Source organism: Beta vulgaris, chromosome 7 (assembly GCF_026745355.1).
Source record: "Beta vulgaris subsp. vulgaris cultivar EL10 chromosome 7, EL10.2, whole genome shotgun sequence".
Lineage (NCBI taxonomy): Eukaryota > Viridiplantae > Streptophyta > Magnoliopsida > Caryophyllales > Amaranthaceae > Beta > Beta vulgaris.
In genome coordinates this window covers 13,869,490-13,925,126 of record NC_079208.1, presented here as the reverse complement: position 1 = coordinate 13,925,126, position 55,637 = coordinate 13,869,490, and the positions used below count along the sequence as shown (strand labels likewise).

The window sequence follows — 55,637 nt, the reverse complement described above, 5'->3', positions numbered from 1 at the left end:
CCATCCTTGAATTTCAATCCTATTTCACTTAGCTTCTTACTGCTTGATTCAACATCATTCATTACAATCATTTCCTTCTACATATCAATTATTGACAATTTAATCTATATATTAACTATATTTTATTGTAGAATATTTTTGACACATTAATGGATATAATGAAGAACACTTTACATAATAAATATCTGTTCATTTGTATTCGAACTAAACTCTAACATTCACAGACATTCCTTCATCTTTCTGTTTTTTCATGGAAAATTATGGTTTCATTATGATATTTTGTTTTAAATATCTCCGACAATTCAGTTTTATGTAATATTGTACTTTATATAGTCCATACAAAGTGATGTACTTTATTAACGTTATTTTACTTTCACTGTTGTCTAGGTCCTGCTGCTATGGGTTTTGCTTCTGCTGCAAAGGGTTTTGCTTTTTCATCAGTCTTTTTTTGTAATGTTATGTCATGGACCTTTTTATATTTTCCATTTAGGTCCTTGATAGAGAACAATTTCCCTCTAATTGATAAAAGTTTATCACTCCTCATCTAACCTCTCCTCAAAGCATGTACAATGGTTGGTGTCTCTCCAACTAGTTCTCCACACTCTCTCTCCTATTCTCTCTCTTCAAGCTACACTCAAGAGCAATGTCTAAAAACACCCAACAACAATAAAACTCTTTAAAGAGCTCTCCATTCAATTTTTCATTATTTTGTGGTCCCCGTATCAATAAATGAACCTCATTTCATATTATGATCAAAGTTATATAAATAAAGTTATTCATGTAAACTAAATATAATTACAAATTAATCTTTTTCATAATTTATGCAATGTAGAATTTTTGAATAACAATATTAATTATGAATGCTAATATTTAATTTCATAAATTTGGCATGGAATGAAGAATTAACCTACAACATGAAAAACTAATTTTTAAATTATACAACACTTTTATACGTTCATACAACATGAAAAGCTAATATTCATACTTATTCATTTGTTCCACCAAACTTTCTCCATACATGTTGTACCAAGTCATCTTGAAGCTGATTATGAGTTTCTTTATGACGAATCCTAAACCTTGCCTGTAAATACTCTTGCATTTCGGCTCGTCGTCCAGCGTTGTAGTGCCATGGTTCCTCACTAGTTGATGCCTCAGATTAAGATGGATCGTGATACAACCGGTATTGATCACGCTCATCTTCGAATATCATATTGTGCAATATGATACAAGCCATCATTACTTTTTTTACAAACTCAAGTTTTATTATAAGAGTCGGTTCACGAATAATTGCAAAACGAGCTTGTAACACTCCTAATACACGTTCCACATCTTTTCTATAACTCTCTTGATGTTTAGAGAAAAGCTTTTCTTTAGCACCATGTGGGATACGAATGGCTTTAACAAAAGCAGCCCATGGAGGGTAAATTCCATTAGTAAGATAGTAGCATGTGTCATACCGACAACCATTTACCTCATAATCAACCGTGGGAGCCCGACCTTCTAAAATATCATTGAATAAAAGGCGATCGGTCAAGGACGTTCAAGTCATTGCAAGAACCAGGCACACCGAAGAATGCATGCCATATCCAAAGGTTGTACGATGCTACGACCTCTAAAATAATTGTTGATGTTCCATCTCTTCCAGTAAATTACCCTTTCCATTCTTGAGGATAATTTTTCCATTCCCAATGCATACAATCAATACTTCCTATTATTCTAGGAAAACCACGTTCTTCTGCTACATGTAGTAGATGACGTAAGTCTGATGGGTTTGGAGCTCTTAAATACATTGGGCCAAACACATCAATAAGACCATTGACAAAGTGAGTAAGGCAACTTTTCACAGTGCTTGCTGCCATTCGCATGTACTCGTCAACCTGGTCATATGCTGCACCATATGCCAAGATCCGTATTGCTGCAGTACATTTTTGCAAGGCGGTCATTCTGAGTCTACCCGTCGCGTCGGGGTTTTGCTTGAAAAAGGAGTCTTTTGCTTGCAACCCATGAACGATACGAAGGAATAAGTCTCGTCTTATTCGAAATCGGCATCGAAATGATCATCGCTGAATGTTCTTTCTTCAGGTGGAGCAAAGTAGTCCATCCACAACCAATGCACCTTGTTCACGTTCTCGCTCCCAATATTTTCTATTCTTACGCCTTGGTTTTTCTATACGCTTTCTTGCTAACATATTTAATGCTTGCATATGGAGTAGTTGAGCTTGGGGTAATGAGGTGATCTGTTATCAACCATAGCAGTAAGTTGTGGTCTAATTTGTGAATTTGAATAAGAGAAATGGGTGGATTCATTTTGGTTGTATGTATTAGACGAGTCAGATGAACTTTCTAAAATAGATTTTGAGCTTGAAGAGTAGGACATTGCAGTGGAAATAAGGTGTATCAATGTTCTTGTGTAGTTATACACGAAGGAAATTTTGTAGGGATATGTGGAGTTACTTCTTCATCTTACAAATCCATTAAACTTTATTTAACTACATTTGCAGAATGACTTTAATTCAATAGTGAAGTACGTACAATAATTAGTTGCATGCATTCAATTGACATACACATAGACATATCACTAGTAAAGTCAATGACTTTAATACAATAGTGAAGCACACTAATTGACAAACCTAGTCAGATCACACTAGATTTTTGACTAATAAACATGATCACACTAGAAAATTAAGAACTTTAAGAGCTCTTCTAAAATAATTTTGCATACAATTTTGCCTTAAGGTCCTCCTCCTGTTGTGTTAGTGATGATTTGCTTAGTAGCTTGTCTAAAATCATATACTTGCAATCTTTCTCCTTTTGTTGTAGTTTTTCTCTTTTTCTTATTTCCCTTTCCATTTCAAAGGCCATCCTCTTTTCCTCTATCCCACGTTGAGTTTCTATTTCATGGATCCGTAGTTCTTTCATTGCAGATTCTTGTTTGTTCATATCCCCAAACACTTGCAAGGAATTACGAATTTGTTCTTCCAAGCTCTCGAGACTTTGCATTTGTCGAACACCTCTTTTGCCTTTTCCCTTTCCCTTGCTAACATTGTCGGATGGCGTAGCGGATTCGGGAGTATCTGGTTCGACACTATATGGGGTATCAACATTATTGCTAGCCTCTCTCTAGAAACCCTAAACCTAGGAAAGTCTCCCTCTCCAGGAATTCATTCTTCCCGTTCAGAGATTTCGCCGCTTTCATCATTACAGCGCAGTTTTTTAGAACAACAAAGATCCATCTTTTAGCCGGCAGGACCATGCAAAAAATGCCAGTTGTCTTCTAATTAGGCTTGTTGATCTTTTACCATATCTCCCACCGCTTCCATAAAAATCTGTGGAATCCTTACCTTAATTCATCTACCCATATATACCAAATCTCATTTATTTACTACACATCCTTTTATCACTTTACCAGAATTTAATCCTGTAGCCTTTACTTTCACCATGAGCGACCAAGATCCCCATACAAATAACCCTCGATCCCGAAACACCATTTACCACACAAACCAACCATATAGATTACAACGCATGGGGATCCTCATCCATCATCCTCCTACCAATATGCTCACCAACATCAGATGGTCACATGCTATTGTCGGTATGTTTTTTGACCACTCACCACCAAGTACCAGTTATGTTCACAATATAATCAATAATCATTGGACAACTAGAGCTCACATCCGTGTTTATCGTACGGGGCCGTACTATGTTTTTGAATGCGAGGATCTGCGAGACCGCGAGGCTATGCTCACTCTCAATACAACCTTTATCGATGGTAAGGTCATCACCTTTTGCCCCAGTTCAGAAACCCAGATTCCTGCGAGCGTTAACTTTAATATGGCACGTATATGGGTTCGCATCCACGACCTACCTTGGGGGTATCTTAATACGGAATGGACGGTAAGAATCTCAAACCATGTTGGTCTAGTTGACGTTATTGACAGTGAAGGACGAGGTATGCCACAACAACCATTTCTCCGTGCCAGGTTAGTCTTAGATATTACAAAACCTCTGATTCCTGGTTGTTTTCTTCCGCTTGATGAGGAACGTGTGGCTTGGGTTTACTTTCGTTATGAAGGTATCTTTAAATTTTGCAAAGAATGTGGTTGTGTTGGTCATAATACTGGTCGTTGCCCATTATCTGCTTATGATGCTCGACGTATTATTAGTAGCAGACTCCAAGATTTAGAACACCATGGTATGACGGTTCTTCAAACCTAAGAGGGTATACCTTTATATACTAACCTAATAAGGGGACTCACAGACCGATTCATTCATAGGAACCCTAGGATAAACCTACATCTCTTCAGACCACACTCAGCGCCTCCAAGTACCGACCCTTACTTATTTCCTTATTTGTATATGCGAGGTCAAGAGTCTGATTCCTCTTCTGATGAATTCCATGATGCTAGTCCAGATTTTAATAGAGGAAATATGAATGACTTTTCACTTACGGATGAAAGTCCAGATCACCCCCCAGGATTTCCAATTCCATCCTTTTATGACCAAAGTTTGCATTGGGTTAGAACTAGACCTCATATCAGTCCAAGCCCAGGTAGACGGTTCGGTTTGGGGCCGGATGTGGATGTTTCCCACTTTCCAAATCACAACCAACTCCCATAAATGAATTTTAATCTGGACCTTAACCAACCCCGGCCATTCCCCTCTCAATAACCGAATCAAAACCCTCTACCTTTAAACACTCAACACCCATCCACGAATCTCTCGTTATCCCTAGATGATCCTAACACTGCTCGTTCCTTAGCTTTACTTGATTTGGAGAAGTCAAACTGGTCACAGGGACCCTATAGGATTCATAATGGTTATTGTGTTCCTTTAAGACCTTTTAGTTCTCGAAGATCAGAACCTTCCCCTCCATCCACAAGTGTTATCAATCCAGGTGCAGGGACTCTGGCGAGTTTAGTGGCTCAAGGGTGAGCTTTACAACCACCGGGTCCGGACGAGCCTGGGCCAAGCAACTGGGTTGAAAGGAATATGGCTTCGCAAGGTGTGCTGGGGCATGATGACATGATTGTGGCACATCAATCTGATACATATGTGGGAACAAGCCCAGATGCCGAATTACCTGAGCTTCAAAACATAAACAATTTACTTAATGACAGGTTTCGTATCTCACCTCCTTTAAATGCAAATATATTTAATCCTCTATTACAGGTCACTCATGAGCAAGGAACTGAGACGGTTTCTTCACCGTCAGACGAGGATTACTCTCCAACTTCACCATTACTTTATCCACTGACTGATTCTGATGTAGATATGGATTATAACACTGAGAATGAAGCAAGCTCATATGATAATCAGATTGTTTTAGGCCTTCCCTGCACTCCAGCTTTCCTTGGTGGTAAAAGAAGAAGGGATGGGAGCCCTGTCCGCGCCTATTCAGCCGAAAGTTTTTTCATTTTTTCAGGAACAGAAGACCAGATTAAACAAAAAAAGAGAAAGAAAAAATACGAAGAATGGGACGCCAAAGGAGGTTTTAATATCCTTGTGCCTGCAACAGCAAAAAACTCATCTGCTAAGATAATTACATACCTTTCTATGGCACGTGAGCTCGGGGTTAAACCAGGTCCGCAGATAATGTCACGTCTCCATTGGAACCAACTAGAAACTGGAACCAAAAAAGAAGCAGATAATGTCACAGTTTAAGCCTTCCTTTTTATTTCTGCAAGAAACAAAAACTAGTGTAATGAATGTAAATAGATTGTTTAAAGCTACTAATCCAACATCTTGTCATGGGGTAGATGCTAGCGAAACACGGGGGGGTTTAGTGCTTTTTTGTTGGGGCCCCTATGATGTCGATATAGTCGAAAGATCCAGTAACTTTTTGTTTTGTAAAATTTTTGCTATGAATGGAAGGATATAGCACTGCCTCTTCTTGTATGGAGCCTCGCAACATCAACATCGTGAAAATCAATGGCAATATTTATCCCAGCTTCTACAATCTTATACTCATTTCCTGATAATTGGGGACATAAATCAACTGGATCAATACTCTGACAAAATAGGAGGAAGCGTTTTCATTCGCGGATGGGAAGCTATTGTGAATTGGAAAGTAAATCTACAACTGCAAGACATTCCCTTTACGGGTCCTCGCTTCACTTGGACGAACAACAGAGATGGGGGGCAATTAATAATGGAGCGCCTGGACCGTGGCTATGCCTCAGTGGATTGGTTGAATGAGCACCCACAAGTTTGTATTCGGAATCTGCCTATAATCCACTCCGATCACGGACCAATTTTATTACAAACATCAGTGGAACATCGAAGGGAAAAAAGGCCCTATCAAATTGAGAACTGGAGCATTCACTTGGACGCGGTCAAACATATAGTACACGAAACATGGCAATTATATGTTCAAGGCTCGCCGGCATATTTATTGACTCGTAAGCTCGCGGTACTTCGTCGACGTCTCAAATCTTGGTGCCTACATAAGAAAATGTTTTGGGGACTTAATTGGAAAAGTTTATTTGATCAGCTTCAATACTATGGAAATCAAGTCCAATCTCAGGAACAAGGATTGGAATACCTCCATCATCAACATGCGCTTCAGCGGGAGTCAACATTGGCTTTCCATTATTGGCATCAACGTCTCAAGTCCAACTGCATTCAAGTAGGGGCGTTGCCTTCCAAGCTTCTGTTTCGACGGTTGCGCCCAAAAAAACAACAAAATCATATTCACATGCTACAAAATGAGAATGGCGAGTGGCTTACCCAACAAGAGGATCTTGACAATGTAATCTTACAACACTTTAAGACCTTGCTATCTTCGAATGGTGGGGAGCTTGAGCTACAGACTAACCATAACGAGGCCATCGACTTGGTACTTCGAGAACTTAACCTTCCAATAATTGCGCCAACAGATGTTGAGGTTCTGCTCAAACCTTTAACACAAGAAGAAGTAAAAGATGCTCTTTTCTCGTTACCAGATAATAAATCACCTGGATTAGATGGCTACAATGCGGAATTTTTTAAGACATATTGGACCACAGTTGGTACCTGTCTAACAGAAGCGGCGCAGAAGTTCTTTGCAACTGGACACTTTCTGAAGGAATGGAACCGCACTCTTTTAATTCTCATTCCAAAGATCAATCCACCGGAGGAGGTAAATCATCTGAGACCCATTAGCTTGTGTAATATTCTTTATAAATGCCTAGCAAAATGCATGGTTAATCGCATGAAGGGTCTACTTCCTGTATTAATTGACGACTTTCACAATGCTTTTATCCCGGGGAGACATATGGAAGATAACATTCTAATTGCTCATGAAGTCACACATATTATCAATAAGCAACGTCGAGGCATTGATCAGCTAGCGGCCCTCAAACTGGATGTGAATAAAGCCTATGATAGGGTCAACTGGACTTTTTTGTTGAAACTTCTTCGAGCCTACGGTTTTCCTGATCATTGGATAACAATGGTGAAGGAATGCATTTCAATGGTGTCATATAGAATTTTAATTAATGGGGATACATCTCAACTATTCACTCCAACATGTGGTTTACGACAGGGGGACCCTCTTTCGCCTTATCTCTTCTTGTTTTGCATGGATATCTTGTCCCGTATGACGACATTGGCTACTGACATTCGACAACTTCAAGGTATTCGTATTGGCAGACAAGACCCGAAGATATCACATTTGTTTTTTGCAGATGACTCAATGTTCTTTTTCAAAGCCTCTCACAAATCATATCGAGCAATTTCACTACTCATCCATAGATTCTGTGCCATCTCGGGTCAAGTGTTGAACCTTCAAAAATCTTTTGTCAAGTTCAGCCCCAACGTCCCACAACAACACCAACAAGAATATAAGTCAATACTAAATATGGATTCTAAGGCTAATCTCAGAACTTATCTTGGCATTGCTATTGACCTCCAGAGCACCAAGGTCCAACATTTCACTCCGTTACTGGACAAGATTACTACGCGAATCGCAAGTTGGAATGATGCACAACTATCTCAGCCTGCGAAGGTCATCATTATTAATTCTATTCTCATTGGAGCCATCATGCATCACCTCAAGGTTTTTAGCATTCCTAAATCGATAACAGACAAAATTGACAGAATTATAGCAGCGTTTTTTTTAAAGGATAACCAAGGCAGAGGGATCCATTGGAAAAAATGGGAAATTATTCAGGAACCTAAGGGACAAGGAGGCCTTGGGATTCGAAACACGGGATTTTTTAACAAGGCTCTGTTAATGAAAAAAGCTTGGCGAATCCAACAACATCCACATCTCCTTCTTTCAAAGGTATTACATAGGACTTGCAACCCAGGTCAAAGACAACTACGTAAATCTACTCAATCCTCCTGGGGGCGCCACGACATTATAATGGCTAATACCTTGCTCCAACAACGCTATCATTGGAAGGTGGGGGATGGGAACACTATTGGCGTATCTACCCATCCTTGGCTCAATGGTACAACACCTATTTTTCGTGATGAAACACCTCTCTCTGCAGCACGAAATCTCAAAGTAGCGGATCTACTTCTTCCTAACCATCAGGGGTGGGACATTCGGAAAATTCACAGACTTTTCGAACCATGCTCCGCTCGTCAGATCAAAAGTTTGGAGCTTCAGACTTCACTGGGTAAAACAGATGAACCCTTTTGGCCTTATAACAAATCAGGAGAATACTCAACCAAATCAGGGTATGCAACCCTTCTCCAACAACAAAATGAAATTTATAGCATGACATCTCCTAAGGATAAAGAATGTTTTCGCACCTTATGGGGATTGCGCATCATGCCAAAATGGAAACTATTCATATGGAAATTGTGGCATAACGGCATTGCCACAAGGCAGAATCTTTTCAATCGCGAGATTGGCCACTCCAGTGCCTGTCCAATTTGCTTGAACGACTCTGAAGATACCCAACACCTATTCCGCTGCTGCCCATTAGCAACAGAAGCTTGGGAATGTCAACATCTGGATTTGGTGTTAAATACAGGTTCGGAGATCAACTTTCGGAACTGGCTAAGTAATTGGCTACTTTATTTTTATAAAGAAGATGGTATTCAGGGATCGCGGTTACCAAAGTTTGTGGGTACTCTTTGGAGCATCTGGATTTGCCGCAATGACCAAATTTTTCATGACCGTCGACCAACAATGCAGTCTGTACGTCTCCAATTGCAGCTGAGCCAGCCAACATGACATCTTCAGTGCTCCTCGACGTAATCAAACTAGAAGCCCGCACACAACGGAACTTGATCTTCCACCTGGCTTTCATTGTGTTCATATTGGTAGAACAAATCACGGGGCAACACCAATCACGGTTCAAGTAGATGGATCGTGGGATAGAATGACAAACATGGGTGGTACAGCATGGGTGGCAACTGCGACGCCGATTAACAGCCAAAAGGGGAAATTCTGTTACGCCACATCAGCATTAGCTACAGAAGCCGCGGCTTGCCTTACGGCTATAGCATGGGCCAAAGAGGAAAATCACAGGGATGTGGTTGTGCTAACAGATTCCTCAACGCTAGTCCAGCTTCTACGATTGGAGGGGTGGCGGGACATCAACATCAAATGGACAATTCACCAAATCATACACTTGGACAAGAGTTTCAATACGTGCAAAGTGATGAAAGTCCCTCGCAATCAGGTACAACAAGCCCACCAACTGGCGCAATGGTGTCGACAACATCATATGGACTATGGCTGACAATTTCATCTTTTATTACTAGTTGTTTTCTATTTCTCTCTTTTTGTACGTTCCAACGATGTCAAAAGAAAAAAAAAACATTATTGCTAGAAGAAGTAAATGCTCCTCCCTCATTTAGCCTTAATCTCTTGGAGCAGTTACCACTACTTTGATTTTCAATATTTTCATCAATATTGTATGTTCTCTCATTTGGAAGGTAGCAAATCATAAACTTGTGCTCCCCTTTCAACAACCCCCAAGCAAAACCCATTTCGAAATCCTTCTTTTCACTATCCTTATACATAGCAGCTACATTAATTAAGATATCACTAGCATTTGTTCCACTAGAGGCATGTGCTACTGCATGACTATGTGCAGCACAATACTTGCTAACTGATTTTGAAAATTTTCCCCATCGGTTTTTGCATGTGCTTAATGTCCTATGAGGGTTAGCAAGAGCATGCTTATTAACATAATCAACAATCTTACCCCAAAATTGTCCACGTGACTGGTTTGTGCCCTTTCTAACTTTTGAAAATTAGAGCCATGCATTAATTAGAGTTGTATCATCTTCTGGGTTCCAATACGATTTCAGAATCTTCTTCTTTGTTGTAGGTTGTCCCATATTTTTCATCACTAGGGGTAGGGTTGGTCCTTCTTGCTCAACATCTTCCTCTTCATCTTCTTCATTTTGTTCTTCATTATGCATGTTCATACCATCTTTTTGAGACTGAAATTCCTCCCAAATTTCGTTGCTCTCAAAGTGTTGGGACATGGGAAGGTTAAGATTTGTGTTTGGTACATTTGGGTTTGAATTATTTGTTTCATTTCTCATTTGACGTTGTTGGTACTGGGGTTGATATTGAGGTTGAAACTGTGGTTGGATTTGGGTTTGAATGTGGGGTCGAAATTGAGAATTATTAACAGTACGTGGATAATTATTTTGTGAATAATCATCAATATAATTGACATAGAGTATGGACATTCTAGCATTTGGCTTCCTTTGATTTCTTGCGAGTACTTGGGTAATTTTGAAATTTGGGTTTGAGTTGGTATTAATTTTTTTCCTAAACACTTAAAAAATTAAAGATGGGTGGAATATGAAAAAGATAGTGAAACATTCAATATTAGGCTCATTTTATAGATAAAGGAAAATTATAGTTGTTGACATAGTAATTATTACCATCTTTTTTTTTTTAATTTTTATAAAAAAGATCATTAAATAGCTGCATGAAAAAAATAGAATTTAAGTAATTGCAATAAGAAATCGGTCCTACACATTGGAGAGCCATCTCCTCCATCAACCCAAATGGTATTACCTCCAAGAGCCACTTTGCAAAGTGTCTCTATGAAAAGACACCCAAGACACACCCAAAAATCCTATTATTGAATAAGAGGTGGCTCTCCATTTATCTTTCCTTGGAGAGATCATTAAAGAGCTAATTATATATGCTCTCAGCCATACTTAGAAATTAGAATAATGGAGCAAGTACAAAAATTAGTAGCATCGCAAAAATAATGGGACAATACTATACAAATTCCAACGAGATATTTTAGTTTCCAAATAAAGATAGTGAATCAAATAAACCATGACCACGTGGCACGGCCTAGATCTGCTGGAATCAAATAAGATTACACCAGGGTCCAGGAGTGGTTAGCTTCTAGCTTTTGATATTGTCCACCTGGCAGTTTCAATCCTACGTTGCACCATTGAAAATTTCTCCCTCTTAATAATTTCCATCCTCTAACTTCACAATTTTAAATACAAAATGATGATACTAAAAACAAATACTTTAAACTAATCTCCAAATTCACTTTTAACCATTTTATCCCAACTTTCTCCTTTCTCAAAGTGCTGCTTTCTCGAACTAAATCAAGCTCTTAATCTGCGCATATCATTTGCTCAGAAACCAAATTATTTTCGGCCAATTTCTGTATGTTTTTTCTGTAGCCCAGCTTTTCAGTTTTCTATTTATATGTATGTATTTATGTGTTTATGTTTACTTATGTATGTATGTTAGTATGTTTATTTGTTCTCTTTTATTGACTATATATTATTATATTTATGTATTTTTTGTTTGAGATTTTGCCCTGCAATTTTTTAAATGGAAAATCAGAGTTGAAATTTGAATGTAATATGCTTTGTTTTTGCCATTGACGATTTTGGATTTGGTTTTTCTTTTTGAGTCTTATTAGGGTTTGGTTTCTGTTTCCTGTGTAATAATCTGAATTGTTATGTATATCAGGTATTTTGGGACAATTTTTTTCGAGGGCGTATTCATGTAATTCTTGTTTTGATGATATGGGCAGGCTTGATTTGGATTTCTCTGCTGTTTGAGTGAACAAAGTCTGGCTGTTGGAGTGGTTTTAAGAAGTGGGTCCCTTTGGAGCTATTTGCTTATATGAAGAGGTTTGAATTTGATAGTAAATTAAGAAGAAATCCGCAACTTATTTTGCGGAATGAAAAAGTTATAGAAAGGATTTGAGCTAATTCAACCAGATATTTTATTGCTCATTTTTAAATTTGATTGGCAGGGAGTGGTCCAATGAGGGATGAGGGTGACGGAGACGAGGATTTAGTTGAACTTGAGAAGCAGACTTTGCTCAATATTGATGGAAAAAGGGTTGATAATGGAACAACAGGGGATAGGCACGGTGTATTGGAAAATGGGCAATCGAGGCCCAATCCAGCGGGACAAGAGATGAAGGATAATGCTGTTGAGAGGGTAGTGCAGCAACCTCTGCAGTCACAAGGAATTGCTGTTTGCTGGGAAAGGTTTCTTCATGTGAGATCAGTTCGGGTTCTCCTGGTGGAAAATGATGATTCCACACGTCATGTTGTTGCAGCATTACTTCGAAATTGCTGTTATGAAGGTTAGTTAGCTTTGCTGAAGGGAAACTTCAATTAAGTTCTTCTAAGTGGCTGATGCTTCGATGCACTGCTTTATGATGGAATTGCCGTGAATTAGGTGCCTAATTATTGCCTATGTGGCTCATTTCTCATTCACGTACATGTTTCAACCTCTTTTTCATGCATCTACTCGATATTACCCAAAGACTAAGTTTCTCTCTGACAATTGGTACCTATTTTAGATGTAGTCTTCTGATTATTAAAACACGAGGTTCATCTTGTTATGCATCTCTTCATTGGATTCTAAAAAATCTTTCGGTTGCCGAAAAGTGTCTCATGCAAGTTTTAGTAAAGACATTTTGATTGTCACCTAATCAAATGAAAATAAAGGAACAAAGTTCTTAGATCCTTAATGAGAAGAGGCCTTTCGCCAATAATCAAGCTTTTCGAACTTGAGGGTTTATACGTTATCTCTGTTTTATATCAGTCGCAATGCTTTGGCTTTCACGCCTGCAAACACGTATCTTTGACCATTAGCATCGTTATTTATCTACTAGTGAAAGTTAGAAAGTTGATATTTCGCATATATTCACTGAGGTAAATCAAATGACTTCTTACATACTAAAATTTGTTTTATTTATTTAGTCAAAATTTTACTGTCAAGGTTAATATATGAAATTATAATTAGTGCAAAAGTCAAAGTGTTGCAACTCGGTAATGTATAACAAATTGCTATTTCTTTGTGCGGGAAGAAAAGATAGTCATATTTAACTATGTCATCTCTTTAATATGGCTATGCTCTTTTCATCTGAAAACTGATGAAGTATCTCATATTCCCATCTCAAGTACTTCGAACTTATTGGTCCATGTACAAGTTTATGTAGAACTTATCCTTATTTGTAAGTTTAACTTAATTCCCCTATTGATTTTATTAGCTCTGATATGAGCTCACGCCTTGTTATATATGCTTTGGAAAAACCTTGTAGGAAAATAACTTCAGAAAAGGTCTACCAAGTTCATCAAACTATTAGATCAATTAGATTCATACAAGGTGAATATATAAATGCGGAAACTTAAAGAATCATGAAATACCTCCAGCCATTGCACAAATAGGAAAGTATTGTGAAGATGAAGAGATCGTGAACGCTTGCAATAAACCGATGCTCACCAAATGGAATATCTTTATTAAAAATTCAGAATAGTTTTTGGATCCTTCTTCCTCTATCTAGATGGTGTAGAGATTTTTAGAATGAAGTGGATGTAGTGACCATTTTCTGAATGAGATGAATAACGTTGTATAGTGGTTGTAGTTGTGCCATCAACAATCGAATCCCTCCTTTTGTGTATGGAAGATTTAGTGGAGTAAGTGGTGGGAAGTAGTTTGGTTGACTCACTAATCCAAGGTGAGATAAAGATTAATAAATTAATCAACATATAATTAACTAATTACTAAAATTCCAACATTCTCCCACTTGGTCCACCTTATCTACAAGGTCTTCATATATGGTGGATCATAGCGACAAATTCTCTTTAAATGAGAACTAATCTTCCATGTATCACAATATATTCAGCCCACTTACACTATTTAATGAGTAAACCCTATGCTTACTCTAGGTCAAACATATGACATTTTTCAAATAACAAAAACATGTTCGCACCTGAACTCGAAAGAGAAATATCTGACTGAATGAAAAGTTATAATATAACATAAAATAATATTTTAAATGATAGGACCAAGTCCCATGCTCTCTACATGACCCTTGAAAACTTTAATTTGCATGCCTTTTGTCAAGGGGTCAGGCAATCATTAATCCAATACTAATGTAGTCTATGATCAATTTCTTTTCTTGAACATGTTCTTTTATGGCTCGGAATTTAATGCTGATGTGCTTACTTCAACTTCCACTCTTATTATTCTTAGCCATAAAAACAGCAGCAGAATTATCACAAAACATTATTATCAGCCGACAGATAGAATCAACGACTCAAAGTCCATATATGAAATTTTTCAGCCATACACCATGTCAGGTAGCCTCAAAACAAGAAATTAAACGAACTCAGTCTCCATAGTTGAAGTACTAGTGGTCAGTTTCACACTCCTCCAGGAAGCGGTACCATGGGCTAGCATAAACACATATCCTGAGGTAGATCTTCTTGAGTCAATGCAGCCACCGTAGTCGGAGTCATAATAGCCAACTACTTGGAGATTATCAGTCCTTCTATACATAAGCATGTAATCCTTAGTACCTTGAAGATAAGCATGTAACCCTTGGTACCTTGAAGATATCTTCACACTTTCTTCGCGGCCTTCTAGTGATTAGGGACCTGGATTACTCTGATATCTTCCCAATACTCCAATAGCATAAGCATAGTATACATAATGCTTCCAACAGTTGAAGCATAAGGAACATTTTTCATTTGTTCCCTCTCATCCTGGGGCACTGGTCCAAACTGAGTGGGCACCTATTACAATGGGTGCTACAGTCGCCGAACGATTTTCATATGAAATCTATCAAGTACCTTGTTGATATAGGTCGCTTGAGATAAACCTGAAATGCCTCGAGATCTATCTTTATGGATCTTAATGCCAATGACATAAGATGCATCACCCATATCTTTCATATCAAAGTTACTTAGAAAGAAATTATTTCACTTCATATAACAACCCTTTATCATTGGTTGCTAGCAAATGTTGTCCACATACAACACAAGGAAATAAATCTTACTCCCACTGACCTTATGGTATATACATTGATCCATGATGGTTTCTTCAAAACCGAATGAAGTTATCACTTGATGGAACTACATATACCATTGGCGAGAAGAATCAAATGCTCACCCTTTTTTAGAGAAGAATCCTTCAGGTTGTTTCATGTAAACTTCTTCTTCTAAATCACCATTGAGAAATGTTGTTTTGATGTCCATTTGATGTAACTCATAGTCAAAGTGAGCTACTAATGCCATAATGACTCGATTCCTTAATACTGGAGAAAAGGTCTCCGTGTGGTCGATTCCTTCCCTTTGAGTAAACCCTTTGGCAAGAGTCTAGCTTATGTCTCTCGATGTTGCCTAGTGTGTCTTTCTTTGTCTTAAAGGCCCATCTACATCCAATGGCTTTGCCACCATTTGATGCCATAGAGTCTATCTCGTCTTTCATAGCATTCATCCACAATTCAGAATCTCTTGAACTTGTGGCTTGTGAAAACGTAATTGGATCATTATGAGCTTCATCATTACCATTCGATTCTTGCAAATACACCTCATAATCATTATAAACAGTTGATTTCCTCATTCTAACATACCTCCTTAAAGGAACTTGATCAATGTTATGATCATCTGGATGCTCCTCATTTTCTTCATGATCTACCAAATCATTATCACCATTTTGTGGAATTTCCATTATTGGTTGTCTAACACCTGATCGAAGTGGAGCGGTGTGAATGACAACCATCTTATCAGTTGAACGAGAGGGTGGAAATTCAACATGATCGTTTTCAGGAACAATGTCCTTGAAATGATCACTCCCACAGACTAGATCATTTTCAAGAAACTTAGCATTACTTGATTCCATAATTCTGGTGTTGTGGGATGGAAAATAGAATTTATAACCCTTAGATTTTTCGGGATATCCAATGAAATGCCCACTAATAGTCCTTGGGTTAAGCTTCTTTTCTTGTGGGTTGTGAATTCTTACTTCTTACGGGCATCCCCAAATGTGCATATGGCGTAAATTCGATTTTCATCATTTGAATAACTCAAAAGGTGTCACGATAGCCAGGGAGCTGTTGGTGATTATTCATTTATTTGGTAGTGATAAATCAGGCAGGGTACTGGAAGCTCCCTAGCTATTGTCCAACATAACACCGTCAGGGAGATGTTGGTGATTATTCATTTATTTGGTAGTGGTAAATCAGGCAGGGGATAAGGATGGTTGTGGTTTTGAGGGAAGAAAGATGTTCCCCACTTTCAAGCTACCATTTTCTGCACCAAGCAATATATACTTTGGTGGAAATCTCATGATACTCGCCAGGGAAAAAAAACGCGGTCGCGTTGTCACGGGAACGGCTTGTAACGGGGAAATAGAACGTTTCGCGGCCAACGCGGCGTGATTTTTTTTTTAAATTCACATTAATACGTTCTAACCTTATTTGCTTTGTTTTAGTTATGAAGCATTATTAGGACATAATATAATCAAATCTATCATAATATCATGTTTCATTAGCTATATAATTAAATTGTAAAATATTTTTGGCCAATATTCAAAAAGAACTGATGTAACGGGGATAAAAGTGTTCTAACGCGGCGAGTTCGCGTTACAGAACGGACAACGCCGCGAGAAGTATGTGATTTTTATTATGGCGTTCCGTAACGGGATTTCGCAGAATGGCAAATCTGGCCGTTTTGTAATGGAATGGGAGAGTTTTAATTCCATGATACTCTGGCTATTGCATGCAAAAAGTGGGCTTTTTTGGCCTTTGTTTTTAGTGCCAAGTCAAAAATAATTGTGTATAATCAAATAACTTTAACTATTGACAGAAATACGAACACTATGACCGAAGGACCTTTTTAGGAAAACACCCCCTAAACTTGAAATTATTGTTGCAATATTTCCTCTAAAAATTATTGGTGATTTATGCAAGACAGCAATTTCATGATTGCTGCAATCTTGCTTAACTTCACCAGAGGTAAATTAGGGAAGAGAAAAGTAACAGCTGTATTGTTGCCAATGCAGTCTGGAAGACCTGTCTGCAACCGATAGGCCTAGTATATCAAAGCAGAAGTTTTGATGCTGAAGTTCATATGGTGTCTAGCAGGAGCCACAACAAATCACCTCAAAATCAACTCTACACTATGTTCTTCACTGAGACATTATATAAGTTGTGGACTTATAGGAATAGCCTGGTGTTTACAGGAGTTAAAGTTGATATCCTTAGTCTTTGTAAACAGATTATATTTACTGTTGCCTGTAGATGTAATGATGATGTTAGGAGGCTTCTTATTGTTTAGTTCTGCTCAGCCTGTTGAGCAGTGCTAGGAGTTGTGGTCCTTTTTCCCTTGTAGGGGTTGTGTGCCTCTCTATGGGTGTCTGACCTGTTGATGTTGGTGGTTGTATTGGTTTTTTTTGGTTTTCAATAACAACTTTGAATTGCCAAAAAAAAATGATACTTTGGGGTGAATAATACTAAATTTGTTATTTCTGGATCTTATCATACTTTTTCTGGAGTTCACATTTGAGTGAGTCAATTATATGATTATGTTTGATTATTAAAACCTGTGTTCATACCTTACATATTATGAGAATATGACCTTTTCTTTTTTCTTATTTCACAATTTTTAAACCTTGCAGTTGTGGAAGCATCAAACGGATTACAAGCTTGGAAAATTTTGGAAGATATAGAAAATCGTATTGACCTTGTCTTAACTGAGGTAGTGATGCCTTGTGTTTCTGGCATTGCTCTTCTATTCAAAATCATGAGCCATAAATCACGGAAGAATGTTCCTGTAGTCAGTAAGAATCTTCACTGGTCTTTTTCTCATCTGCTATTCTCTCTATAAAGGTTCAGTGCGTTAATGTTATGTTTATATTGTACTCCTTGTGTCCCGAAATTGAATGTCACTTGTATTTGAAAAAAGAAAGTGGAGAGAAGGAAGTGCCAGATACGCTCTACTTTCTAATTCTATTCATGCAGCCTCACCCCAACTAACCTTGTCATCCTTATGACCCATAATTTATTTATTTTAAAAAAAGTTCTGTTTCATTTTGTTTTCTTTTGTCTCATGGCGTTTCTTTCACTAAATACATTGTAATAACATCTCAGTAGGTACCGTTATTGCTCAGGAGGTAGATAAAGATGACTCAGTAATATACTGTTATTACTCAGTAGGTACATAAAGATGATTGGTAGTTGAATGACATGTCACCTTTCATGCAAAAGACAAAGTTACAATTAATTAAAATTCAAATATTTTGAAAATTACTTATGGTTTATAGCACATCACCTTGAAATAGTTGAATATTCAAGGTGAATAACTTGGAAAAGAGCGAGGTGTTTCTGGAGAAGTAGTAACATTCAAACTGTTCTAAAAGGTGATTCTTTTCGGGACAAAAGGAGTATGCTTTCGCCTTCTTGTTGCTTGATAGTCTGCTTCTCTTTTTGCTTTTGTATGTTGGTTGCTTTGCTTATGTGAGCGAACATCTTACACACTTCATTAGAGCTAACTCTTATGTTCTTTAGTTGGCAATTTATAAGTTTCAGAAGAACCAAATGACTGCTATTCCTAACGAGATTTTTGCGCAGTGATGTCATCTCATGATTCAATGGGTTTAGTCTTTAAGTGTTTGTCAAAAGGTGCAGTGGACTTTTTAGTGAAGCCGATACGAAAAAATGAGCTGAAAAATCTCTGGCAGCATTTGTGGAGAAGATGCCACAGCGTGAGTTTGTTGAACATTGCTTGGGTTCACACTATGTTTCCTTGTTCCTATTTATTTAAACTCCATTTAGTGTCCTGTTTGGTTCTTCATAGAGACTTATTGCTGGATAGCTGTAGCTATATTAGAATTTAGAATGATTGTAATCTTTTGCTGTTATTATTTTTGGCTTTAGGGTTTAATTTTGTGAATTATATACTTTAGGCAACATAGTTTGTTCTTGTCTTAGGCCCACGATAGTTGGTTGAAAGTTAATCTTCAGTCAGAAAAAAATGCAGATAGTGTCGGAGTATATGTGGCATAGAGTGTTTTACCTTGCTACCTGCTGGTGCCATTCAATTTGGGTGGGGGGGGGGGGAAGGTTCCGGGCCTCTTATTAAATGATGTTGGTCATGGTTCCCTCTGTTTTCTTGCTTGGAATTCTGTTGGAAAATTCATTTGCCTATTTCTTATTGTCATGGTTAGTTCTCTTGTATTGGCCCAACTTAACGTATCCTTATGAATGACAGAAGAATTATGCAAACTACTAGCTTCAAACCTAATCTAAAGAGAAAGAAAATTGTGACCATGTTGGCCATAAAGTCAGTGGCCTTATTAGCTGTGTAAGAGTGGGAAGTGGAGAAAGAACCTAACGTCTGAAGGTCCAATCTACAATCATGTATGATTTTTTTTTAATGCCAAGGTGAATGTCTTAAATGGTGCCCATGGTTAGCTGTGTAACAGTGGGAAACAGAGAAAGAACCTAACGTCTGAAGGTCCAACCTACAGTCATCTATGATTTTAATTTGCCAAGGGGCATGTCTTTCTCTAAGGATACCTTGTGGGTTTAGCACTTCTCATTCTTTTTTAATAGAAATTTTTTACCTTCAAAATAAACTTTAAATGTAATTGCAAGGTTCCAAAGGCTATTTTTTATTCTTTTTCTTCACTTTGATAGTTCTAAGTTTCGGGGCGGATGGAGTTATGGTTCGGAAAAACGGCCGAATCAATTTGGTTTGCCCGTATTGGAGCGACTTTCAACTTTGGTGAATCAAATTTAACTGTTTCTTTTTTTCAGCCGAACCAATCGTGACAAGGCATTCTTGGGCACATTTTCCGTATTTAGTACTCTACTTTTCAGATTTTTTTTTCCAGAGTTTCCCACTACCCACTGGTCCCTACACCTCTCTCCAATGATGCCATAATCAACATAAAAAGAAATAGAAACAGAGAAGAAGAGGGAAGCAAACAACAATCACGAGATCTATGATCTTTTCTGGCATTGGTTGGTTGTTGGCTGCATATGTTTATTAAAGATTGTCTGGAGGGATATTTACCTTCTCTCTTGTCACATCTGCCATTCTCGCAAGGTATAGAGAGACAAGGGGAGCATAAATCTACAGATATGATCTTTGTTTGCTGTTCTTCGAGTTTTATGGTTTCAGAATCATAAAAAAATCAGGAAAATCTTTACGGCCAAGGAGGATTTGTGGATTAGTATTGTGCCTTAAGTTTCTTTGGTGCTACCCTTTGGGTGTTATCGCCCTTTTCAGGGATATTTTTTGGTGATGTGAATTGTGGCTAGTGTGATTTTTTTCCACTGGCTTCCTTTAGGGGACTTCTTGTTTTCTGTTTTTGTTTTGTTTCTTCATTTAATTTGTGTAATATTTGAGAGTGAGTCACATGCTTAACAGAGTCTATCTTTTGTTAGTCAAAACTTGGAGGAAGTCATATCTTTCATGTTGGAAACATACCTCTTCCTCTCAAAATCCATCACCCTTAATAAGGAAACAAGATGGAAGAAATAGGGAAAATCATATCTTATCGTAGCCTATGTTATTCTCAGTTAAATACTCTATTATACATGTTAATCATGGAACTTGTCACTTTTTCTAACTTTAATTTTTCATTCTTTGCCAAGCTCCTACTAATATGTTGTTCTTTTCTTAGTCTTGCGGTAGTGGAAGTGAGAGTGGAACTCAGACTCAGAAGTCTGTGAAATCCAAAAATGCTGCAAAGTCGGGCAATAATAGCGGCAGCAATGACGAAGAGTACAATGGCAGCCCAGCCTTAAATTTAGAAGATGGAAGTGATCATGGGAGTGGCACTCAAGTAACACCATTATCTTAGCACTTTTTTTCTTTCTGATTTTGTTTGACTGTTAATTGTCATTGCTTGGTTTATGGGCTAATATCTGAAAGAAAAACGTACGATTAGGAAAAACTTGAGACACTGGATATGTGTATTACAGACAACATGATCAAGATGCTTTCCTAATAATTTTATATTGACTCTATCAGGAAAACATTACATGATAGAACTGTTGGGTTACAGAGAAGAGAAGTTGATTTAGGTTGTTCTTCTAAATCAATCTGTAAGAGTTTCTATACCTATGATTATCAAGGCACTCAAGAACAAAATGCTTCAGATTTTTGTTGCAAGGAAAATGTGAATGTAATCTCTGTTTTTCCACACTCACATATGCTTCATGATCTCTTTTTATAGAGAGATCAGAGATGAGTGAAAGGTTCTGTTTACTCTAGAATAGACAGTCTCTTAATTAAAAGAACGTCTTTTAACCTCACTAGATAATGTTTAGTTAGTGTCACTTTATTTCTGAAGAAATAAACAAAGCCATGCGACATTACTATTATAAGTAAAGTCCCATTGCTTCACAATTTAGTTTTCTTAACTGGACTGGCATGGGGGGACGTGCTAGTGACATGGGTTGTCTGTGCTCCCATCATGGGGGGTTTGTGCTGCTGGCATTGGGCGTGTGCTACCTCTTGGAAGGCTATTGAAGTTCTTGTCTTCCCTGTAGGAAAACTGGGCAGCACTGAGGCATGTGCCAATGACACTGGGGGGCCGTGTAGTTTCCTGCATTGCTCTTAAGAACTTGTACTTGCTTATCCCTAGTGTACATACATTACTTATAACCCTCAACTTTGAGCAATGCTTGTATTCTTTACTACACTTAAACATGAGCACATTTGTACTATAAATTTCCAACAATATCCTGTATTCTCTTTGTTACTGGTAATATTGAAATAAGTTGTGCTCTGCATGTACTCAGCCAACAGCCAGCCTGAGGCTCACGAAAATGAAACCCTTTTATTTTATTCTACATCTAGCTTCTCATAAATAGCTTCTGATTCTAGCTAGCAAAACAAATCAATATCCAATACATACAATTGTTGTTTTTGCTCTAACTCTAATCTAGGGCCTAGGGGTTGTATTTGTGAGGCACAAAACCGCCCGCAAAGACCTGTAGTGTTAATATCATGAGAAATCGCAATTTGACGGAACATTAACTTTCTTCTTTCTGCTTACCAGGCAGAAGAATACTTCTATAGAAAATAAATGCTTTCAAATGTTTCTTAGAAAAAAAAAAGCAACAGAATTGACTATTTGCTGAATTACTGTATAGTGTATAATGCCAAAGTGAAAGGTGGACATTACTGGATTGTTATAAATTATGCAGATTGCATAATTTTTGTAGATAATTTTGCTAGATGAATCGATGTTTGTTCCGTCATCAGAATATAATGCCACCTAGAGGACTCCGTCAATAATTCCACATTTTATACTGTATAGGGACACTGTTCCCCTAGAAGTTACCAACTATGCTGATGTACCACAGCATTTTGTCACTGATTGTTCTATATCTATTGACAAATCCCTTAAAGCATCCAGCAGCCGCGATACCACACTTTCTATCTCCTCTTTCCTTTTCTTCTTCTGTGAGCCATACGACAACGGTGAATGCATGGAAGCCACTGTTGATTGAGTTTTACAGTATAGACCTTTTCCCCATCATTAGTTATCTTCTCTCCTCGTTCTTGATTGATCCCGTCTTCCTATTCATGCCTGCTATAACTTATGAGTGACCAATGAGATAAATAGATTAAGTTTATCATCTGTGTTCCAGAATTTTTGCTATTTTATCATCCCTGCAATTTTTCCATGTAGTGTCAATTTCATAAATAAATTTATGCACTTCACGTGTTTTCCCTCCCCCTCCCATCCCCATCTCCATCCTCATACCTAAGTTCTTTAACTCATTTATGCTTGAGATTTTTCTGTGTTTCCAGAGAGTGGCTTCTCTGACGATAATGCTTTAACTACTACTTCATCCGTTCTTTTTTAATTGCAAGATTTTTACTTTTCTACTATTCATAAATCATACTTGACCGTGTATAATGATCTACACAAAAATTAAACAAAGTCATATGATATATTTTTTGATTCATCTCAATGTATGGTTTTTTAATCTCATTTGCATGATTTTTACATTAACGGTCCAAATTATGCATCGGCAAGTGTGAAAATGCAAATGTTGCAATTAAAAATTGAATGGAAGAAGTATAATTTGGCTGGTTTCCAAGTTGGAGGCTACATTTGCAACGTGCTTCTTTTCTATGTATAGCTTGTTATGTAAGCCCCTATTTTTGTTTTTACAGACATGTTTGCTGCAATCGAAGAGCCTAGTGCTAATTGTGTTAATACTTACTCCTCTTTCATGTATAGTTGCTGCTAAATTGCTTCGGTTGCTATCCTTATTCAGCATGGACCGATGGTACTGATGCCATGGTTTCAGAAGGTTGCCACAGCTATGTTCTTCATGTTAGTTTGTCTGATGTCTATATCCATAAACCTTGGCTTCTTTTATTCCTTCAGCTTAGCTTCTTCATGTTCATTTAGCTAAGGTTTGTCGCTGCCATATGGGTCATAATGAAGAATGTGGTAGATGGGGCTGCTATATTCTTGCCAACCAACTATAAGTCTTCAGTATTGAGTGAGAGATCCTGGTGTCTTTTAAAGAGGGTTGAAGCAATTGAAATGGATAGCTACTTGAATGTTTGTGTCCAATTCAGTTAAAGAGTAATAATAGAGAATGTTTTCGGTTATAGAGAAATGGAAACTAGAATTATAGCAATCCAACTTTGATTGTGACTTTTAGGCTTTGTTGTTTGAATTTGGAGTGCTTACGTTTATCACTACTGACACACTGCCGAGTTCAGTTATGGATGGATTCATCAGACATCATATTCAAGTGAGAAAATGTACTGCTGCTAGGGAGGCATCCTAAAGGGGAATAAGTAGAGATGGGAGAGAGGGGGGAAGGGTAGGGAGGAGAGATAGAGGAACTCATTCACTTTCTCTTTTACAAATAGTTTCTTTTCTACCAAGTCATCTCTGCATGGGCCTTCAGACCACTGGTGAATGGTGATAGATATCAGTAAATTTACGATTACTTGTGTAATTGTCTTTTTAGTGGGATTAATTTGTTCTGATTCCTCGAATTTTGTTCACAACTTCAAAATTAAGCTTAAAAATAATTAGATTTTGAGAGAGAGAAAAGTATATATTTGGAGTTCAGGATTGGAGAAAATTATAGTTACATTTAATATAAACTAGCCAAAATATTTGAGTAGGGTAAATTGATTGTACTTTTTACTATGCACTTGGAAAATTTATGGTTGGTACCAAGAAATTTAGTTTAGTATTTTAAAACAAGATCCATCTATATTATACTTTAAATATTATAACAGAAACTCAACTGATACATTCATGTCCCTGAAAGTATTAGAACTAATTTGATTATTAAGCAATAGGTTCTGATCAACTAATTATTAGAAAAGAATATGATATGGGTAAGATTTATTATTTTAGAATACCATTGAAATTACGTTATAATTAGCTGTTTCCCATGGATTCCATGGGTTTGAAAACTAGTGTGAGAAATTGTTGCTCTCAAATTCTTCATCTAACGACTAGTGACTGCGATTGTCAATGAATTAGGTTAAAAGTCAATTTCCCTACTTTGCAGAGTTCTTGGAGAAAACAAGCTGCAGAAGATCAGGTTGATAGCCCTCGACTGGTATCTCATTTGAATGAGGTACCTGCATGTCCTGATAGTACTTGTGCCCAAGTAATTAATCCTAATGCTAAACCATCTGGGAGCAAGCTGTTATCCATGACTGCACCAAAGGAGTGCATAGAGCAGAAACAACCGCCTGGTATCTATAGTTGCAGTCAAACTAACATCTATTTTGCTTGATGTGTAATAAGTGTCTTTTTTTTTTTTTTTTTTTGCCCCTCATCATTTTGAGTTTTCCGATAGTTTATTCTTCTGATATTTGCTGCATATCTCTTGACAGAAATCACTGAACTAGGAAAAGGTCAGGATATCGCTATGCTGAAAAATTCAGATCTGCAGCCAAAGTTGTCAGTTCAGATCCCCACTGAATTGACCTGTATGGATCAACACAGTGTACCCAAAGTAGACTCTAGCCAGTACGATGAGCAAATAGATAACAGAGTGAGAGAGTTACATGGTGAGGATCTGTCGTAAATTTAGTTGCATGAATCCCAATATGTTATACATCATGATGCTGACTCTTCCTGCCTTTCAGCAGGAAGTAACGAGTCAATTGTGTGTGCTATTGCAAATAAGTTTACTAAGAAGCCTGACTCTAATGACAAAGGAACCGGTGGGAACAAAGAGTTATTATCTACAGATCAAGGTCTGAAGAGGCTTAGAGGTGCATACGATGTAGGGAAGGCAGTTCAGGATGAAAGAAATGTACTCAGACGTTCGGAATCTTCAGCCTTCTCCAGGTGTGAAATCAGTGTGAATCTATTTTTATGTTTATTATAGTGAATTGTGACGGTGTTTTTCATTTGCTGATGAAGGTACAATGCCACATTGCATAATAAGGTATCTATTGTGGATGCACAAAGTCCAACTCCTCATGAAACTGACCCGGAGAAAAAGAGCGAACGTAGACCCAACATTCAATCTCATTCTGGAAGCAATGCTCTGAATCATTGTTCAAATGGTGCTAGTGTTTATGTAGATGTGATGTCTACTTCAAACAATAGTTTAATTGACATAATTGCCTCAAAGAACAAGGCAGCTGAGCGTTCGACAAACAATTATATGTCCCCTTCTTCTTTCCGAGATACTGAAGACAACCAAGTATCCTATTCTCAGCAAGTGGTGCTTGAGAATGCTGATGTTGCAAAAGCAGTCAAAATGGATATTCCTGCAGTGTGCTCAACTCAAGAGCTTCTGGTCCAGGCTTCCCAGCATCAAGAGCTTACATCAAATTGTGAGAATTTACTAATCAAGAAAATGGCAGAACCTATTCCTCATTGTGGTTCATCTACTGTTTTGGGTGATTACCTTGAATGCAATGCTTTAAACTATAGTGTGAATGGAAGTGCCTCAGGAAGCAATTATGGAAGCAATGGACCAAATGGAAGCAGCAGTGGTGCAAATGCTGGTATAATGAATATGGAGAGTAAAAATGGAGCAGGAGGTAAGAGTGGAAGCGGTGATGCAAGTGGAAATGGGAGTGGTCGTGGAAGTGGGAATGTACAGAATAGTGGAAGCAAGGTAGATCACAGCAAGCTTGCCCAAAGAGAAACTGCCTTGACCAAGTTCCGGCAAAAGAGGAAAGAAAGATGCTTTAAAAGGAAGGTATTAGCTCTTAACTCTGAAATTTGTGTTTATAGATCATTCTAATTAGCTGTTGGATCTTTTGTTAACCAGTATCTGTAAGAATTGCTCATTGTCCTGAGGCTAGGTTAGAGTGCGTAAGGAAGTAGGGTAAGGGGTAGTATCGAGTAATGGTGTGGATTGCTCATGATCTCATAATTGGAGATTTAGCGTTGGCCTTTTGACTTTTGAGCTTCATTCTAAGGCTGAATTATTATGAGCAACCAACCATTAAGATACATGAACAACTATAGACATTACAAGCATACTTAAAAAAAAAATTGGAAAAATTGATTATAATATTGCAATCTTTGGCTAGTTCGATGAATTTAATCCCACCTTTTGATTATTTTAAAGTAATCCGAACTCTTATTTTTCTCGCATACAGTAAACCCAGGACAGATTGGTGATGGTAAGAAAAAAAAGGGTCTGGGTTATTTTGAGAAGTTACCCCCAAAAGTTGGGATTATTAAAAAATAATCAATAGGTGGATTAAATTTAGCAAACTGGCCAAAGGTTGGATTAGTAGAATCAAATTTTCCAAAAAAAAATTGCTCCACACTAACACATGCAGATATATGGTCGTATCAGAAAAACAATTTAATTTCGAAGTACAAACAGCAATTGGTACCATTGAACCATGAAATTTAGCTTAAAAGATAATTTCCATAAAAAAGGTCTTGCACACGGTTCAAGGATGCCATGGGTAGAGGACAATAAGAATGATACAAAGACATTGTGAAGCACTTGAAAGAAGGGAATAAGATTTATGTGGATGACCACCTCATGCACCTGACCCCTATCCTGTTGGATGTAAGGCTTTGTCATTGTTGTTGTTGGCTTATTGCTGAAGAGGAGTTCAATATAAAAATTTGGAAGGTTTTTCGTTAACAAAAAATATCAAGGCCTTATTTGGTAAAGAGAGGTTTGGGGTAAAATTAGAGGTTTGAGCTCATATTAGAGGATTTGACTAGTCAATCCTCTAATTTGAGTATTTGGTAAAAAGAGGTTTCAATTAGCTTATTGAGTCCAAAAAGCTCTTTATGAAAAAGTTGGGGAGAGTAGCCTTTTGACATTAGAGGTTTCGGAATGAGTGGAGTAGTACTGTATGTCTGAGTGATGCTTCTGTGGACAAGATTTTACTTGATTTTAGGAATAGAAGTAACAACACTAAATCTCAACATAATGAGATACGAAACTCATCTCTGAACTCAATCACTAGAATTTGAGATGCTAACAAGTAGCCTCACGCTTAATGCACAAAATTCTCTATTAATGTCTACTTGCACGTACAATCCTAGGTCTCGATTTATAGCTATATTACCTTGCTCCCTACTTGAATGTACAACCCTAGGTCTCGATTTATAGCTATATTACCTTGCTCCCTAGTCCATTAGCACACACAAATAACTCTCACAACTTGAAACCCCTTTAAAAGCCCTAAATTATTCAACTGAATTTAATAAACTGAAAATAAATTTAGTTACATAAAAAGTCCTCGCTTTAATAGTAAGGTAAAATCATGCGACTCCCTAGGATGCGATAAAAGGATCAATAAGGTAGCAATGGCCTTATGCTGTAGGGAAATAGGACCTGAGTCACTTCAATTACAATTTGCTGTAAATATACTCGCCACAAGAATGGGGAAAGACACTTACCTAAGACTTCATCTTCCCTGCGTAAGCAGTGATCCTAGGTTTGATTCCTTATGGTCCTTTTAGGCATTTATCCGGAAAGGAAGCTTCCCTTGAAAGTGTTGAATCCTACACTTTAACCTAATTATAGCACCCTTTCCCTTATTTTCCTACTGTATCAAGTATAAAGCTAAATGGCTGATCATGCTACATCTTAGAGGAAAATTAATGTTTCTCATAGTTAATTCTTTTATACCAATGTGGAGTGTAAAATTCTTTAGGCTGTTTATTTAAGACACTTTTTCTATGAATAAAAGAAAAAGAAGTATAAAATGCCTTTGAGAATGACGGGAAGAGAGGGGGTGGATTGTGGAGGAGTTGGAGGGAAGCATGTTGGTTTTAACACGTGTACTCAGTACTCTCATTTTTCACATTGTCTAAGTCTTTGTATCCTCTGATAGCTTCTAGATCTTCTCATTACAGGGTAATGATGATATGCTTACATGCAATTTTACTATCCCATCCCCAGAAACGGCCTAGACACCTGTAAGAGACCTCGTGAGTCGCTTGAAATGTATACGACTTTTAGAATAATGAGTTGAAGTATTTTTCCAATGCTAATAGATTGTTTCCATATGACTAGAAGAGATCTGTAAGATAATATTTCTTCCCAGCTGATCTGTGTAATCTAACAGAACAGATGTAACATATTGAGACGATCTCCAACCCTATTTTTTGCCATTTCCTTTTCTAGGTGAGATAGGAGAGCAGAAAATGACTAGCTGAACAGCAACTGCCCTTCAGACAGCAATATGGGCTGCAGGCATCTATGGAAAATTCCAGCCTTGACACCGATTCTTGATGTATGCTTTGTATATTAAAATTGGTTATTGTCCTATCCTTTGTGCAGAAAAATATATTAATTTATTCATTGTGGAGAATTTCATATCTAGATTTTACTCACTGAAGTTATCATTGTACTGCTTTACTGCTGTATTGTTATGTTTGATACTTCATAGGTATACACCCATTACTTTTTTTTTTTTGAAAGAGGTATACACCCATTACTTAAGCTTCCTGTATGTAGGAACTTCTGATAACAGTTGTGTCACGTAGAAGTATTTTGAATTTTTGATGGTGCTGTTACTCCTGTCTTTGAGAAATGAGTAAAATGTCAAAGTATTATGGTTGAATTATTGAATGAGTTAAAAAAAGGCCATTGAGATGCAAGTGCGGTATCTGAATATGCTGGAGTAGCAAAATGACGGAGTAAGAAGTTTATGGTTAGAGGAGATGTAGCACACATACGATAGAGAAATCTACTTGCAAAATGGCAACACATTATGCTCACTCTTTCTTCTCAAAAACTGAGATTTTTGGGTGTCAAGTGGACGTGTTTTTGTTGCCTTTTGAGGGTGAAAGGGAGACATAGATCCACGAAGTTCTATGTAATTGTGGAAACGTGTTTAAGTGGGCAAGTTTTGTGCGCTATCTTCTCAAGGATCAAAGGGGAGTGATCTACCACATGAGCTAGCTCCTCATCCTTTCTCTATGACATTGGATGAACATGTGATTATATTATCTTTCGGGTGGGTTTAATTGGACGAATTAAAATTTTGATGAAAAATGGTTTTTCACAGAAATCATTTTTCATAGAAAAATTCAATTTAAGATTAATTTTTTCCTTTGGTTGCAAGCAGAGGGTGATCTAGTTTGATTTTCCTTTAATTATAAGCAGAGAGTGGCCTACGTGGGGTCTTGGGTGACACGAATGTCACGATTTTAATTAATAGAAAAAGAGTACTCTTGGGGTGGGGGGAGGGGGGAGGGGGGAGGGGGCAGGGGGAAAGAAATAAAAATATAAGAGAAAGCTACAAGGTGCATATGAGTAAAGATAAGCTATTTAACATATTTTTTATATTCTTTGTCTTTTAAAAAGATTAAAAGAAATGAAAAAGAGATGCAATTTCTTTGATTAAAACTCAAAAATTATTGTCTCATAAATAAAAAGATTATGGTGATGCTTATTCCATTTACTTCAACATACAACTTCCATCTCTCAATCGAAGCACAATAAATCCTCTTGTAAAGGTGTTGGTAGTTTAGTCACAAAGATTATTTTTTTAGCAAGATTTACCTCCTCTACCAACAATTTATGCACTTCTCTTATAGGTGTGATTCTCAATCATTTACCCCACCCCATTCCACAATTTTGAGCATCCTCTGTGTCATTGCATCTATCTAGACCTGGCAAAGTTGGTCCTGATCCGAAAATCCGGTCCGAAATATCCGATTTGTGGTCCGATCTGGGTCCGAACGAGACGGTCCGAACCTTGATCCGAATCCGAAACGGTCTCGATCCGGTCCGAATCCCGATCCGAAATAATCTTGATCCGAAACTCATCCGAAATCCGAATGATCCGATATAATCTTACCCGATCCGAAACCGATCCGACCCGAAGGTAAACCGATCCGAAATTATTGGTTTCGATTAGGCTTTGATCCGAAATACCCGAAACTTACCCGTTTTTTATATAAAAAAAATCATTGCCATAAGTATTCCATTCATTCCACCATAGTCTGATTCCGATCCGAAATAATAGTCCGAAAGATGACCCTATCCGGAACGATCCGATCCGATCCGGTCCGATCCTGGTCCGAATGTAACTTGATCCGAAAACGGCCCGATCTGAATTGGTCCGGTCCGATTCCGATCCGAAATAATAGTCCGAACGATGACCCAATCCGAAACGGTCGGATCAGGTCCGATCCCAGTCCGAATGTAACTTGATCCGAAAACCGCCCGATATGAATTGGTCCGCTCCGAATCCGATCCGATTGGTCCGATTGCCAGGTCTACATCTATCTTTCTCAATATGTCAATCACTTCACACATGAACAAAAAAAAAAAAAAAAAAAAGTGTCCATATGCAAAGTCAATCTTTATCATCCTTCCATCCCTACTTCAATATTCTACAATCCGAACAAGGGTTTAATAATGCCCAAATTGACTCCAACTCTCCTTGAGTTATCTTCGATAACATCCCCACATTTGCGGTATTCGCCTTAGAAACCGAAACACAACAGCATCTGAAATGCAAGTTGTTCAAACTCAACCAAAAAGGGGAGTGTGTTGTTGTGGCCTCATAATATTTTGTTGGTAGAGATTTCATTAAGCACTAGTAATCGATTATCGAAACACCATGGACGACCTTTCAAAACCTTCTCTTGATCTCTAAAATGAAAGAAATTGAAAAAAAGAGAGAAGAGATGCATCATGCAAATCAACAGTATTTTGTCACAACCCGATCCAATGTCATCATCTTTGTAGATATTTCACATTATTGTCACCAACATCCACCTCTACAATGTTAATAATATCCTTCTCATCATCATTGATACGTAAAAATTGACAATGGTCTAGCAGTTCACCGTACTTGCTGGAAAATAAACTAAGATGTTCAAGATTTGCCGTCTTTCGAGGAAGACATTGCCCTTTCTTACAAGAAAGTTTTTTCTATCCTATTTATCATTTCATAATAACTTTGGTTCAAAATGAGTATGAATTCAAGATAACACGAAAGTTTGATTTGTTATTGTAAGAAATCACACTTAATGTCATTACAAGTCTGAAATTAAAAAAAAAAAAAGTGTTTAATTACGACCACAACAATTTCTAACTTCATTTTTGTCAAAAGATTTTTATCTTAATAGTTTGTGAAAATTAGAAATAATAAGTTTCTTAATTTTTTTATTTATTGTTGAAATTATCTTTATAAAACTTATAACAATCCATCAAATTCTTTGTCAAAATTTGAAAAGACTTAGTCATGAAATAACAAACATCGAGCATTGGAATTCTGATTGAAAACCAGTTCTATCATACAAATTTTTGAAATCAACTAAAAGGCCAAATGACCATATCTTTCAAAGAAATTTGTTTCTTTGGAAATATAACCTACTGGATTTTTCAAATTATGTAAGTTTTCACCATATAGAGGTCATACAGGGCCAAATTCACAATAACTTACACTATGTAGTGTGTACATGCATCACTTGTCTTTCAAAAATGGATGAATGTATAGACCTTAATGAGCTATTCTTAACGTGAAATATACTTCATCCTTTTTCTATTACATCTTAATGTGAAATATACTTCATCAATTCTTTTTTCTTTTTGTATTGCAACATATGATTAGACACACTTTTTAAAGTAATTATAAAGGTAGTAGGCTTTAATAATAAAAAAAAACCTATATAATTGGTTGATGGGTAATATAGTCCATTTTTGTAACTTTTATTACCAAATGAAAAAAAAATATTACACTAAATATGAAACTATCAGAAAAGCTATATGTTATAATAGACTAAGAACGGAAGCTTCGTAATATTTTTTTTTTCACATTAGCTGTGTAGATAGTTCGTACTTATTACGAAGCTTCATCTTATGTCCCCTCAGAAAAGAATAGAAAAGAAAAACAGTGACCAGCAGCCCTTCTTCCAACGAAAGATATTATTCTGGAATAATTTTGAATTAACTCAAAAGAATATCAAAATTGGTGTAAATCTTCTCAGTATAGTCCAAACTTGAGCTTATCTGTTCAAACAAAGTTTAAGGAGTGCACAATCATACGCTTTATAGTTCAAGACCTTGTCATGCATCATACAAAACTGCAGTGACAGCTTCACTTACTCAGTCCCAACTAAGCAACATTATTATAACATTACACGTAAAACGTATGACACTCAAATAAACAACCCCGCAATAGCTGACATGAGGCCTGAGGGGAAACAATGATAACCTATGTAATGTAACTATGCTTTGTCTAACTCTTTAACCTTTATAGTACAAGACTTCGCCAGGCATCCGCCATGATCGCATTGCACATTTGAATTGATTATTGTTCCTCATAACACTAACAAAATTGTTTGGCATGCTTCAAGAACATGCAAAAAATAACAAACTAGCCTTTAGGTTAAGGAAAAAATTATGCGGCAGCAGAGAGCTTCTCTTCGTGCTCTTCAAGATTAAGGGCTTCCAGCAGCTTAGGCCAGGATTCTGGGATGCCTCCTGGGAGGTCAAATTCCAATAATTTGCCACGACTGCGATAGAACTCTTCAAGTGGCTGGCTCTGCAAACACAATTCAAATGCTATTTTTCAGAAGAGATAAATTTATTAAAAAAAGACACGAAGTACAAGTACTATTAGTTGGACTTTTCAATTTATCCCAAGTACCCATGTTTGATCCCAACACTTAGACAAGGGCATAGACTCTTGATACTTCATTTTGGACCAAAAACATGCAACTTTTTCCATAGTTTAACACTTGATACGTACCACCAACACCTGAGTGTGGGCAACATATAGCCAAAGAGAGAACAAGATATTCTTAAGAGAAGGGAAAACACCAAATAACATCGTCTCCCATTACGAAAGCCATTCATTCTGAGGCCATGGCAGACATGTTTAGTCCCTGGTCTCAGTTCTTCTAGTTCCCCAGTTCAAATCGCTCTATCTAAAATGACTAAGCGAGAAGCTTTAAATCCTTGCTCAAATTTCCCCAGGATCTACCAGCTAAATCTCCATCTATAACTAGGAAAAAACAAAACACCAAGCTCTTGGCAACATGGTCCAGCCCCTGCCAGATTTATCGAAAAAATTAAATGATAGGAGCACGAAACTTCTTTTAACAATTTACTTGCCAAAAATAAAAACTAAAAGAATATGCAGATTAGAGATCGCAACTACTGCTACACCCTCACTTTCTTCCCAAATAACTCTTCAATCATGGGAAGTCCAAGTCAAGTATCTGCCTAGGACACAAAACAAGGTTGCGGATCAATTGGCAAAGGAAGCTTTAAAATTTGATGATTGCATGAATGTAATAAAGTTTTTTAGCACCCCACCCCCTTGTTGCAAGAATGAGTACATCTCGGACTGTAATAACTTTATTTCGGGATTGTTTTAGTTAATTTGATGTTCCTTTTTTCACCAATTAAAAAAAAAAACTCCTCAATCATGATGATTTCGGATTTCCATAATTGTCATAAGTAGCTGCACCGCCATCGGATCACAAAGAAAGAACAGAAGGTTAACTCATTTCTCTGCTCTCTAGACCTCCTAACTCAATGAATTTATCAATAGAAACCTACAACACAGTCACAAGCCATGAGAGTAGTTAAAGCTTTACCTTCTCATTGTACACAGAAAGCCGTTCTTTCACTACTGCTTCAGTATCATCAGCTCGGGTGATCAACTTGGAAGCACAATGTGGAGGGGGCATAAGTGGGGCCATACTTATTCCAGGCTTCCCATCCTCACCCTTTATATTAATGGATGCAACATTGAAATTTTTGCCACACTGGCCACAAATCCTTCTACCAAGGCATTTCTCAATCAAAGCTTGCTCAGGTAGTTTCAGATTGACCACCAAATCTATATCTGTTACCCCTTCCAATATTTCCTGAAATTAGCAACAACTACAAGGCATGAGCAGTCCCCAAGAGAAAAATGATATGCACATACATGATACAAATTCCAATATGCCACCAAGGAGGTAGCAATAAAGATCTTCACCAGCAAATGAGCCAAACAGATTGATGCATTAAACTCTTAACTCTCATAGTCCACAATCACCACAGAAATCATATCATAGAAATTTAAAATCTATGCTTAAGGGAGGAAAATAAACAGCAGCAATGAACATCACAATATAATACCTTCCTAAATCCTGGCCATATTAAACAGGTTGAACTTTAAGAATTACAACTCAGGAATGTGACGAGGGAAGGGGGAATTCTCAACCTCGAGGACTAGAACATGATTAGTAGACGAAAGCTACAACCACCATGAGATGATGTTGGTCAGAACATGTAGGATGTCAGAAGTACCTCCATGATATATCAAGCAATTTAGATATCCGAAAGTCAATTTTGGTTTTCTTGATGTGTCATACCATAGTCCATACTAGCATCTTTTCTACACATTCAGAGTGGCTTTTCTCCATTAAGAAATGTCAAGAAATTCAAAGTTACTCTCAGGGTGCGAGGAAGGGAAAAATTTTCCTAGACATTGCTAAAAGAGAAAAATCTTCCACTGTGCAATGGTTTCAAATTTCATTACGGGTATACCGTGAATATATGATCAAAAGTAGTTTGGGCGCTCTTTAATCTATTTTTGGTTCACAGACGTACCGCCAAATGAAGTAGTGATTTCATCATATGTAAAATGGCTACCTCAAGTAAGGATATATGATAAAAAGAAAAGGGAAAGTTGAATTGCTCTTGTGCAGATTCAGTCCCAAAGCAAATGGTAAAGTAAATTCCTTGTCTCTTCACCAACTAAGCCAATGAAACAGTGATTTACTATTGCACATATTTTTCTTTCAAACATTATGTATTTCATGCAATGCAAGGACCTTTCAATAAATCCCAAAATAAGTAGTGTGGTTTCAATATCAAATCGATAGCGGTTGCTTTTAAGAAATCGCCACTTCATGCAGCAGTGTTAGGTGTTTGCCTAAGCTTAAAATCACCTCCACCCGAGCCTACGTGGATCTTGTCTTGATAATTAAGTTTGATTCCAATGCAAAATGGAAGTATTTTTCTTTTTTAGCAATACGTAGGAGAATCATATTAGGACGATAGAGGGATAATGTCTTAATTTGATAATCAAGCAAGCCATAGATAAAGAAAGTATAATCACGGTCCCTTGAAGGTCTCATTGTATTCCTCTCTACTGTAAGTCACAACTTTTATCATGGTAGAGATCAACTCCCAAAGTAAAAAAAAGAAGTGCTAGGAATAAGAACTAAAGAAAAGATGTTTAGGTAGATATTAGAATGGACATTAATGACAAGTGAAGAAATAGAAACAAACAGCATTTGTGGACACTAGGCCTAGCATTTCACAAAAGACAGTATAGACCAAGCATTACTACAATACTAAAAAAAAAACTTGACTCCAACATAAACAAGAAGCTTACAGCTTGTCTTATTGTTCGCGGAAAACCATCAAGAATGAAACCCGATTCACCTCTTGCTTCTCCAGTTTCAAGCCTCTTTGATAGCAAGGTAATTATGATTTCATCAGATACTAATTTCCCTTGGTTGACAATCTCAGCAAGCTGGAAGGTGAAAATGAACCAAAAAAAGATTATGAAATCAGATTGGTTCAATAAACTCGAAAACAGCATAGAATCCAGATTTTGAAATTTCAACCAAATTTAATTAAGCCTAGACCTTTAAATCAAATAAACCAATCCATCAAAACTGAAACCCTATCATGCTGAACAATTTCCATACATCAACTTCATCTCATTCACGATTAAATTTGCTTTCTTGGATTACCTACTTTATTTTTGGCCGTATATACTATATCAACAACAATTCATATCCGCTATATAGCAGGTACTTCTTAAAAAACGCATGATGAATAACACTAATCTCATAAATTTAAATCCAAAAAAGATAAATCCGTGCAATGTAGAGTATCGAGATCCGATCACGCATCCTCAACTAAATGTAATACTCCCTCCGTTTCCGAAAGTTCTCCCTACGTTGAAAGTAGCGGAAACAAAAAGCGAAAAATAGTTGAGACGAGAAGATCTAATGTTAAAATAGTGACCTGATTAGAGAGGGCGGTTTTGGCAGAGAGTTCATGGCGGAGGAGGTCACCAGTGGCGATGTGAGGGACACCGAGGAGATTAGAGAGGCGGCTAGCATAAGTGCCTTTTCCGACGCCAGGGCAGCCCAAGAACACCCACTGCACGCCTCTGGAGCGTAGATCTGAGCTAGAAGAGGCGGAGGCGGAGGCGGAGGCGGAGGCGGATGCGGAGGCGGAAGTTAGGGCCTTGAAATAAGAGGGGATAGTCGAGAGCCTAGAGGGTTGAGCGAGGCGACTTACGGCTGCCATTCTTTAGAAAGACGCCGAAAGGTGAAAGGTCAGAATTGAGATTGAGGTGGGAAAATAGGAATGGCGCCTCCTTTTTGTTGCCAAAGCCAGGGTTAGTGCTAATGTACTATGCTACTTTTTTTGGGAACCTTGAGGAAGTTTGGGATTTGAGATGGCGTGGATTATACATACTATTATATTATTAATACATCATACATGTGATGTGGTCCTACTGGTGGAATATTCTCTTTGTAAGATTCTGAGTATGGAAGAATTTTTCTCAATTGGGTAAAGAGGGTGAGTTTATCTGTCAGACCCAAACACAATCTTCATACTGTGCTACATCAGCTGTCCACTAATTTTTATCTACTTTTTATCCTTCAGACTTACTCCAGACTCATACCAGTTTTACACTTTATCACTCAGACTCACTCCAAACTCTCTACCAAAAGTTGAACATATTATTTTAGATAACATTTATTCTACCAAAAGCCCACAACCAAGTCTTAGATTGAGTTTGGGAAACCAAAACTCATTCCCAGACTCATCATTCCATTTAGTCCAAATATCGGTAGTCTGGAGGCAGACTCACCAAAGTCTGCGCTGAGACTCGGTGCTCCAGACTACCGATATTCTTGCTCTAAGTAAGGCTTGACCTAATAGTAATGATTTGATATTAGCTGATAATGTCGTCTAAGGCTATGTTCAGTTCACCTTATTTTTGCTTATTTAATCAGATCAGATCAGAAAAAATAAGTTCAGATCAGATCATGCTTATATTTAAAAATCATTATACAATTAAATATCTTTCATTACATATTAGTAAAAATTATAATAATTGAATATTAATAAAGTACTCATTGAGACGAATCATACAAGACCCCACATGACTATATTTTTTCTTATATATTGAGAAAAATCTAAAAGATAAGATCTTGTAATCAGATCAGATCAGATAAGTTCAGATCGGATCAGATCAGATAAGTTCAGATCGGATCAGATCAAAAAAAAATAAGTTCAGATCAGATCAGAAAATTTCAGGTGAACTAAACATAGCCTAAGTATATAAAATGTTTGTTGGTTTCATCTTTGTACCTTTATCTGAGACGTTATCTAAACTGCCTACATTGTATGTCTAGTTATTCGTTGCATGTTTTTAATGCTTTTCAAGTGTATTTTCTGTTATTTTTTCAAACCAAGTTTATGAAAGTCAATTTGTATCAATTTACAATTATAGTATAGGTGATCATTTGTGGCGAGTTATGGGCTAGATCTAACTTTAAAATTTTGTCCAACGGACCTAATATGCCTAGTCCAAGTCCTTTTATATGGGCTTAACTACTTGTTCATGACCCACCTTAATAAACGGGTGGGTTTGCCCGTAGGCCTAACAGGTCTACTAATACCTTTATTTCTTGTCAAATAAGTCTAGCTAATTTCCTTTAATATATATAGATTAAAACATAATTTTGGTTAAAATAGAAAAAAAGTTGATAATTAAAAAATTTCGTACAAAAAATGCTAGAGGACGACAAATTAAGTTGTAAAGGTAAGAATAAACTACATATTCCAAAAGATAAATCAACACTAAATTAGTTAGATTAAAAAATTTTCATAGAAATAGATATTATGATAAACGGCGGGGCGGGCTAGCCTGTGATATGTTTGAGGTTGTCCATATCCGCCCATTAATATTAGCGGACCTGACTTGGCCCGCCCATTTAGAATTTTTTCTCAAAATTTGTTGTACAAGCCCGCAGCTTTAACGGGCCGGTCTGGGCGGGTTTAGCAAGTCGTTCCGTCCGTGAACAACTCTAAATTATAGGAAAGAAGTTTATGTACTTATCTAAATTTAAATAAATTAATTGTGATATTAGTAGTAATGACATAAAAAGAGAGGAGATTCTAATAGTTTTAATTAGGTAATTTAATTGTATTAAGAGACGAGTTCGTAGAGGATCATTTTGAGATCTAAATTGCAAGCTTTAGTGCACACACTTCAAGAGTTATGTATGCATTAAGAAAGACTAGATTAGAAGCATGTTTAGATCATAGTTTGAGTACGAAAAGCACGAGAAATTTAGCATCATGTTTAGGAAGATGGAATTGTAGACTATAAACGTGGCCGCAAGTTGTCGAATGGCAGATGGTGTGTAATGAATAGAAATATCCGAAGTTGTAGTGGTTTTTAGGAGTCGAACCAACATATTTGAATCTGTATGCATCGCAATGTTGGACAACGATTTAGACCCGGCCTAGTAAAGTGCAAGGAAACAGGTCTCGACTTCTGTATGGAAGACAGAGACGGCGTAGAGCATATGACCATTACTAGTGGAGGCTGCATCATCTTGGAAAGTGACAACCCAAGCTCCTCCCCCTTGTTTCGTGTATTTGTCTCAGGATCCGTTAATGCAAAAGGTGGCTACTAGGTTTTCCGATTGATGCCTAACAAAATGTGCAAAAATCATACAAAGACTAAAAGAAGGTGAAGCAAGAGCATAAAAACCCATCCCACAAGCTCCCATTTTAGGTCCTTTTTCTCCATTCATAGCCAACACATGGGCCTATACAAACAGACCAGTAGCACAATGCGCAAATTAGCAAAGGCCAAATATAGAAGAGTTTGTCTTGTAAGAGATCACCTACTTTTAAATTAAAATTAGGCAATGGTAACCTCAATATTAAAAGAGAATAAGTCCAACAGTGACTAGATTAATTTTTTTCGGTGACTAGTTTAATCCATTTAATGACTAGGTCTACTTTTATATTAAAATTAAACGTCTCTTTTAATAATTTTTGAATCTAGAAAAGTTGAAAACTTGCCATCTAAGTAACGATGAACACTTTGGCATGTTGGTACCAGAGGGCAGAGGCAAATGTAAGCAAGTATACTTGTAGTAGTATGCTGAATTATGAAAAAGAAGGAAGGAAATAACAGATATTGAATATCTTAAATAAAAGGTCAAGTATTGAATAGGAATACACAATCTAATAGTGGAAGATCAAGACCTATATCATACACTTGGATGAATTGTGCGCTCAAGGCTATGAGTAAAATAAATAATTTTTGGTATACAGGTTCTGTAAGGCTACTGAAATCATCGATATATAGAACTCTAAGACAAGACAGCGGAGACATTCGTGAATCTCGGAAACAAGGTCCGCCTGCTAAGCTTTCAAAAGAGTAATCTTTACATTATGATGAAAGATTGAGCACTATACATTCCGACTAGAGCAAGACATTGTTAATCTTTACATCTGTGAATCAGTAATTCTCGTTACATTGATTTAAACTGTAAATTCATCATAATTATGCTTGCAAAACTAGAGCAAGACATTGTTAGTTTATAAGCAATAGAAAATATATGGACAGTATTCCCACACCTGACAGCTATTTTACAGTATAGACACTTATGACCTCCCCTCTAGGCCTTCCGATAATGAATCCTCTGGCATTACGACCTTTAACACAATGTCGTCCATAGATCACATTATTCCGGGGATTGGAGCGCACTTGATTGTCTACGACTCCATGGCATGTGATCGAGTTAGAAGTTCTGTATAAATGCATTGTCATGCAATTGAGTGTAACTAGATTGGTGATGGAAGTCGAGATAGGCCTCCTAATTTGATTCTGCTTTCCTTTTGATATGCACACAGAAAATACATCTAACTACATAGCTATACACAGATGCACGCACTCAAAGTTCTTCCTCTGTCCAGCTCAACCTGTACACGATCCAAAATTTGATCATCCACCACAATGATACACCTGGTCAATGATAAAACTCTATTTCAGTGAACATCTGTAATATCATTTTTCATAGAAGGTGAAATTATAAAAAGAAAAGAACATTGAAAGAAGTATATCAAGCCAAAAAGGAAAGGGAGGGTTAAATCAGGAAAAAGGCTAAATAACAAACAATTTGTTACCAAACAATAGAGAGGAAGCTAAGGGCAACTTAATAGTTGCAGTTAGACCCCCTTTTCTCTCTTGTTACCATACCATTTGCTATTTACCCGTGATCTGAAATCAAGAACATACTTCCTCTGTTTGTTTTAGTTGCAACAAATGACCTTTTGGTGAGTGTATTAAAATAATCAAATGTTGCAACTAAAGAAACAGAGGTAGTACTAGTTACTTTAGGCACAAGTTTGGACGCTTTCTAAAAAGAACGAATTGATTCAATGGAGAAAATACTAAAATTACGTCAAGCTATTCAACATATATAAAAAGCAACCTTTCACAGAGAGAATGGTCACACTAATGCCTTTAGGGGTGTTGCCAAGCAAATCAAGAAGGTTACAAAGTGAATCTTCCAACTTTCATAAAATTAAGGTATACACCTATCATGAATCAAATAAATTGCTAATGAGAAAAACTCAAGAAAAGTCCAATACAATGGATAAATTATGACTTCATCAGGCACTTGTAATGCTGCATGTAATAACTCCATAATGGTAATTGCAAAAAAGAAGGTTGTTCTTATAGCCAAAGCACTCCATTAAGAAAAAGAAGCCAGAAGGGAAACACATACACATGAATGTCAAGAACTAACTTATATGCATGTTAATCAATTTCATTACAAAGTTTTGCTATATGTTAAGTGAACCTATGAAAAAAAATCAAGATTGCCAATATCAACAAAAAAGTTTTACCTTGATAAGTTTGTTAGAACATCCAACAAACAGAACTCCTTGTACACACAACATAGCTGTTATGACAGAATCACAAACAATAGATCCAACTTCAATAACATCCATCCCGGGTTCACCTCCTGTTATCTCCTACAATATAACATCCATCCACAGTTGTCAGATATAATCATATGGAGTACCATATACAAAACCAAAATTTCTGACTGCAGCTGATAATCCTACCACTACCATATTAATTAGCTGAGCTTAACACATTATGGTTTACAAGCATAATTCTATATTTCCCGGAGGGGGAGAGAGGGGGAGAGGGGGAGAGGGGGAGGATACAACTGTCTATCACTATGCCTTACAATCGTAGGGGAAATCGGAAACTTCTACAATGCAAACAGTGCTTTATCCTTTCCTATTACTTTCAAAAAAAATAAAAAAGCTAAATAACACAGTATGAATAACGATACTATTGAGCATCTACTTTCTGCAGATATACCTGGACTTTCACAGTTTTGTCCCACCCTCCAAGAAACAGCCACTTCTCTTCCATGGCAAGAGCAAAGATGGCCCCAGTATGGAATTTCATTGATTTTTTTAACACATCATTCATCCATATCTGAAAATTTTGAAGGCAGTTAGACACGATACAAGGATTTGTTAGTCACTCATATGGGTATAAACAACAATGTTCATCTTTCTTTTTTAACACATAACATAGTTTATTTCATTCAGTTGACATTGGCCATGAAAACTAGAAATCCTAGAAAATCATTTCAGCGCTTACTTAACAAGCTTCCACCTCCTTTTATGATATTTATTTTATTGCCCAGAAAGATTTGGAACGTCATCCCTTCGCCAGACTTGTGGCCTATGGGTGATGTTCTGTAGCAAACCTTTTTCTATAGATGCTACTAGCTTTATCGCCTGAAGAATTTTTAAGTGGTCCTTTTTTTTATCTGCTAATAATATTGCTTAGCTGATCATTCAAAGAAAAGATGGAGGGGAGAGAAGAAACAAACTTTTACTTTATATAAGAGAAATTATCACTAATACTTCCTTTGTTGCATGTAAGAGTGCACAATGTTTAAGGAGGATGAGAGAGATAGATATAGATTAAAAGAAAAGGGGTCTCAAGTGATGAGGAGAGAGATAGAGAGAATTCATTACCAAATAAGGTGATGTTGCAATTAATGTGAAACTATTGTGTAAGGCAAATGTTGAAATATTCATGGACGAAGGAAGTATTTGTTACCTAATTTTCAAACCAAAAAGAAAAAAAGCAGAGAGAGAGGAAGTCAAGGACCAGGAACCTGAACAAGTATTAGACAATTACTCTGTCCTCATATATTCCTACCACTTTCCCGTTTGGTATTCCCCTATTTATCTGCTACATATGAAAAAGGCCCACTCACAATGACAATGTCAAACTAACTTCTTTAACTCAACCGCCTAACACAAATGCAAAACTAAAGTCCCATATGGGCCTCTATTACAAAGCATGTATAAAGTAAATGGTGCAAATATAAAGGACACGAGTAATACAGTATTAAACAACACCATAATAAAAACCAGTAGCTAAAAGAAGGGATCTCGCACTGCATATCCTCAATTATGATACAAATACTTAGGGAGGCAATCCATCGCAAGACAAATGGGTAGGTGTGAGAAGTTAATGGAGAGCAAATCCCTTTTCAGGAGTAAGTTGGAAATTTTGGGACTGACTCACACTCTCTTGAAGCATTCTTTCCTATTATTTCTTTTTTTGTTTGGTAAATGCACATCTTTTCTTTTCAGTGTACACATTAATGATAAACTAACTGATTATTACTCGTAAAAAAAAAGGAAAAGAGTGCTCATAGTCGACAAATACTAGCAAGGAAAAGAAAACTTGGTCTACACTTCATTGATATCCATGAGAAATAGAATGAAGGGGTATCTCTTGTATGACTCTCATAACTAAACCAAAGAATAGTAGGGTATAAACTCAAAACCTTTATACAGCCATTCTCATGAGCTGCAATAATCATATTCTGATCAGCAAAGACAGAAAGCACAGATGACACAGTCCCAGGAATGTCTTCACTGAATACTGCCAGAGGACTATGATCATGAAGACACCACAATCGAACAGTTCCATCCCAACTCCCGCTGTAAAGAACCCCATTGCACAATGCTAGGGTAGAAACCACTGATTTATGACCCTCCATACTGCACATCAGGGTATGATCCTGAAGAATGACAAAATCATAAAAGTTGTACGACAATACCGAGTAACAACATCTAATAACATCACAAAAGAGCAGCTTATAAAGTTACTCACCTTCAATAACCAAGCTTTTATCAACCTGTCACCACTTCCAGTGTACAGGCAACCATTTTCAGATACAGCTAAGGCATGAATGCCACTATAACGCCAATCTTTTTCCTCATACCACTTCTTCAAGGGTTCTTGAGCCAAAGGCTCATTTATCTCCCAGGAAAATATACCGCCTCCACTGTCCGCACTGATGCACACAGGTTTTTCTTCATTTACGAAGACTAAAGCCATAACTCTGTGCTCATGACCTCTAAACGTATGCACATGCGTAAAATCCTGTTTTAAAACAAAGGACAGAATATACTAAAACAGCAGAAAGAAAGGATTAAATGAACTGTAAATCGTAAAACTGTTACTATTCCCGGATATTAGCAAACACACTATGGCCTTTCCTTCTCGTAAACCTCCACACCATCTATCCATGCATAAAAGAATTTTACTTAACATGAGCATAGGATTTTAACTACTCCCATATTATCCCGTTTCAGCTTCGAGTCATACACTAAAGAAGATGACCATGATAGGGTCCTTACTCCTGTAAATCATTCAGCGTACAAGTAAAAAGAAAAGGATTGAAGATGGTTTGGGTCAGAGAGAAGAAGAGATGAAGAATGGTATGAGTAAATAACACATTTTTGTTAATTGCATCAAACACAAGAGTGTAGACAGGACTCTTACATCTGCACTTTCTATTTTTGCTGATTAAAATATAATCATTGCATATTAGCCACTACAGTATATACAACTAACAAGCCCAGGAGGAACGAGGGGAGGGCGCAGTAAAGACCTAGGGTATGTAAACAATCTTGCAGATCAAAGCTGTTAAAAAAGCATTAATTGCTGAGAAAAATCATAACTTGAGACTCAACGGACAAAAACACATGGTGCATGTGTTAATCTTGCAAGCAACATGTCTTAGGTGTTGAGAAGCAACGCCATGCAAGTGTCTGGCAATTCAAGCTTAGGTAAGTCCCAGAGCAGTTCCATGAGTGATTGGAGTGAATAGTATGAATCAACCAATAAGGGTGGAGTTTGAGTTTCCTTCAAGGGTTTGAGCCTCCAAGGTGCTATGTCTCAAAATTATAATTTGGTGTGAGATTTACATTCTGTACTTTGTCATTTGGTTTTGTTTCCTGAAATTTGAGACCAGATGAACCGCGATAAACTATTTTATGCTAGAAATGTTTTTTATATCCTTACTCATTTTACAAAATAATTGGAAAACATTTCACAAATATAAGGAAGACCTATATCTGGACTGAAAGATGAGAGGTTCTACAAGGATAAGTTCATTAAATAAGATTTAGCGTGATGAAATATCAAGAGTTCTAAGTACTGAAATTACAGGGAGCAAGTCAAACCTTTATAGAAAAATAATCGGGCCACAAGTAGCATCCCTTGTCCATTCCCTTCCTTTATGAGTTTAAACTTGCTCCAGACTTCACAATCCTTTTCGATTGAGTTATAAAGTTAGTGATCTATAGTTGTCCAATTAAAATAGACAAAGCCACAATGGCTTGTAGAGTGTATACTCCTCTTACTCATTGTGAACTAGCACACAGACATCCCGCATGGATTAAGAGTCAATTACAATCAGCCTCTCTGTTGCTAGAAAGTATAATAACAGATAATTGAAAAGTTGCTAGCCAAGTTTTCAACTTGATTTAAGCTCTGTCTGGTCAAACAAAATTGGGTAGGAACAAAACTAAAACTAGTTGAACGATGAAAAGTTGTTAGCTGAAAGCTAATAAGAGCTAATTGTATATAAATTTTGGGTATACTTGCTTATTTTACTAGCTGAAGTCCACAAAAGGACAGCAAAGGGATCTTAATTTGAGTTAATCACTACCCAAAAAAAAAACACATTTTTGCTAGCTCAAATTTATTTAAACTACTACTAGATTATGGCCCTGTTTGACATATGACGTTTTGGGGAACTTTTAGCGGATTGGGATACTATGAGAGGTTTAACCACTTGAATATGCTAATTTATGTGTTTGGTTGCTAGAGGTTTTGAAGGGATAATTGTCCCCAAAAGGCTAATTTCCAAACGTAGGAAAGAGCAGCATTGTCACACAGAGGTTTGGGATATGAGGGGAGAAAAGACAAGTTTGTCCAGAAGATTGAAACCTCTAGATCGCTTCTTTCAATTTCGTCGTCCGCAATTTGACATATCTTGCCATGGTTATGACTTATGAGCTCCTTTCGATTTCCATTCTTTGGAAAGCCTTGGAATCTTTTAAAAAATTCACATGAATGGCTGAAGGACTTTACAGAAAACGCCACTAAAATTCATGCCATAGCGATACTTGGATGCTCTTTATGAATGAAGGAAAAGGAAAATGAATCATCAAATTTAAAAGCATCTCTATGATGAAATTTATTCAGACTTGATGAGAGAAGTTGAATAGCAATTTAACATCTTAGCATTAGATTTCAAAAAATGAAAATTGTGAAAAATAGAAAACGGAAAAGGGAGAGAGGAATAATTGAAGAAGAGAAAAGGCTCTGGAAACTTCTTTTTCCATGCATGAGTTCATAAGATGTGGAAAGGAAGGCCAACAGGTTGAAGATTGGAAGAGTTGCTTCTCCACCTGTTTTGTTTAGGAGGTGGTAGACGTAGTTGGTTTTCTGATAGTAAAACTTTAAATTATATAAATTAAAGATCCGTAACTAGTGAGTTTATGAGTAAAATCAAGTGTGTTCACCGAAATCCACTCCGAAAAAAAGTAGGTTCATCAAATTATTAAATCAATTAAGTTAACACTAACTTTATATATAATAGATATAGTATAAGATTTTTTTCAAAAATAATGTTCCACAAGTGAGTAAATATAATTTTTTTAAAATTAAAAGAAAAATGTAAAAAGTAATTGAAACTACTCATGCCCCTTAACTAGTCTAATTAAGCAAACAACTATAAGCTATCAATTTACCGAACACTCCTACGCAAACAACTAATGCTATAAGCTAGTCAAACTAGCTTATACGATCACCTAGTCGAATCAGCTACTATAATCAGCTATCAATCCTATCCGCTGATTGCCAAACAAGACCTATCACTTCAGCTTAATTCTATCAATAAATAATTTAAACTCCTTGTCTCACCTTTGAAGTCACAAGGCATCTAAAAATTTCAACAGTTTGATGGATTTTTATCTCAGACATTACTTTCCCATAGTGTTGACCCGCCAGTTTTCAAATTTTGAGCTTCATAGAACTTACAACTTGACAACCCCCCCCCCCCAAAAGAAAAAAGCATAAAAGGTCATTGTTTAATGTAGGTCATACCCTTTTGTAGACACATGGATTGAGAAACTAAATATCATATGACAATTAACTTTGATGTTTGTTACCTGGTATACCTATTTGTTAACTATATCATTGGTTTAGTTGGTTGAAGTACATCTTAAAGTGTCTAAGAAATGCATTAGGAAGGAAATTGTTAAGGGTAGTTGATCCTCCTTCGCAGAGACAATAATTCACGAACTAAATATCAGAGGACAGAAAAGGTATACTTTGATGCTCGCTTAATGCTAGACATTTTTTGTTAGCTATTTCCATGATTGAACTCAAACAGCATTGCTTACATTTCATTTTTAGACTTTTTCTTGTCAAGAAAGAAAAACATTGAACACTTAACTTTGAATAATAAAGCAAAGAGATATAATGAAGATTACTAGGAAGACATACATGACTCATAAAGCATTCACTCTCTTTCTATCCAAGAGGTCAAAATCGTGCACTGATATAGAAGACATTGCACAACATCACATCTTATGAATTCATCAACCAAGAAATAAATAAAACAGCGATTCAATTTTATATACCTGCAAAGACCACACATTGATTGTCTTATCAAAAGAAGAGCTAAACAAATACCCCCCTACAAAAGGAAGAACATAATTATAAATATTAAGCATTCAGAAAAGGAACAGCACCACCTTTTTTCCTTTTTATTGGGAATTTTACCACAATACCTTGCCAGAAAAATTCCATTCTCCAAATACATATTTCATATCAAAAATTTGCATAAGAAATAGTAGATCAGTGATTTGAACAATCTTCTCCTTAAATGGCAACTGTTACAAGGACAGGATATCCTCACAAGATGATTTAGCCAGCACATTAGAATCATGGTGAGGCTACTACCTTAATTAAGCTCAGCAGATTCATGTGCAAATCAGACATATTAAGTTTTTTTGCTGTCTCCCCTATATGATCTACATTTTCTGGTCAACCCTGTTAAAGGTCTTTAAACTAGTAGTATCAGGGACTCGGGGTATAAAACATACTGTCAGCAATGAAACCATGAGATGGCACACAAGGGCAGTTTGCAAGGACTGACCAACATCATTCATGAAAGACGCTCATCCATAAGACTTCTATTAACACATATAATGCAGGAGAAACAGTGATATTTCTGCACTAAGAAATTAAGTAAAACATGCACATATTTATTACTATAAACCAATATCAAAAGGACGATTGACAAAGTGGATAAATTACCTCCAACACATAAGGCGGTTATACAATCCAGATGGCCTTGCAGAACCTTACATTGCACTTTACCTGAAGATACTCCCTTGACAACATTATCTACTTTAACTTGCCCAACCAGACCAAGATCAGGTTTACAATCATCGTCTTCCTGGAGTGTCTTGGAGATTTTTGCTTCATTTCTTAGATCATTTGAGGTATTGCACAACTCTCCCAAGACCAAGCATTGGCCAACATTCTCCTTCCTGGATTCGTTATTTAAACTAGAGACACGACAAATATTATGGTGTATATTCAATCCTTTGATACACTTCCATACATCTATTACAAGTGGTCTATTACTTGGATCAAAATCCAAGCATTTCACTAAAATCTCACATACTGATGCATAACCACTAACCGATAAAGGCTCCAATGTAGCATTTATGGTTTCTACCCACTGCAAATACACAATCTTACACTCAGAAACCCGTTCATTCTTTTCTTGAAAGACAACTCTCAAGTAATTGTACATCTCTACAGGAAACTTATCTCCAGTAAGAAGCCTTATCAAAACACAGGCTAGTATCCAGACATCAGTCCCATAACAAACGGTGCAATTCGCGCCATTCTTGTCTATCTCAAAGCTTTCCCTATGAAGCAACTCCAACAACACCTCTGGGCTCACAAATGCAACCATGTTCGACAACTCCACAATGATCGCTTCAGCCTCCGCCACATCGACTTTCCGCCCATCTTGGACACCCTCAACAACACATCGGAGCTTCCTTCCTATCACCAACACCTCACCAATGTCAACACAAACATGCCCGAATTCGTCAAAGCAAAAACAAGACAGTCCCAAACAACCACACACGAAACCCTCCGAATGCAAACTGATCAAAACTTCACAAAACTCAACACTAATCATCAATGACCCCAAACAAGAACCACAATCCTCAACCCCAAACCCAAAATTACCCGAATTCGACAGCCCGTTTTTCATTCTCTGACAAACTAAATAAAGAAAGCCATCATTTTCCACATCAAGCCACAACCCAAAAACATTACAAACTCTAGAATTCCTGAAACTAACCCCCAAAAGAGAACTAATTTCATTTCTTAAAGTATCATTCATCAAACTCAAAACACTCATAACTTTACCCACATAACTATACTCCAACAACAAATCAGAATCATTCAACTCAAAACGACCAACTTCAACAAAACCCACTTCCTGATTCTCCACCAAACGACACCGCATCACTGCAGACGAACCCAACCCCACAAAATCAGATTTAAGCAAATTACCCTCCATCAAAACGGCGTCTTCTGGGAGGACCCAGTCCTTCCACGCGGCGTAAACCTCATCCGACCATTTTTGCGGGGGGAAAGGAAAACGACGTCGTGGAGAAGGGGTATGACAGTTGGGTTTTGTGGTAGGGTTTTGGGGTTGGAAGAGGAGAGAGAAACGAAGAAGGTCGATGTTTTTGGGGAGAGCAGTGGGGCCTTGAGGGTGAGGGAATTTGACGAGCTGAGTGCAAGAAGGACAGCGCAGAGTGGTTTTGGGAAGGGTAGGAGAGTGGAGGAGGTGGAGGTGTGCAAGGCAGCTTTGGCATGCCGAGTGGCCGCATGGGAGTACGCGTGGGATTGTGTTGTCGTCGTAGGATTGTAGGCATACTGGACACTCTGGTGCCTCCATTTCTTCCTCCTTCATTGCCGATGTTAATGTCATTGACTCATTTCTGTAGTTCATAAGTTCATTAGGTTTATTGCCGGCCTGCCGATGACAAGTTTTTTTTAACCAGTGGAAACTACTTCCTCCGTTTCTTTTTAGTCGCTACACTTTCTATTATGGGAAGTTTCACATTACTTGCTACACTTCTTTTTTGGGCAATAAACTCTCTCTATCTCTCTCCTCCCACATGGGTCCCTTTTCTTCTTACTCTCTACCTCTCTCTTCTCCAAAAATTGCCTAGGAGTCCGTGAAATGAGAAGTGTAGCGAGTAAAAAGAAACGGAGGAAGTATCATGTATCCAGTCATGGCATAGTGGCGTTGAACCTCAAGTGGAAATTTGAGATCAGGTGGTTCTGGTGTTGTTGTTGTTCACTTTGTTTCTTTATCAATTAGTCTAATTTGATTCTTAATTTTTGGGAATGAAAAGGAACCAAAACCCGATGCCTTACCACTTGGCCACGCCCCACTACGGTTTCGATTTTACATTAAGGGCATGTTCTTTTCGGCATAAAACAGTTGAACTGAACTGGACTGAATTGAATGGAACTGAACTGAACTGAATTGATCTTATCTGAACTGAACTGAATTGAATTGGACTGAACTGAAATGAATAGGGATATGTGAGAGTAAAAGTATTGTCAAGAGCTGAACTGAACTGAACTGAACTGATCTGAACTAAACAGCACTGAATTGAACTGAACTAAACTGAACTGAAAATAAGCTGGGGAGAACAGGCACTAATATTGTTATTGATTGTTCGTCAATTCCAGCCCGACTAGCAAAATTCTTGATTAGCCATTTATCCTTAAGTGGAGCATTTGGGTCAATGGGATTAGTCATTGCTATCCACGACCTGGATTGCTCGCAAAAAAAATCATCCTCCCAAATTCTAACAGTAGACCCATTCTCAATAACTTTCAAAACTCTTTTTTCGATCAAATTCATTGCTAATGATAATATAGAACTCTAAGTGAAGCTGATATTAAGCCTAATCATAGCCTCAATAAAGTTTGTTATTGAAAAATATTTTCCTTTAAACACTTTAACCATTAGAAAATGCTCGTTAGTGAGAATCTCTGATGCACCAACACGTCAAATTAGTTGACATTTCACGTGTATCAAAAACATTTTTACGTGTCAAAAACGATATTACACGTGTCAGAAACGTTTCAAAACGCCATATCACTTTTTTGTTTTGCTAATAGAAAATTGTGTATGGAATAAATATTAAAGTTTAAACCCTATTCAAATTCGCAATACTTATACCGCCGCTGCTAATTCCTAAAAGAGTCCGTCGAGTGACGTTTACGACTCATGTCTACTGATCGCCTCCTCCTGCAAGGTTGCAAATCATATTTCATTGTTGGTTCACATCACTACATCAGAGCAAGTCAACCACCACTATTCACTACCATCAAGTACTTTACTACTTTTTTTAGTTTTTTTTATTCCTAATAGAAATCGGAATACTTCGATTTCTATTTTCATGTTTGTTGCGTATTGGCTTATTTTATTGCTTGTTGAGTTATCATATCACTTTTACTTGCAAATTAAATTAGGGGTATTAAATGTTTTTGCTTTACAATTATTACTTCGATTTTTTTACCGATAGTATTGTTATTATAATGTAATACAATACACCTTTATTTACTGATTGAATTGGGAAATCTCCATTAGCTATATGTTGGATATTAGGCTGAGTATCCTCGTACATCACCACTACAACATTAATCTTGAATGTCTCAGGGTCAATACATCCCTTCGTCCTATCTCCTATGTCGTATTACATTGTTACTCATTTACTTCCTAATCAACTGAATACTACCTCCGTTTCCTAAAGATCTTCCTTATTATTGTTTCTACAGATAACAAAGGAGGATACACTTGTGTGGGGTGTGGGTGTGGGTGTGGGTGTGGGTGTGGGGTGTGGGGTGTGGGGTGTGGGGTGGGTAAAGTAGGAAAAAGAAAGAGGTTAAGATTAATAAACAAATAAAAAGGGGTTAAAGTAGGAGAGAGAAAGGGAGTAAAATTGAATTAATACGTAATTCAGGTTTAGAGTGAAGAGGAATTAGGTTTAGAGTGAGTACGAGATTCAGGTTTAGAGAAGAGAAAGAAATGAGAGAGGGGTTTAGGAGGGATAGAAATGGAGGATTTAGGTTTAGAGGGGGGGTTAGAAATAAGGGGCTTTGGGTCGCGCATCACCAAATAAAAAGTGGGTTGTTGGACTGAAATCTGATGCGGTCCACAAAAGGACTGCATCAGTATTCAAAATCTGATACGGTTCACAAAAGGACCACATCAGATTGTCCTCTCAGCTTTCCCACCCATTTTCAATGTTCATTTTCGGATGCGGATTTACAAAACCGAATCAATTACTAAGTGACAGATAAGGTTTTTTTCCACTCGTGCAATACAAATAATTCTTTTCAGTAATATCAAGGGCCGCAAATTCAAGTTTTGTAAGATTCGACATAGTTCACTATATACAAGTGAATATTGCAAAATTAGGACTTAGATAATAAACATATTCATATCAAATTGTAATTCAGTTGTAGTTCAAGGAATTCATAAAGAAGGAAATGTAAGAATGTAATCCGAATAAATAATGTTCCTATAACATTGCTATAGATATAATATAATATGACACATGTTGTAACATGTTAACCAATATTCAATTCTTCAATTCGTTTATATAAATAGATACATAGAATACATCTCCAAAATTGACCCAAACAAGAAATAACTAATCTTTAATATCTAAAGCAAGAGCAAGTAGATTACATTATCTATGATATGTCTAATATACTGATCAGACATGATTACAGTTACACCAAACAAAGAAACAAAATTAAGAGGCTTTAAAGAAATATACTTTACTTCCTCCAATTCATAATACTCACTACACTTTTCATTGTGGGAAGTTTCACATTACTTGCTACACTTCCTTTTTGGGCAATAAACTCTCTTTATCTCTCTCCTCTCACATGGGTCCCTTTTTTTTACTCTCTACCTCTCTCTTGTCCAAAAATTGCTTAGGAGTCCGTGAACTGAAAAGTGTAGCGAGTAATATGAAACGGAGGAAGTATATAAAGCACAAAATTTAAGAATGATCAAGCCTTAAAAGATGATTGCAGATGAAAATAGCAGCGAAAAGATAAGAATATAATTTGAATAAAAAAAATCTGCTCATATGAATAAAGTGACAGGTAGATTTAACCTTTTTTTATGAAATTATGCTATGAGACAAAAGTGGAGAGGAATTCCAGGTGAATCGATATTTCAAAATTGAGGTGGAACAAAAAAAACACAATCAAAAGTTCATGCAGTTCCTCTGTTTATAATTAGTCAAATCCAACAAATAAGGATAGTCGTCAATAAGAAAAGTGATAAAATTTACCTCACTGACATATTATTTCCTTGGTTTCTCGTTCGCTCAGAGCACCCTTAGTGGTGATTGAAAACAAAGATCAAGTGGATGATCTTAAAAAAAATTGCTCTTAATGGTGATTGAGAATAAGATTAAGGGATGAGTGTGGATGTTTGGGAAAAAAAAATGCATGGGGTGACTGAAAAGATGATCAGGTGTGGGAGTAGGACCACTACGTGATCATCATTGTTAAATTTTTTTTTGCTCTCCGCGCAGCAAAACGCTGGAGTGGGACCCACTGCCTGATCATCATTTTTAAAATATTTTTTTGGCTCTCCGCGCAGCAAAACGCAGAGAGAAAAAAAAAAAAGGGGAACGCTAACACGCGTGTCAGCGCCAGTTGCAGCGTGCCATTTGACACTCTTTACACGTGGCTTCGTTTTATTGGACAATTAAAATATAACCGTTGTAAATTTTGCAACGGTTATATTTTAAAAAGGAAAATGATATACATAGCCCTTAGGGTATGTATAAGAAGCTTAAAATAGAAATAAAAATTTAAATCAAGCATTTATATTACCTCAAATGATGTGAAATTTTGTCATGAATTCATAAACTGTTTCCATTTTAAGACATGTATTTAATGCTTATATGTAGCTCTAAAGAGCTACATATAACATTACCCTTTCAAAAAATATATATTCCTGGAGCATAAAAGTCGGTGGTCTTACACTCTTATTAGCTCCAAGGTGCACTAATTAAGCTCATCGTGGCCACTGGCCCGTGGGAAGATGATGCGTTTAAAAATTAAAATGCTTAGAACACAAATACGAAATTAGGTGAAAAACAGAATAAAAAAAAGGATTTTTTGTCCCAAACTACCTTTAATTTTCATGTTTTTGCGAGAAACTACCTTATAAAAAAATTGTTGTCCCAAACTATCTTACTTTTACCATTTTATTGTTGACAGCTACCTTATGCTAGTTTCCGACATTGACTTTTGTTTTTTCCGGTTTTTTAATGTCACATTATATCACTTGACCTCTTCAAACCCTTTTTTTAATTTTTCCCACCCTAATTTCTCATTTTCCGGTGTGCGCGCGCTCTCTCTCTCTCATATCTATGTGATACTTTGTACCACCAATCCACGATTAAATTCCTCTTCTACTTAAACTAAAATTTAAACAATCACCCTTCTCAGTTCCCACAATGGCCACAAAGGTAATTTTGTTTTTCCCACAATTTTGAACTGAAAAAACAAAAGTCAATGTTGGAAACCGGCATAAGGTAGCTGTCAACAACAAAATTGTAAAGTAAGGTAGTTTAGGACAATAATTTTTTTATAAAGTAGTTTCTCGCAAAAACTTGAAAGTTAAAGGTAGTTTGGGACAAAAAATTCTAAAAAAAAAATAATAGTGAACCCACAATGACACGAGAAATGATAAACATCTAATTGCTAGATGTTTATAAACATCTAGCAAGGATTAAATAATATTAAAATTTTGAAAAGTAGTGAAGTGGGTCCCCAGGGAATGGAGTAGGAAAGCTTGGCAAACGGATAGTTAACGGAGAGTACAATTGTCAAAAGTGTTGAAAAAAGTACAATTGTCAACAGTGTACAAAATATTATTTTCTCTTTCATCAACTTCTCTTTCATCAACACTGTACGAAAATATTTTTTTCTCTGTCATCAACTTCTCTTTCATCAACACTGTACAATTTTTTCTCTTAAGACTCTGTATCTCGAATTGTACTTAGTTGAAAATTGGAAAATTGAGATTTATGAATCGAAGAAGCAAGTAAAAAATTTTTGGGCGATGGATGTAGATAACATTGTGCAGCTGAATGAGGATGTCGAAATGAATCATCAGGTACTTATAAAATTATACATGTGGGTTTGATATTTATTGTAAATAATAGGGTTTGATATTTATTGTAAAGAATTGGGTTTGATATTTATTGTAAAGAATTGGGTTTGATATTTATTGTAAATAAATGCATTGATTTTGTCATAAGGTAAGTATGAATTTATTTGTTTTACTGTCGTAATTGCATTTGTTTGATTGCAATAAATTGTAGGGAAATGGCAAATATTTGTAGTTATTGCAATAAATATTAGGGTAAGCAATAAATAAGGTA

At 36.8% G+C, this 55,637-nt stretch overlaps 4 protein-coding genes across 8 annotated transcripts in view; 2 read left to right on the top strand and 2 right to left on the bottom strand.

Moving 5' to 3' along the window:
* Positions 1 to 11,386: 11,386 nt before the first annotated feature.
* On the top strand, positions 11,387 to 29,239 carry PRR7 (proline rich 7 (synaptic)). Of its 2 annotated transcripts, XM_010668596.4 has the most exons (12): positions 11,387 to 11,590; positions 11,967 to 12,066; positions 12,192 to 12,530; positions 17,855 to 18,016; positions 18,807 to 18,940; positions 20,867 to 21,028; positions 23,444 to 23,539; positions 24,747 to 24,936; positions 25,078 to 25,254; positions 25,333 to 25,537; positions 25,613 to 26,402; positions 28,809 to 29,006. In XM_010668596.4, the coding sequence occupies exons 3-12, from the start codon at positions 12,203 to 12,205 to the stop codon at positions 28,815 to 28,817; spliced, it is 2,253 nt and encodes a 750-aa protein (XP_010666898.1). In that variant the 5' UTR covers positions 11,387 to 11,590; positions 11,967 to 12,066; positions 12,192 to 12,202; the 3' UTR covers positions 28,818 to 29,006.
* A 3,328-nt stretch (positions 29,240 to 32,567) lies between these two features.
* Positions 32,568 to 37,121, bottom strand: LOC104884011 (adenylate kinase 1, chloroplastic). Of its 2 annotated transcripts, none has more exons than XM_010668595.4 (4): positions 36,681 to 37,118; positions 36,040 to 36,180; positions 34,247 to 34,519; positions 32,568 to 33,186 (listed from the first exon to the last, which is right to left on the bottom strand). In XM_010668595.4, the coding sequence occupies exons 1-4, from the start codon at positions 36,966 to 36,968 to the stop codon at positions 33,043 to 33,045; spliced, it is 846 nt and encodes a 281-aa protein (XP_010666897.1). In that variant the 5' UTR covers positions 36,969 to 37,118; the 3' UTR covers positions 32,568 to 33,042. The 2 variants fall into 2 exon arrangements, with proteins under 2 accessions (XP_010666897.1, XP_048504240.1); XM_048648283.2 differs by lacking the exon at positions 32,568 to 33,186 and adding an exon at positions 33,233 to 33,694 and having other exon boundaries at positions 36,681 to 37,121.
* Positions 37,122 to 40,116: 2,995 nt separating this feature from the next.
* Positions 40,117 to 50,201, bottom strand: LOC104884010 (uncharacterized). Of its 3 annotated transcripts, none has more exons than XM_010668593.4 (7): positions 48,424 to 50,198; positions 47,745 to 47,800; positions 43,918 to 44,190; positions 43,589 to 43,825; positions 42,094 to 42,213; positions 41,607 to 41,735; positions 40,117 to 40,676 (listed from the first exon to the last, which is right to left on the bottom strand). In XM_010668593.4, the coding sequence occupies exons 1-7, from the start codon at positions 50,147 to 50,149 to the stop codon at positions 40,629 to 40,631; spliced, it is 2,589 nt and encodes an 862-aa protein (XP_010666895.1). In that variant the 5' UTR covers positions 50,150 to 50,198; the 3' UTR covers positions 40,117 to 40,628. The 3 variants fall into 3 exon arrangements, with proteins under 3 accessions (XP_010666895.1, XP_010666896.1, XP_048489720.1); XM_010668594.4 differs by having other exon boundaries at positions 40,117 to 40,719; positions 48,424 to 50,197; XM_048633763.2 differs by lacking the exons at positions 43,589 to 43,825; positions 43,918 to 44,190 and having other exon boundaries at positions 48,424 to 50,201.
* A 5,114-nt stretch (positions 50,202 to 55,315) lies between these two features.
* Positions 55,316 to 55,637, top strand: part of LOC104893295 (protein FAR1-RELATED SEQUENCE 6-like) — a 3,429-nt gene continuing 3,107 nt past the window's right edge. Inside the window, exon 1 of the mRNA XM_057390735.1 lies at positions 55,316 to 55,369. Coding sequence (XP_057246718.1) covers positions 55,316 to 55,369 — 54 coding nt within the window. The remainder of the gene's footprint in view (positions 55,370 to 55,637) is intronic.

Bases quoted from the DNA above. Each gene is read 5' to 3' on its own strand.
- PRR7 (XM_010668596.4), top strand. From the start codon at position 12,203: ATGAGGGATGAGGGTGACGGAGACGAGGATTTAGTTGAACTTGAGAAG. The intron at 18,017-18,806 runs GTAAGAATCTTC...ATTTTTGCGCAG, and splicing joins GAAGAATGTTCCTGTAGTCA to TGATGTCATCTCATGATTCA. The intron at 24,937-25,077 runs GTATCTATAGTT...ATCTCTTGACAG, and splicing joins AGAGCAGAAACAACCGCCTG to AAATCACTGAACTAGGAAAA.
- LOC104884011 (XM_010668595.4), bottom strand. From the start codon at position 36,968: ATGGCAGCCGTAAGTCGCCTCGCTCAACCCTCTAGGCTCTCGACTATC. The intron at 36,181-36,680 runs GTCACTATTTTA...TTCACCTTCCAG, and splicing joins AAACCGCCCTCTCTAATCAG to CTTGCTGAGATTGTCAACCA. The intron at 33,187-34,246 runs GTAAAGCTTTAA...TTGTGTTTGCAG, and splicing joins TTTCTGTGTACAATGAGAAG to AGCCAGCCACTTGAAGAGTT.
- LOC104884010 (XM_010668593.4), bottom strand. From the start codon at position 50,149: ATGAACTACAGAAATGAGTCAATGACATTAACATCGGCAATGAAGGAG. The intron at 43,826-43,917 runs GTGAGTAACTTT...GTCATTCTTCAG, and splicing joins TAAAAGCTTGGTTATTGAAG to GATCATACCCTGATGTGCAG. The intron at 41,736-42,093 runs GTATATCTGCAG...GTTATATTGTAG, and splicing joins ACAAAACTGTGAAAGTCCAG to GAGATAACAGGAGGTGAACC.